The following is a 72,089-nucleotide window of genomic DNA, read 5'->3' as shown; positions in this document are numbered from 1 at the left end:
TTGTTTTTTTACTACTGTTGATGAAGTAAAGAAGCCACTCTGTCAAAAACCATCTGTAAATCATGAATTGCATTTTTTTCTATTCTTAAATATTAAATAATCTCATTTAATTGATATAATTCTAGCAAAACATGAGCTCTAGATTTGTGTTAAATTTGCTCCCTCAACTAAGTAAACAATTCCACAATAACCTTCCAGAAACTTCTCTGTTAACAGCCACACAACTACCCAAAGCATTAGCACTGCTATTGTTCCTCTCCTACTCTCCTTTCCTCTCCAGTCCCCTTTGCCTACATGGCTTCTTTACATTTTTAAATCTCCAGTAAATCTTTAGCATTTTTAGGTAAGATGCAATTACCCTACCTCTTCTTTATAGCACATATTATTACAATTGTAATTTCACTTTTAATTTTTGTGATAACTTACTTAACGTCGTTTAGCTGTAAGTTCCAACTGAACATCCCTGAGGACAGAGAGCATTTTTAATTGCTGTACCCTCAGTGCTTGGAATAGTGCTTTAATATAGTAGAAAGTTAATAAACACTGTCCACAGCTTGTCAGGAGTGCTAGGAGGGAGAAAGTATTAACAATGCTTTTATTTTCTGTGTCCTGAGACTTCAACATCTTGGGTCTTGCTGACTGTGGAAGGGACTGGCCCTCCCAGGGTTAGCCAATAGCTAGAGGTAAAACAACTTAGCTAGAGAGAAGAGCATGTCAATCAGATGCAAACCACCACCCCCCCACACCCCCGCCCAGTGCCCATACTCCCAATGCCTATCAACTCACACATTCCAGGCCACTATCCCCTGCCCTAATCACCCAAAGGACAGGTACCAGACAACTAAGAACAGCCCTATGCCCCAGAGCTCCCTGAGATTATTCAAACTAGCTGATCCTAAATACACCTACCTTGGCTTGCTGTTCCTCCCCATACAATAAAGATTCTTGCCCACATCTCCCCCATCTTCCATGGTCGCCTGACTGACCCAAAGTCTGCCCCTGGTATCCACTTGTGGTATGACGTGCCCGCTTCTCTTGGGATCTGTGAGAAGATCCAGTGGCAGTCATCTGATCTATCCACCTTGCCCTACCTAAGTAATAATTAAATTTGTATTTTTAAACTGAGACTCTTTAGCACCAAGTAAGAGTGTGAGGGGTACAGGTGAGCTGCTGACATCAGAGAACGCCAGGCACACTGGGAATCACAGGAGGCAAGGGCTGGACTTCTGAGTGACCTGTCCCTCCTCAACTAAGCTTTGTCCTTCCACTACTCTTTCTTGTTTCAAAAGGGAGGTTCTATCTAACAAAAAAGTTAGGAGAGAATTACTGGAAGATGAAGGTTTAAGTAGAATTTCCCTTCCCTCCAATCCCAATTCCATTTCATTTCCATTTCATTTTCTAATGTTTCTTAAGCCAGGCAGGCTACTAAAGTGTGCAGGAGAGTTAGGGCTCTGCCAGAGTCCCCACAAAGCTGGTGGAGAACTTTCTCTTTGTTGGGCCAGATGCAGAACCACAAGGGAAAGGGTGACTTCAACCAGTATGAATGTGCCTGATCGCATTGTTCTCCAGGGATCCAGGACCAAGCTAAACAGAAACACTGAACTCTTTATCTCTAATTCTGGAGAAGATAAAGTGAGAGGCTTTCTCTCAGGGTCTTGATGTGGCACTAAAAACCTATCTGTTGCTATGCTGAGAGACCACTCAAGAGGCTGCTGCTCCTAAGAGACCCTAATAGATGGACACAAGATTACAGTAAAGGAAGGAAACACTGCATTTAACGAGCATGCCATGCAGAAGATGAAGAAGAAGTCAAACACTCTGACCTGGGCACCTCTAGCCAAAATGGGTTACTCAAGAAATACAATAGAAGAGGAGGCAGAGATGGAGAAGATGAAATAGAAGAGGAAGGAGAAAGAGAAAAATATTTAGGAAGATTCAAGGGTTCAAGTTAAGAGTCAATAATATATTTTGAAACCAAAAAAAAAAAGCCCGGCATAGTAGCAGCCATGTCTATAATCCCAGCTACTCAGAAGGCTGAGGCAGGGGGATCACTTGAGCCAGGAGATTGGACACCAGATTGGGTAATATACTAAAACCCCATTTCAAAAAAGAATCAGAAGAAAAAAAATTTTTATCATCATCAAAGGTGAATATAGTCATTGTTAAGGCCTTAATTAGAGGCCTGAGAGATCAAGTGGAAGAAAATTCCTGAAGTACATAGCAAAAATACATGATTTCTATCAGGAGGAAAATAGCAAGATACTTGGTACATGGATCTGGGAAACCCAATTTGAATACTATGAATTAAAAAAAAAAAGACAAAGAATGAGAGGGTATACTAAACAAATAATCTATTAAAATTTCCAGGAGCAGAAGAAATATTTGAGTCTCAGATTGAAATGGCTAACCAAGTTCCAGAAAGGTTTGATAATTAAAAATAGACACTTAGCATTAATTCATGATTTCTAAAAATAAAATGAAAAATCTTAAAAGCTTTGAGACAGAGCAGTCTACTTACATAGGCAAAAGAATCAGACTGAAATCAGACTTCATCTGCAACACTTGGAATTGGAATAACATTTATGGATTACTGAAAGAAAGGGAGTGGAACTCAAGGCCTATTCCTCGACAGGTATGATTCGCCAATCACCACTATGGATTCAGGGATTACATCTACCAGTTACTCATTAGATGTGAAAAAACAGACCAATCAAAAAAAGTATCATAACAGGAATCTCAAGATAGAGGAAAATGAAAAACTGACAGAACAGCAGTAAGCAGTGAACCTACTGGGACAGACAGTGAAACTCAATAAATAGTAATAGACTTCTTGGTATTAAAATTACACTAAAATTGTAAAATATATTTATATTATTTGCTTTTATCTTGAAGTTTCTAGTAAATACTGTACAAACAAAAGAATTGTTCCATGGGTTTAACTATTGAAAAGAAAAATTTTGCTGATTATTGTACTGTATACCAAGAAAATTAATCCAAGAAACTCCTGTGGAAAAAAAACAGAAAACTACTGCCAGGCATGGTGGCTCATGCCTGTCAGCCCAGTGTTTTGGGAGGCTGAGGCAGGAGGATCGCTTGAGTCCAGGAGTTTGAGATCAGCCTGGGCAATATGACGAAACCCTATCTCTACAAAAAAATACAAAAATAAGCGAGGCCTGGTGGCACGTGCCTGTAGTCCCAGGTTGTTGGAAGGCTGAAGTGAAGCAGGAGGATCACTTGAGTCCAGGAGGTTGAAACTAAAGTGAGCGGTTATCACGCCACTGCATTCCAGCTTGGGCAACAGAAAGAGATTGTCTCNAAAAAAAAAAAAAAAAAAAAAAAAAAAAAAAAAAAAGAAGAAAGAAAGAAAGAAAAAGAAAACCTGCTATAAATAATAAGATAATTTAGTAAATTTAATAAAATTTCAACATAAAATAAAATGTTTAAAATAGCTTTTCTTTATAGTAACAAGAAGCCAATAGAAATGAAATAATATTCCAGTTATAACATTAGTGTTGAGATTTTAAAATGTAAAGGTTGCACACATATATATACACACTCACAAAACCAACTCACTACCACAAATAAGACACTTCCAATTATGTAATAGGTATTTGCCATGAGGTAGTAGATTATGGGTTATGTTTAATTTCTTTTTTATACATATGTGTGTTTTTTTAATTTTTCCTCCTTTATTATGAATCTTTTTTTTCCCATTTATTTATTTTATTGCATTTTAGGTTTTGGGGTACATGTGAAGAACATGCAAAATTGTTGCATAAGCATGGTTTTTAAATGGTGCCTCCAAAATGAGCTGCAGTCACCTGGCAGGAGGGAGGACAGTGGCAGATGGGGAGTGGTGACTATGGTACAGTATAAGATGAAACAAAATGACAAGAGAGACAATGTAAGAATTTTCATTTGTAACTTCTCATCCTTATGTTAGAGAAATATGGATCACTTATAGCCAGCCAACTATCTTGAGAGTTCCACCAGAGGGAGGAGTGACGGTGAGTGTCATCCTTATTCACTTGGTCAATTTCAGCACGTTGGGTTGTTTTATACTTCATGTCTGCCTCATTAAGTGGATTTGCAAATTTTGTTATTTCAAATGATAGAATACTTTGTAATGAGATAGTGAGTAAACATAATACCTTTTTTTGTACCACACAGATATTCACTGTTAATTACCTAGCAAAGGGTTTTATTTTAATGGTGTGGACCTCAATTATATATATTTCTCACTTTCCAAAATGATATAAAATAATAAACAAGTATCTTAAATTGACTGATATTTTCTGTGATGAAAAGTGATGAGCAGTGTTCTGTTACCTAGCAACTATTGAAAACAAATACAAACATTATCTGTACCTTCAAGGTAAATGGGACACTTTAACATTGAGTTACTAAGTAACTGCTTTTAGAAAGAAATCTATAAAATAGGTAACATCGTCTGACTCATTTGCAGGAACATCACTGATGCAGAATTGACATCAAAGTAGGTGGGAATTTATGAGCCATATTTCAATGCAAACCATTGTATAATTGGCTGATGGAGGAAGATGTACTAGTATCTAGAAGTGTTTCCGAGTTTCTGCCTGGCAGAAAGATTTTTTAATAAATGTCTGTTAAATAAATGAATATACAACAACAGAGTCATAGTTTTTCTGTATTTCCTATAATGTCTCAGTCCTGGAACTTTATTCATTTTAGGTGCTCAATAAATTCTTAGAGTTGGACAATCAAAGATTGTCAGAGTTGAATGGGTTATTGGATTTTTTTTCCCAGAGAAATTAAATGACTTTTTCAGGATCATAACTCATCTATATCTCACAAAAGACCTGAGGATCCCAGGTGTTGATTTCAAAATACATAAATATTTTTCTAGTCTCTGTTATTCCTTGGAGATCATTTGATATTCTAAAAAAGCACAGGATTTGGCATTAAATTCTTGGACCAGGTTCTAGTCTTTACGTGACCCTACCAGTTATCAGCTGTGCAACCTTAGCAGGTCACGTACCTTCTGAACCTGTTTCCCAACTAAGGAATGATGAAACTGTTATTGATCTTACACATATTCATGCCGCATATACACGCCAAGTAACAACATAAATTTAGGTTTTGGTTGCTGTTATTTCTCAATGGCTTGCTTCCTTCAGATGACTGTTCCCCAGACTGTGCTCTGAGGAGCTGGCAGCCCAAGTGAGAGAGAACTAATTGGGTTTCCTATAGGGAGGCCTGGACTTCACTACAGGAGAAGGCTAGGTTCTTCGGCTTCTTTCTCTATGCTCCATTTATCTTTCAACTGTAAGTGGATTTTCTTCTCTTAATATTAGTTTGGCTATTTTACCCTGGACAAATCCCCCTGGCTATGTCTGTGTGTATAACTCAGGCTCTCTCAAAGAAAGGCATGCCCTTCTGAACTAGAGAAAATATGCTTTGAGAGTGGCTCTAAACTATCAGTGTTACCACCTCCTGTCTTGTTTGTTCTATGGCAAATTCTAAGGTGTCTCGTTTTTATCTTTGTTCACTTCTTCATCTGCCACCCTGGAAGAACTCGCCAACACCTCCTGCTTCATCAAAATTGCTTTCTGATCGTAAAAAAGCATTTACTCCATGGTGCATTCCTCGGTCGCTCACATCTTTCCGGATAGTTCTCTCTGCTGCTTCTCAACTTCAGAGAGTATCTTCAATCAATCTTAGCAAGCTGTACTTCCTATCATTCGCAAGTGCTTCTATTTCAGGTAACTGCAGGAGACATGTTACCAATCACCTATCCTTGGATTTTAGAGACGAAAACAGTACAGTCTCTCATCCCTAAGTAGTTCGCAGACTAGACCCAGATGGGAATAATCTCATGGCAGTGTGAAAAATGCCTCCGTAGAGTAATGGGTCAGAGGCTTTTGTATTCAATTATTTCTATCTGCCTTGTTTCAGAAAAGATCCACATTTTTCTATGTTGATATAACATATACATGCCTCCTCAAAATACAATGTCTTACTTAGTTCATTTACATTTATCTCATTTTGGAACATATCTTGGATCATTTTAAGACATTCTACCTGTGATTCGAGTGGACACTGAGCCAGAGGTAGAGAAAAGACAGCCCATATTTAGAAAAAACTTTGATGAAACCAGAAAGAATCAAAAAAGAGGCACCCATGGCTGCTGAGACGGCCTGGCAATATGGTGATGGGATTCAAGCTGTTTAGACTGAAGAAGAAAATTCTGAGGGCACATGATAGCTGGTACATGAGTTTCCTGTTGCTGCACTAAAAAACTGACCAAAAATAGCAGCCAAAAACAATAGCCATTTATTTTCACACGGTTGTGTAGTTCAGGAGTCAATGCTAGCTAAGCTTGGTTTTTTACCCAGGGTCTCACCATGAAAGTGTAAGGTGGGTAGACTTTCTTTTATAGGATAGGGGAAGATCCCCCTTCCAAGTTCAAGCAGGTTGTTGGTGGAATTCAGTTCTTTTTGGCTGTATGCTTGAAACTCTGATTTCCAGCTGGCTGAGAGCTCTTAGAAGCTGCTCTTAAATCCTAACAAATTGGCCCCCTCCATAATTCAAAGCTAGAAACAGACAATCTCCTTTACATGGAATGTGTTTCATGCTTCAAATCTCTGACTTCAGCAAAAATCCAGTCCCTTTAAAGGTTAAGCCAGCCCCAAGAAGGATAATCTCCTTTTCTGAAATCACCTGTGCCTTGTAGAATAACCTAATCAAGGGAGTGCTATCCCATCATATTCACAGTTCATGCCCACACTCAAGAGGAGAGCATTATACAGGACATGTACAGGAGGAGGAGGGAAGCTTGGTGACCACCTCAGCACGCCACAACAACAGCAGGGTTCCTCTTTTGGTGTGGAGAGTTCCATGGGCGTTATAGACATTAGAAGCGGAAGGGTAGGTAATCACAGACAAAGGGACAAGTGGGTTAGGATCCGAGAGACAGAATGATGAACCAGGGAAGTGTTGGTAGTATAGGAAATGACCACGCATGCCACAACCTCTCCTCAAACCAGCCGGTGTGCTCCTGTTCAAGCAAACATTTTCAAATGGTTAGAGCTCTCTTTCCAAGACAAAAGGGATCCCCACTATGATAATCCAAGTGTCTTAAGAGGAAGCAACGTTAAATTTGAAGCTGAAAGTATATGTAAGCCTTGGCGCCTAATCAAAATTGGACAAATTTAAGTCAAAAAAAAGCAATTTGGAAAAAAGTAAAAACTATTGTTAGGATGCACTTTTTTCTAACCTCCTTGGCTAGGAGAAAAGAGTAAGAAAAGACTATTCTTTGGCTCAATAAATCATTGCACTAAAGATAGTAATAGCTAAAAATGTCCAAGGTCTTATAATGTGTTAGGTCCCATGCGAAGCACTTTGCAGATATCATTGTAATTTCAGAAACAGTTTAATGAAGCAAGCACATCTTAGATGAGGACATACATACTGACAAACATACGTACTGCTTGCTCAAAATTAGAGCAGTCCAGCAAGAGCCCCTCCCAGGGTCCTTCCTACCTTGTGTGGCCTGAACTTCTGAGGGCGTGGGAAAGGAACCTTACAAATATTTGAGAGACTGTTGTGGAGATGAGCGGGTAGACTTGTTTTGCTCAGCTCCAGAAGTATGGATGTGCTGGTACAGTTTAACAACCAAGTCTTTCCAAAGATTTCCTGATTCATATCACTTGCAGATTTCTTCTATATAAATACTCATACTGTGGGTGATATCAAGCCCCAACCTGATATTACCAAATGTGGATGTAGAACGAGAGGCAACTTCAGCATGGCAGGTAAAAACATTTGAAATCAGATTTTTACGGATGCACAGGAGAGTTTTCAAACAAGTACAGCTGTGCAATGGAATTGACTTGCTCAAAAACCAGGGGTTCCCAAGACTGTAGGTAAATTGAAGCCGACTTTGACACTGTCAGAAAAAAACTTGTAAATCTAAACCTTGTACTGGAAGATAACGAACATAGCATGTAAAAATGGAAGGGTTAAAGATATCTGGCAATTTCCTGTGCCTTCTGCAGTATCTATGGCAGAGTCTCTCATCTGCAGGAAGAACATTTTTCCATGAGCTACTAGCTTCTTAAGCTGAGGCATGGCACCTGCAAGTCTCCCCTAGTTAATGACCTCAGACCAATGCCAAGGGGGCAGCTCTGCTGTTTTCTGCCTCCAGAATCACCAGTCACTCTCGCCTTTTTCTATTTCAACATTACAGGCTGGGACCTTTCACATAGTCTTTGTAAAAATCACATTCTTGGTAATTTTCTCCACCATTATCTCCCAAAGAGTGGAACTATAAATAATACAAAAACTTAATTACAAATTTCTTTTTTTAAAATACTGTTTAGAGATGTGATGTTTAAATCTCCATGAAATTATACCTTTGAAATTGCTTAATTGTGTTTTCCCTGACCATCTAAATTGCTCATAAAAGGGAAATTTTAAAAATATATAGCTTCTAATTCTTTCCTTGAATCATCACAGTAGCATTGCTTTTGCTCCAGAAGAGCATACTATGCAAATACTGCAAACATCAGCAAATCAAGGTTAGGCCCACAGTTGTGTGGGAGTAAGAAGGAGGAAACACTTCAATCTCCTGATTTCATTTAATTTATGTCTAATGAATTAAAAAAAAAAACCCCTTAAAAATTTGGTGCTTATTCAAAGCTTACAGTTAAGGCATATAATAATACTTACAACGGGCTTTGCTAAATTTCCTTATGAAGGTGTTGCTCTCTAGTGCACCAGAACCTGGCTTTGTTTTTAATTGCAACTATTACTATATTAGGCTCGCTTATTTGTATAACCAAAATAGTCATTTGCATTTATCCAATTTCTTTCTTCCTAGGAGTTCATCGTCTTATGAAGTATATATCTCAGTAACCTGAAAAATTCTATCACCTGTACAAGATTTGTAGGCCAGCAGTCTAGTATAGTATATTGGTAACGTTAAAGAAATGTTCATTGAAAATTTTTTCCCTCTGCCCAGTAGCCCAATCTGCAAATAGACCAGTTCCAGAGGCATATCACAGTACTGTTTGCTTTAGTACAAAGGGCACCTTCCCAGGTTCTGTGAGCCACCATAACCAGCAAGGTAGTTGTACTACATGCAACTTTATAAACTTCTAGTCATAAAAGCAACAGAAGGAATAATAATAATAAATGATGAGTGCTGTTAAGATGGGAGTCCACTCAGAAATGCTAAAAGCATTAAAAATGTATCCTTCTGACACTCTGCACAGGACCGCAAACTTATAACTAGTTTCTTGTTAGGTTTTAGTACGTGACACAGAGGGAGAAAGCATATTCTAGTAGTTCTCTGACCTGACTGCATTTTAGAATCACCTAGAGAGCTTTTACAAACCACAAATGTGAGGGCCCACAATCACAGACTTTTAATCAATTGATCTTGATGAAAAAATTGCATCAGCATTTTTTAAAGCTTCATAGGTGTCTTTAATGGGTAGCTCAATGTGGGGCATCATTGGTCTAGTGAAAACAGCACTGGATTATTTTTATCAACCACTAACAAATTGTGTGATCTTGAAAAAAATATGAATCCCTCTAGGCTGCAGAATACTAGACTGAAAAATTAGATATCTGAATTAGAAAGAATTTCCTTTTACCTCTAAACTCCTATGATTATAAACAATTAAAATGACCATTTCTAATCATAAATTATAATTTTCAACACACTTTCACTCAGCATTTACAACATGAATTACTATATATTGCTGGGATTTTACTCCCAGAAAATATATAAACTATGTAAGCTAATTGGGAGACCAAAACTTATGCATACAAAGAGAAAATCGCAATTCAAAATAGCATGTGCTAAGTGTGTAAGCAGGGTCATTTCGACACTGACCATTTCTCTAGAACTGGATTGCTACTGTAAAAGAAAATGTTACTAGACCAGGTAAACAAGCAAGGAGGACTTTATTCCAGACTGTTGCAATGGGGAGAGATTAAATTCAACTCCACTGAAACAAAAGGCTAAAGGGGAGGCTTTGTAAATGCTGGAGTGAGTTAATGGACACGCACTAGAGGACATTAGGAGTGAAGGCTGATTAATGCATGAGGCATCTGTGTTTGCTAGTGAGTGCTCATCAAAGTTAGGCTCCTACCCTCCCACAGAGACTGGGAGACAGGGACCCTGGCTGTGGGGGGTGGTTCCCAGGTCCTTGAGAAAGACACTTCTGAGTTATAGAAGATTTACATCTCATAGGGGCAGAGAAAGAATGTATAATTGCAAGTTTCCAAACGTAAATGATTTAAGGAAAGGGAGGGCAGAAAGAAGCCTATCTAAAGCTTAGTCATGCTGAGGGGAACATTAAGTCCTTTGTCACTAGGTTACTTCTCCAATTCCTCACCTTTGGGCAGGAAATTCCCCTATCTGGATGATTTCCTTATCTCATGGCTGTTTAGGTGGATCAATTATTGTGGTTCATCAATTCTAAATTCCACATTTTTTTCACATTTTAATTTTCCAAAATTTAAATGTGTCTTATTACCATTGCTGTTGGCTGGGTGGCAGTGGTGACATACCAAATGTTATAACTTGTCAGTCTTCAGAAAGACTACACTATGATTCATTTCGGAAACAAAGTCGTTTTGTCGAAATGAGCCACTACATGTAAACTTGGTATTACCAGGGAAATAACTCCCTAATTTCTTGCAAAGCAACAATCAGGGCATTTAACAGATGTAGACAAAGATGTGTTACATTTTGTTACTGCAGTACATGCAAAAGACTGTGAGAGGCCGGGAAATGAAATGAAGGTAGGAAAAATCACCAATACCATTGAAAAGACAAGATACAAATCCATAAGAGGCTGGCATGACCAGCTGCTAGCATTTTTTTTTTTAGTGTTGCATAAAAAATAATATGATACATTTTTTAATCAATACAGTCTTAGATTTAAGAAACCATTGTAATTTTGCCAAGCTGTAACTGCTGACCTTAAGCCATGTGTGCCCGTCTATTAGGTTTGTCCCAAAGAAACAAAATTGTTGTATCTGTATTTGCTTTCAACAAAAGATGTTTTAAAAGACTAAAGGTACAGTTTAGAGAGCAACATCCAGAGAAAGACAAGCCATTTTTTAATTGATGATTTCCTAATGTTTTTAATTCCTTCTTAACCTAGCCCCTCTTTTTATTACTTTACTTTAAACAAAATCTGTACCTCTGTCTTTCAGCATGTCCAATATGGAAAAGCCCCTGACACTGTGCATATGCACTGCCATGGTGTCTGCTCTGATTATCAGAGTGAGAGAGCCTTCTGTGTATTCTTCAAAACTCAAGGCTCAAAAATGCCTATGCCCTCTTTTCATGAAAAAGAATCACTTCATGTGGGCTTATCGTGAGTAAAATTCATTGATTCAGCAAAGCCACAAGCAGGTAATGGCTTTAGTTTCCTTAACTTAATCCCAAAGGACGGCAGTAAAATAGCAAGCTGGATTTTCTAAAGAGATGTCCTGATTCAGGTTCAAATGAAATAATTCTTAAACTGCCTGAAGTGACGGACCCTAGGGGAATCATTAACAACTTTTCTTGGCTGTTTCAAATGGCTGGAGGTTGTGTTTTCCACACAGGATTGAAAATTCCCGAAGGCCTTGGGAGGATTAGACCCTCATGGCCTCTGGGGAATTCTCAGGTATAGAAAGTGTCACAGAGGCTAATGGCCTGCTGTAACTATACTCCCAACTGCTCTCCCTGAGGTAGCTGCTGTGACCTTGTCTCTGTTGCTTGGCAGTGACACAGTAATACCCTCTTGCCTGATCTTTGAAGTCCTATACTTCCTGGGAACTGAATGTAGTTCAGTGGGGTCCTCAGTGACATACTAGCAAAAGATCATTTTCTGTGTTCTAATCTTAGAACTATAAAATGCTTGCTTTTGTCTTCATGTGCAAGCTTTGAAAATGAAGTAAAAATCAAACTTTGGTTAGCAAGAGCTTTCTATTTGGAAGTGAAACATTTGGTTCAAGTCTTGGCTGTGTCACGTGACCGGCTTTCTGAACTTCAGCAGTCTATTTAATGCATTTGGGTCCCAATTTCACTAACTAAAAATTGAGAAACACTGCTGACAGAACCAAATATGATAAAATATTTTGCAAACTGTAAAACAATTTACCAATGTTAAATGCTGTCAAATTGCAATAATAAATGCTACTGATATGGTTTGGCTATGTCCCCACCCAAATTTCACCTTGAATTGTAGTTTCCGTAATCCCCACATGTCATGGGAGGTAATCAAATCATGGGGACAGTTTCCTCCATGCTGCTCTTCTTGTGATAATGAGTGAGTTCTCACAAGAGCTGATGGTTTTATAGGAGACTTACCCCCACCTCACTTGAGCCTGCACTTCTTCTCGTTGCTGCTGCCATGTGAAGAAGGACATGTTTGCTTCCCTTCTACCATGACTATAAAAGTTACCTGAGGCTTCCCCAGCCATGCTGAACTGTGAGTCAATTAAACCCCTTTCCTTTATAAATTACCCAGTCTTGGGTATGTCTTTATTAGCAGCATGAGAATGAACTAATACATCCACCATCCCTACTCTCAGATGAGCCACAATACCAGATAGAAGAAGGTCAAATGTGCGTAGTGGAAAGTTTGCTCTTTTCAATAGAAATGGCATTCTTTATAGTCAGTATAATAGCTCACACCACCTTACACTGAATTTCTTTAAAAGAACTTTTAAGAATTGTTAGAAGATACTAAGTAACTCGGTCAAAGACTTAGATTAAAGGAATAAATGGACAACAATGAAAGGGTACTTCACAGAATGGAGATGCAGAATGACTGTTTACAATATTGTGGTCCCGCTGAGATTATTTTAGAGTAAAGCTTAAATTGTTTGCTCACCCATCTTACATCATTACTGAACAGTTTGAGGACATGATTCCTGAGGAGCACTTAAACCATAAATGTCATGTTGTCAAAATCCTTAATGTAACCTAGTCCTTTAAATATGTGCTTCTATTTGTCAGAGACACTGCTAGAATTTTAAGTACTGGCAAACTTCCAGTCTACATAGGAGGATTCCTGAATATTCTTGGGGCCCCAGAGGCTCAAGCTCTGTCTTGATTCTCCCTATAGGACACTCCTAGCCCCTAATAAAGCTAAAAAAGGGTTCACAGCATTTGCTTATTTTCTCCAAATAGAATCACAATACCATCAGCAGAGGACGTGCCCTGATAACTGGTACTATGAGGAAGCATTGGTGATGCGACAATGCATGATGCCTAGGAAAATGTTTTGTAAGCTGCAGAATGCTGGAATAATAATAGCCAATATTTGTTGGTTGTTTATTGAGTGTTGGAGCACTGTGTCAAAATGCTTTACATGCATTATTGCATTTAAGTCTCACATGGGATTATCAAAATAGTGTGATAATAGTATAAACGTACAATACCTTAACAGTATTATTTCCTAATTTTACAGAAAAAACTGGTGAGAAACAGAGAACCTCAGTGTCTTGCCCAGGGAAAACAAAGCTAAAAGTGTGGTAAAGGAGAGAATTCCTCTCAGGCAGGCAGTCTGTCTTTGAGTCCAAGGTCTCAAATACTACATTCCAAACCACTAGGAGATGTTTTTAATGATAGTGCTATTAACAGAATTATCTCCCTCAGTTACATAATTTCTAATCACACTTCAGATATCCGCTTAAACTTGTCTTCCTTATGGAGGCTTTCCTCCGTCCACCTGACCAGATCAGAACGCTCTGTTTTTACATACGCAGTCACAGTAGCCTGTGTCTCTCCATCACAGTATTTAACACAATTGCATTTAAACACTTCTTCCCGTAACTGTGTTTCATTTCTATCTCCTCCTACATCTTACTCTCACACTGCAAGCTTGATTATGATAGAGGCTCCAGGAGAGTTAAGACAGAGAGTAGCAGCACTGAAAATGATCTTGATCCTTCAAACACTCCCTTGTCTACCACTGAAACATGAAAACTAGAGAATCCCAAAAAGATCTCAACATGACCAATGCCTTCCTACATACAGAACAGGAAGACTCCTTTCAGGAGGTTTGGAAAGCTTAACTTCATCTCTCTGAGCTTCATTTTCTTTTTTTCTGAAGCACAAAAAATCCCAAACAGTCTCTGAGGATCTTGCCAGATTTCACTTTCTATAAATTCATAGACCTGAGACCGTCTTTGCCATGTGAGAAGAAAGCCATATGAAAATTCCCTCAGATCTGGCAAAACCTTCTTGAATTAATTAATAAGTGGGAACACATTAAGATCTGAAGAACTATTTAGAGATTCATTGTTTGCTGTACACCTACAGGCATAAAAATCTTCTGTTCCATACACATGAAGCTCAGACACCAACACCGAGAGTAGGCCATTGAAAGGGAAATAAAATCAAAGAAAAATCTGAAACAAAAACAAGAAAAGCAGCATGATGTAGTGTGTGCTGCAGTAAAATGTTAATCTAAATTTAAAACCTTTAAGTACATTCCAATAAATTTTATCAGCTTAACAAACAACAATAGAAAAATAGAGAAAGAACTAGAGCCACAATATATTCAGAAATGTCATGAATCTAGAAAGAAAACAAATAACTTTCAAGCTCAGGGGTAGAAATGCAGGTTTGTTACATAGGTAAACTTGTGTCATGGGGTTGTTGTACAGATTATTTCATCATCCAAGTGGTAAGCCTAGTACCCATCAGTTTTTCCAAATCCTCCCCTCCTCCCACCCTTCACCCTCTGAGAGCCCCCACTGCTGGTTGTTCTCCTCTATGTGACCATGTGTTCTCATCATTTATCACCTGCTTGTAAGTCTCAATATGCGGTATTTGGTTTTCTGTTCCTGCGTTACTTTGCTAAAGATAATGGCCTCCAGCTCCATCTATGTCCCTGCAAAGGACATGATATTGTTCTTTTTCATGGCTGCCTAGTAGAAAAATACAATTCTTACTAATTGAAAACTGGGTTTTCCTCCATGCCACTAAATAAATGTGGAACAACCATTTAAAGAATATTGCTTAAGGAGATACCACATTACTAGCCTGCTCATAATGTTCTCATACCTAAGGTTAATCCTGCATGCATATATCTAAATGTACACCCACAAGTGTATGATACAAAAATTTAAAAATTACTATCATCTGTACTGTTTTGATTTTTTGAAGGACAACATCAATATGACAGCTAAGTAGTTATTCCTAAGAGACATTCTGGCTTGACTGGAAACACTGTTAAACCTTGGAAATTAATCAAGTTATTCTATTGAAGCATAGTTTAGGATTAGATAAGCATCTCAGTGTTCAAGGTTTCAAGGTCCACCTGTTTATCATATGGCCTCATATTTTATTCATGGTGGAATTCTTTCTGAAAGTAGAAATTATCTGTGTGGGGAGCAAGCAGTGTCTTTGAATTTTGCTTAGAAAATGAAAATCCTTTTCAAATAAAGTTACAAATTGTTCTCAACAAGAGATGCTTAGACTAGTAAGCTAACTCATGCAAATTCCTGAAAAGCTATGAGAATGCTAACACACGGAAAACAATTCTTGATAGAGAGAAGGATGTTTATAATTTCCAGAAATTACAACTATTTTGCTACTATAGAATGAGAAAGTAGGATGGATGGATGGATGGATGGATGGATGGATGGATAAATAGAAACGATGAAGAAAGGAAGGGAAAGAAAGGAAAAAATAAAAGAAAATACAAAAAAAGGAAAAGAAACAAGGAAAGAAAGATGAAAAGAGAGACGGGAGGAAGGGAGGGCAAGAGGGAGGGAAGGAGAAAGGAAGGGAAATCACAGATTAAAATCTTTTTGTGCAATAAATGGATCACGAAGTCAAGAGATCAAGACCATCCTGGTCAACACGATGAAACGCCATCTCTACTAAAAATACAAAAAAATCAGCTGGGCATGGTGGCAAGTGCCTGTAATCCCAGCTACTCAGGAGACTGAGGCAGGAGAATTGCCTGAACCCAGGAAGCGGAGATTGCGGTGAGCCGAGATCGCNAAAAAAAAAAAAAAAAAAATCCTTATAAAATAAATAGAACAAAATAAAATCTATTTCGTAAACGTGAGCCAAGAAAAAATAGAAAACATAATATATTTACAATGTCATCTAACAGTTATCTTAGAGAATAACATACAATTATTTGCTTGTGAGCCAGACTTATTATCATATTACTGGGGAAAATTGGCATTTAAAATTTGGACTGATTTGGGGCCTCAAAATTGAAAGTCATGTTTCAGAAGATCAACATAAGCCCCTATATTTCTGTAATACAATGGCATCAGGTGTGTTTATTTTACGTCATTTGTCAAGACTCACTATGGATAAAACATTATCTCTCCCTTCAAGAAGCTTGAAAAAGTGGTACAGCTTGGGAGTTGTGATTTGCAAGTAGAAGCACAGGTTTTGAAATAAAAGAACTCGATTCAAATTTGGTCTTCTCTTGTATCTTTCTGTGCTTTAGTTTCCATTTTGATGATAAAAGAATAATAATAGATCTTAGAAATATGTTATGAGGATTAAATGAAACAATTTAAGGCTCTTAGTACTGTGTTTGGCACATAACAAAATCTCAGTAAATGCTAACTTCTTCCAAAAACAACTGACAGGCATATTGTTATTTATTAACATATTAATTATATGCAGTGAAAACAAATAATATTTATCGTTAATTTATTTAACAAAAGCAAAACCAGGAATATAAAATGAAAAAGAGGTTAGGAGAAGGAAAAACCAAAGACGGTTTGAAAACTGATCATTTTCAACGTGTAAATTTGGATAAACGGGTAAACCGATAATTAACTAGAAGAGAGGCTAATCAAGCGGTTCTGCTCTTAGACAGCTGGGTAAATATCAAGAAAAACCTTGTCAGTTTCTTATGAATTCTCTGGAGAAGCCTGAACATTTCACTGTGGATTAGGGGCTAGGATACCTGAATGCGTGATGCCTGTTGTCCCTTGTTAGCAACTTTATATAGGTTATGACAGTTCTGTACCATTTCGCTGTCCAAAATGTTTCTCCTCTCTACCTCAAAATCAAAATTCCATCTTCTGTTATGCTAGCTTATTATATTAGACTGTTCTCATGCTACTAATAAAGACATACCCAAAACTGGGTAATTTATAAAGGAAAGAGGTTTGATTGACTCAAAGTTCCACACAGCTGGGAGGCCTCAGAATCATGGCTGAAGACAAATGAGGGAAAAAGTCACACCTTACATGACAGCAGGCAAGAGAGCTTGTGCAGGGGATCTCCCATTTGTAAAACCATCAGATCTTACGAGACTGACTACTACAAGAACAGTATGGGGGAAACTGCCCCCATGATTCACTTATCTCCACCTGGCCCTATTCTTGACATGCGGGGATTATTACAACTCAAGGTGAGATTTGGGTGAGGACACAGCCAAAGCATATCACTTATGGTGCTCTGTACTTTCCTTGGTGGTACTCAACTCATTTTGTAATTATAAATTTGCTTTTTGGTTATCTGATTCGTGGCTGTCTTTGCCCTAACAACACTGTCACATCCACTAGAGTGCAGGCCTTTTCTGTGTTGTTCAACACTGTATGCTCAGCCTGTGACACACACAGGTGCACATGGTGTTTGAGGAAGGAGGGAGGAGTGGGAGGAGGAGAGGGAGAAAGGCAAGCAGTTAGACAGGCAGGCACAGTACAGTACACAAAGGGTAAAATAAAGTTCTGTGATAGTTTAGAGACCAAAACCATCACCTCGGATTTAAACATGGGAATTAGGAAAAGCTTCAAAAAGACATGCCATTTTATCTGAGCCGCAATGCATGTGTAGAATTTAAACATTCCCACTGGGAAAGCATGGGACAAGGAATAGAATGTGTCTCAGTTTTTCTAGAACATAAGGTCTCTGAGGAGGCATCATAAGAGTTGAGGCTAGAAATGTGTCCCAGGCATGTCAGATGAGCTGTTTGACAATGGGGAGCCCCTGGAGGATCAGGGTTAGAGACATGACATGCATAGATCTGTGCTCTGGAAATACAAGTTTCGTAAGGTGTAAAAGCCACATGTTGCAAGTAGAGAAATCTGAGGCATGGAGGTGACTTAATACAGACTACGTTATTCTCTCTGCTATTTCTGCAAAAGTAGTTGTATTTACAGTGGCAAATAGCCTACCAAACATTCTGAGTCTCCTTGATTTAGACAAATGACAATGTTGCTTAATCCTTGGAGGGATTTTTTTTGTGTGAAACAAAATTACAAAGATGAATAATTAGAATATTTTGAAGACTATTCAAGCCTTTTCTATACGTGCATTTATCTATGTCTGGCTGGCATGCAAATTGGGGCTCATGCTTAAAATTATGGTGAATTATATCACAGAATTCACATAAAGTAGATAAAACCCCAAAAGAACCATGGAAGTTGGAATGTGAAAACCTCTTTATTTAAAATAGAAGTCAGGTGAATAATATTTTGATAAAAGTCTACATGATTTTCAAGTTTATGTGGTTAATAATATTATTTGCTGTGTAGCTTCAATGTTCTAGGACATTATATACATTATTTAATAGTCATATAAGATAGGTAATGCTATTTGTACCTTTTAGTTATTTAACTAGCGCTTAGAAAGCTCCATAGTAGCAGGTCCAAGACTACAACTAAGTTTTTTCTAACATCTTTCTTACTAGTCTAGATGCAGTTGTCCTTTGCCTGGTAAATAGCTTGTTACTATTTAAAAAGATCCTTTCCAGCTTACTAGTTCACAACAAATGATATTCAACAAATACACAAATACACACACACCCTTCCCCATCTCTGTCTCTACACCCATCCTTTCCTGCCATCTTCTGCACCCATATTTCTTCCTTCTGAAGGCAGAAAGCCTTCAGGGAGTCACAGGTGTCCTCAGCTCACGCATCTCCCTGATCCTGCCCATCCCCGAGGCAGCCATTCCTGGCCTGGGCTACCTCTGTCATATCCCCACTCCATCATCTCCTCATCTCTACTCCCACATTCTGTTGGTTTCTCAATTCCAGCTGGTTGCTTTGCTGTCTCTAAGGCAGATGTGATTGTACAGCCCTTGCCATCTCAACCTTTCACCAACAGAGCTGTGGTAGGTTGGGGCAACAGTGACACACAGCACAGGGACATATGGAAGCAATGTTGGGGCAGCCAAGGGGCCAGTGATAGTGAATGTGGCTGTTGCCAAGTCAGAAGTGGCCAAAGCGGTGGCTGCTGAGGAAAGTGTGGCTTGAGCTATGTGCTAACACTCCTCCTGCTTTCCATGGGCTGGCACTCTAAGAGACAAGAAACAGAGAGGAAAATGCACAGTGCTCTGCCTTCAGTCAATTGTCACCTGTCCTGTAGTGATGGGGCTTCTTCCCCCTATACAAGGAAGCATGCTAGGTGGCTACCATGGGCAGTAATAAGCCAAAATAGGGACTTTTTCAGCCCAATGAAATATTAAAACATTGAGAGAATTCATTGCCAGAAGACCCTCGCTACAAGAAATGATAAATCCTTCAGGTATCAGAACTATGATGCCAGGATCTACACAAAGAAAGAAGTTATAAATGAATTTTTTTAAGTAAAATTTCATTTGGGTAGAGAATTATGGGTTGGTATGGTTTTTATTTTTTAAGTACTTGAAAGATGTCATTTTCTTTCTCTTGCATTCTCTCTTTCTGTCTCTCTCTCACACACACACAAGCCCGCACGCACACACACACACATACACAAAGAATTATATATATCATTGGTCACCACTCGGGTAGGAGCCTCTCCAATAGAAGTTTTTGTTGATTTTATGGCTGATGGTATAACTGCATCAGTTTCATTTTAACAAAGGGCTAGAAATGTTTTAAATTGCTTTAGATGCCGTTATTAAATAAGCGCTAACTTCTATTAAATTTATTTTAAGATTCTATGCAATGTGCATGCATTGCTCCATTTGTTACTGTTATTATCTCTGCATTTCATTGAAGAAACTTGAGTCTTAGGTCAGTTTTCATTAGGTCCATGGCTGATCTGCTGAGGACTAAGCAGGGCTAAGCCTAGATCTCTTTGGCACCAGAGGTTGTGGTGATAACTCCCACCCCCTCGAAAATGCTCATGTGGTATTGTTAGAGTTTCCCAGTCCTGGGTGTTTTTTTTTTTTTTTCCTTTGTTCAAATAAAGATTTCTACAGGGCCGATGGCTGCACTGCGTTTTAACAAACTCAGAGGGGGATAAGCAGTAAAGATGGAGTTTAGATCCTCTGTCACTGCATCAAATGTGGGCCATATTCAGAAAATTTGATTAGATAAAACTCCTCATGAAGAGAAAATGCCTTCTATCAAACACGTCACAAAAATTGGTATGGCTAACATTGGTAGGTCATTCTCATTTTACTTAATAAAGCCAACTCTTGAAAAATACACTACACTTTAAAAGCTTATTTCTGGTTGATTTGTTTGAACCAGAGATTCTCAGACACTGCTGTTCTATGTAATTTGATTTTTACATGTCATAAGGGAAAAACTAGAAAAAAACATAGTATGTCACATGTTCAGAGTCCCACAATTGTCCTATATGCTCTTACAATATTTTTCTCAACTTAATTCCACTTCTCCATCTTCTGCACAGAGTTAAATAACTTTGCTAACATTCCTTTACTGATTTTAGAAGATTTTCATCTGATCCCTATCACAAACCAAGGGAGAAACACTGCTATTCAGCTCACTGGCAGGATTTCTTCCAGAATCTACTCTCCAATATTTCTTACACTTTTCTCTGGCCTCATTCTAATTACTTCTGTTGTTGATATTCTCATTCTCATCCTGCCCTTTGGTCTCTTGACTTGATCTTTTCTTTCTCCTATCCACTTATTGCGCCTGGCCTTCAGCTATTTTGGTGCCTCCTTACCTAGTGTCTCTGAAAGCAAACGCCACTGAGTGGTCCCAGGTGCCCCCACATCTGAGTACCTGGGCAGCTGAGGATGAAAGGAAAATAATCCCTCAACCCAACTTCATGCTATTCTCTTTTAAATTTAACCTCAAACAGTACTGGCCTATGCTCCAAACCTCAGCAACTCCCTGTGTGTAAACAGCTTTACAATTTTATCTTTATCCACTTTACATTTGAACTTGACCTCTATTTAACACTAGGCATGCTGTATTCTGAATCAGAACAGTCTTGGCCCCTCAACAGTGAAAGTATTGTGCTGAATACTCACAAGCCTGAGCCCCTCACTCTCTTCCTCTGAGGATTATTTTATTCCCAAGCATCTCATCAATCCCTCTAGCCAATGGATTTCATGTCTGCATCTAAGCCATGAAAACAGATTAACTCCCATCTGCCATAGCTCAGCAACGAGGGCCTTGCAAGGTTCCTATCTGCACATGCACCATGGGGCTCATGGGGGCTAAATTAGGTGGCCGAGAGTCCTCTTGGCTAGAAGGGCTCAAGGACTCAGTGAAGAAAGGAAAAGGGAACTTTAGACATGGTTGATGGGGCATTAAGACTTGGCAAAAGAAGAGAAGCTACCAGTCTGCCATTTTCTTCTGCCAGTGCCAAGGAGACTGGGCAGTTTGAACCCAGGAGGAATTTCCCACAGCGCAGCACAGCGTCTTTGGCAGATCATGGGCAGACTGCCTCTTTAAGCTGAAGCTGGACCCATCCTTCCTCACTGGGCAGAGTCTCCCTGCAGGAATTTCAGCAACTCCAGCAAGGGGTTTACAGACAGAACTCTGATCATTTTGGGATGGAGTCTGTGAGGGGAGGGGCAGCTGTGTCTATGCAGATCAGCAGACTTAGTGGTTCCCCCTGCTGGCTCTGAGGAATCTGAGCAGTCCCAACAAACAAATGAGTGGGATTCACTACAGCACAGCACAGCCCCTCCACCAAGGGGCAGTCAAAGTGCCTTGCTAAGTGGGTCCCTGATCCTGTGCCTCCTCACTGGGTGAGACCCCCCCCAACAGAGGTTGCCAGACACCTTATACAGCAGCATTCCTGCTGGCATTGGGTCGGTGCTTCTCCCTCTAGAATGGAGCTCCCAGAGGAAGGAGTAGGCAGCCATCTTTGCTGTTCTGCAGCCTCCACTGGTGACACCTTCAGGTGCAGGAGGGACCCAGGTGAACAGGGTCTGGAGTGAACCCCAGCAAACCACAGCAGCCCTACAGAAGACAGGCCTGATGTTAAAAAAAAAAAAAAAAAAAAAAAAAAAAAAAACAAACAGAAAGCAACAACTATAAGAGCATCAACAAAAAAGCCCCCACAATAAATTCATCCAAAGGTCAGCAGCATCAAAGATCAAAAGTAGATAAACTCTCTGAAGATTAAAAAAAAAATCAATGAAAAAACACTGAAAATTCAAAAAACCAGAGTGCTTCTTCTCCTCCAGATGATTGCAACACCTCTCCAGCAAGGGCACAGAATGGGGCCGAGGCTGAGATGGATGAACTGACAGAAGTAGGCTTCAGAAGGTGAGTAACAACAAACTTTGATGAGCTAAAGGAGCATGTTGTAACCCAATGCAAAGAAGCTAAGAACCAAAATAAAACATTACAGGAGCTGTTAACGAGAATAACCAGTATAGAGAGAAACATAAATGACCTGCTAAAGGTCATTTATGCTTAGCAGTGTGAAAATACAACACGAGAACTTCACAATGCAACCACAAATATAAATAACTGAAAAGATCAAGCAGAGGAATGAATTTCAGAGCTTGAAGACTATTGTGCTGAAATAAGACAGGCAGACAAGATTAGAGAAAAAAGGATGAAAAGGAGGATAAAATATCTCTAAGAACTATGGGATTATGTAAAAAAGACTGGACTGATTGGAGTACCTGAAAGGGATTGGAAGAACAGAACCAAGTTGAAAAATATACTTCAGAATATCATCCAGGAGAACTTTTCCAACCTAGCAAGACAGGCCAACATCCAAATTCAGGAATTCCAGAGAACCTCCAGCGAGATACTCCATGAGAAGATCAACAAGACACATAATCATCAGATTCTCTCAGATTGAAATGAAGGAAAAATGTTAAGGGCAGCCAGAGAGAAAGTCCAGGTCGCATACAAAGGGAAGCCCATCAAACTAATAGTGGGATTTCTCAGCAGAAACCATACCAGCCAGAAGAGACTGGGGGCCAATATTCAACATTCTCAAAAAAAGAATTTCCAAAGCAGAATTTCACATCCAGCCAAACTAAACTTCGTAAGTGAAGGAAATAAAATCCTTTTCAGGCAAACAAATGCTGAGGGAATTCATCAGTACCAGGCCTGCCTTGTATGAGCTTCTGAAAGAAACACTAAATACGGAAAGGAAAAATCATTACCAGCCACTACATAAACAAACTGAAGTATACCAACCAATGACACTATGAAACAACTACATCAACCAGTCTGCAAAATAACTAGCAAGCAAGACTAAACCAGGAAGAAGTTGAATCCCCAAATATGCCAATAACAAATTCTAAAATTAAGGCAAAAATAGCCTACCAACCAAAAAAAAAGCCCAGGACCACACGAATTTGCCCCTCAATTCTACTAGAAGTACAACGGGAAGCTGGTACAATTTCTTCAGAAATTCTTCCAAACAACTGAAAAAGAGAAACTCCTCCCTAACTCGTTTTATGAGGCTAGCATCATCCTGATACCAAAACCTAGCAAAGATACAACAAAAAAAGAAAACTTTAGGCCAATATCCCCAAGGAACATCAATGCAAAATCCTCAGTAAAATACTGGCAAGCCAAATCCAGCAGCACATCAAAAAGTTTATCCACCATAATCAAGTTAGCTTCATTCCTGGGATGCAAGGCTAGTTCGATATATACAAATCAATAAACATAATTCACATAAACAGAACTAAAGACAAAAACCATGATTCTCTCAATAGATGCAGAAAAGGCCTTTGATAAAATTCAACATCCCTTCATGTTAAAAACACGCAATAAACTAGATATTGATGGAACATAAAATAATCAGAACCATTTATGACAGGCCCACAGCCAGTATCATACTGAATGGGCAAAAGCTGAAAGTATTCCTCTTGAAAACAGGCACAAGGCAAAATATGCCCTCTCTGACTACTCCAATTCAACATAATATTGGAAGTTCTGGCCAGGGCAATCAGGCAAGAGGAAGAAATAAAGGTGTTCAAATAAAAAGAGAGGAAGTCAAGCTGTCTGTTTATAGATGACATGATCCTACACCTACAAAACCCTATCATCTCAGCCCAGAAGCTTCTTAAGCTGATAAGCAACCTCAGCAAAGTCTCAGGATTCAAAATCAATGTGCAAAAGTTACAACTGTTCCCATACACCAACAATAGACAAGGAGATCCTTATGAATGAACTCCATTCACAATCACTAGGAATACAGCTAACAAGGGAAGTGACAGACCTCTTCAAGGGAAACTACAAACCACTGCTCAAGGAAATTAGAAACGACACAAGCAGATGGAAAAACATTCCATTCTCGTGGATAGGAAGAATCAATAACACAAAAATGGCCATCTTGCCCAAAGTAATTTATAGATTCAATGCTATTCCCATTAAACTACCATTGATATTCTTCACGTAATTAGAAAAAATTACTTTAAAGTTTATATGGAACCAAAAAATAAGCCTATATAGCCAAGACAATCTAAGCAAAAAGAACAAAGCTTGAGGCATCACGCTACCTGATTTCAAACTATAATACAAGGCTATAGTAACCAAACAGCATGGTACAAAACAGACACATCGACCAAAGAACAGAGTAGAGATCTCAGAAATAAAACCACACGTCTATAACCATCTATTCTTCAACAAATCTGACTAAAACAAGCAATGGGGAAAAAAATTCCTATTTGATAAATGGTGCTGGGAAAACTGGCTAGCTATATGCAAAGATTGAAACTGAATCCCTTCCTTACAACTTATACAAAAATTAACTCAAGATGGATTAAAAACTTAAATGTAAAACCCAAAACTATAAAACGCCTAGGAGAAAATCTAAGCAGTATCATTAAGGACATAGGTACAGGCAAAGATTTCATGAAAAAAATGTCAAAAGCAATTGCAACAAAAACAAAAATTGACAAATGTGATCTAATTAAACTAAAGAGCTCCTGCACAAAGAAACTATCATCACAGTGAAAAGACAACCTACACAATAGGAAAAGTCATTTGCAATCTATCCATCTGACAAAAGTCTAATATCCAAAATCTACAAGAAACTTCAACAAATTTATAAGAAAATAACAAACAACCTCATTAAACGTGGGCAAAGGACATGAACAGACATTTCTCAAAGATATTTATGTGGCACACAAACATAAGAAAAAAGGCTCAACATGAAAATGCAAATCAAAACCACAATAAGATGCCATCTCACACCAGTCAGAAAGGAAATTATTAATATTAAAAAGTCAAGAAACAATAGATGATGTCAAGGCTGTAAAGAAATAGGAATGTTTTTACACTGTTGGTGGAAACGTAAATTAGTTCAACCACTGTGGAAGATGATGTGGTGATTCCTCAAAGACCTAGAACTAGAAATACCATTTGACCCAGCAATCCCATTACTGGATATATACCCAAAGGAATATAAATAATTCTATTATAAAGATACATGCACATGTATGTTCATTGCAGCACTGTTCACAATAACGAATGCATGGAATCAACCCAAATGCCCATCAGTGACAGACTGGATAAAGAAAATGTGGTACATATATATTGTGGAATACTATGCAGCCATAAAAAGGAATGAGAGCACGTCATTTGCAAGAACAGGATGGAACTGGAGGCCATTATCGTCAGCAAAGTAATGCAGGAACAGAAAAGCAAACACTACATGTTCTCACTTGCAAGTGGGAGCTGAACACTGAGAACACATGAACACTAAGAGAGGAACAACATACATTGGGGCCTGTGGGCTGTGACGGGTAGGGAGAGCATCAGGGAAAAACAGCTAATGCATGCTGGGCTTAATACCTAGGTGATGGGTTAATAGGTGCTGCAGACAACCATGGCACATGTTTACGTAGGTAACAAACCTGCATGTCCTGCACATGCATCCTGGAACTTGAAATAAAATATAAAGAGGAGGAGGTAGAAGTGTCTTGACTAATGTAAGGAGTCTACTCTGAAATAAGGGAAGGTGTCAGGAAAGACACATAGTCACTGAATGAAAAGGCTTTGTATTAGTTCATTTTCACATTGCTATAAAGAAATACCTGAGACTGGGTAAGTTATAAAGGAAGAATTTTAATTGACTCACAGTTCTGCATGGCTTGAGTGGCGTCAAGAAACTTACAATCATGGTGGAAAGAGAAGCAGGTACATCTTACATGGTGGCAGGCAAAAGAGAGCATGTGAAGGACGAACTGTCAAACATTTATAAAACCATCAGATCTCATGAGAACTCACTCATTATCAAGAGAATAGCATTGAGGAAACTGCCCCATGATCCAATCACCTCCTTCCCTCAACATCTGGGGATTACAATTCAAGATGGGGTTTGGGTAGGGACACAGAGCCAAACAGTATCAGGCCTGCCACATGATATAGGATGGTGTCATTCAAATAGTTCTCAGGCATAGACTTTAGAAATATAATTTTCTCAACTGATGTTGCTGGGATTCTGAAGATGCCAAACTACTTTATGGGTCCCAAAAGGAGAACACACACACAACACACAGAGATGGAGGTGCCTTATGGGAAAAAGGGCATACTGGGGACCCGTCTGTGCAGTCAACTTCAGCCATCATCATAGACCCTGGAAGCCTGTGTAATGGCTATGCTATTTCCCCTTCCTGACTATAATAATCTCCAAATAAGGGAAATATCCAAATAAGCCAACCAAGTATGACAAACTTGGGTGGGATCTGGAGTCCTCAGAACAGATGGAGTAGAGACTAGTGGCAGATGCCTCTGTGCTTGTCCCCTTAGACACAGAGGATTCCTAAGCTGGTGTGGTAAGGCAGAGTAACGTGATACATAGTTATACATATATGCAACATGTTCACAAGAAAATGAGAAAGTGAGCCATTACTTCCTTCGGACAGGCTAAATGCTGTAAAAAGTACATATAAATACGATTACACAATAAATCAAAAACAACAGAAGTATTTCTTGCTCAAGCAACCATTCTCCTGGGCAGTTAAGTAAGTGGCTGATCAGTTCTTCTCTGTGTAGATAATTAGGAGTGTCAGGGAATCAGAGGCTCTGCAGTCCTCAACACATACCTGCCAGAGTCTCCTTGGGAATTTACCATTCCAAACAGTGGGAAGGGTCAAGGAGCTCAGAGTTTCCTGAGAGTTCTCAGTGCCAAGCTTTAAAATGGCACACATTATTTTTACTCACAGTCTTTTGGCTAAAACTCAGTTACATGGCCACAGCTAACTGCAGGAGGGTTTTGGAAATGTAGTTGACAAATGAGCAACCACTTCTCAGTGATAACTGTATGCTAGAGAAAGGTAGCACAGATATCTGGTAGACAGCCCTCTCTGCCACAGCCCGTTAACCAAACTTCATCATGTAGTCAGGTAAAGTGTAAGGCCATGTAGCAGAAAACTTACGACAGCTGTCACTTATTGAACATTTAGATTCCAGGCACTGTACTCAGCACTTTACTTATAGTCTCTCAAAATTAGATTTTTAAAAATTAACGCTGGGTAGGAGGGTGGGGAGGATGATGGCAGCAGTCAGGGTTCTTGAATAGCCAGGGAAGGCTGTCATAATGAGCTCCTTCTCAGTCTAGACAACTGTGGGGTTTCAAAGCACTTTCACATGTGTGATCTTATTTGAGCTGCCCAATGGCACAGTGAAGTAGGTAAAACAAATCTTATTGCCATTTTGAGGAAAGGAAAATGGAAATATGAAGAGGTCAAGGGCTTTCCCTGCAGTTCCACAGCTAATGAGGACTAGACTAGATTCCTGACCTGTCAGCTGTAATCTAGTACTGTTTCCGACGAAGCTCACTGTTCCTCTGGTATTTTAGCTGGGTTGCAATTGTCTAAAAGGCAATTAAATTGAGACCTTTCCAAGAAATGGTATTTCTTGATTTTTCAACAGTAATGGTATGCATTTTACTTGACTGCTACTGAAAACCTTTAGCATTAGAATTGAAAAAATACATTCCTGCTACCTTTATTGTGACAACTGAGTGAAAGACCTTTTAATGGGAGGTAATAGAGAAGCCAGGGTCACTGAAACAAGGGCAAGGTTATTTGCTAGTATTTAAGAAAACCTAGAACATACGCAGATGCCAGAAATAATTTTTCACATTCTACTGGCCAGTTGACTAGGCCATGTTGTTCAACTGTTGGGTTTCCTCTGTGACGTGGAGGCTGTACAAAGGCTACCTGGAGGGCGACCTGGCTGATTACCGACCCACAGGCCCTAACGCTGGAGGTCTGCTTGCCTGTGCTGCTGATCGTGCAGTGGACTTTGAGGACTTTCTGTCCTTCTGGAATTAGATCCATGGATTCATCTCATTCCACTCAATCTTATTCCATAGCGAATAGTTACTAGGACACTCCTGGCTTGAGCTTCATGCCACCTGGAAACCCTTCGAAGTAATAACCTCCATATAGTGCTAGCATAAATTAGAATCTTTCTTTACAGGATCTTATACTGTTCCTCATGAATCTCATGAGGAACTAGCCCTGTGGAGCAGCATAGCAGTTTCTTAAGCCCAGAATCAACAATAGTATTTTCCTAACAGTAATATGATTTAGGTCTTTTTTTGAGATGGCGTTTTACTCTTGTGGCCTAGGCTGAAGTGCAATGGTGTGATCTCTGCTCCCCGGTTCAAGTGATTCCCCTGCCTTAGCCTCTCAAGTAGCTGGGATTACAGGCATATGCCACCAAGCCCGCCTAATTTTTTGTATTTTTTAGTATAGATGGGGTTTCTCGATGTTGCTCAGGCTGGTCTAGAACTCCCAACCTCACGTGATCCACCCACCCCAGCCTCCCCAAGTGCTGGGATTACCACACCTGGACAATTTAAGTCTTTTTAATACCAAATTATCTTTTTCAACAAGTAGTACTGAAGCAATTGGATATTCATAGGAAAAAAAAAAAAAAATCTCTACAACCTTATACCTTACACAAAAAAATTACCTCAAAATGGATCATAGAATTAGGTTAAAAATTAGGATAAATTTTTTGGGATTGGGGCTACACAGAGAGTTCTTAGGCTTGAAAATATAAGTTTTACCTATAAAAGGAAAAATTGGGCCGAGTTTGGTGGCTTACTCCTATAATCCCAATACTTCGGAAGGCCAAGACAGGAGAACTGCTTGAGCTCAGGAGCTTGAGACCAGCCTGGGCAGCAAAGCAAGACCTCACCTCTACTAAAAATTTAAAAATTAACGAGGCGTGGTGGTGTGAACCTGTAGGCTGATGTACAAGGCTTGCTTTTGAGCCCAGGTCCAGGCTGTTGTGAGCCATGATTATGCCACTGCACTCCCTGCCAAGGAAGGAAAGAAGGGAGGAAGGAAGGAAGAAAGGGAAGGAGGAAGGAAGGAAGGGAAGAAGGAAAGGGAAGGAAAAAGGAAATATCAGGAAGTTGAACTTCATCAAAATCAAAAACTTTTGTTCTATAAAAGTCTTTATGCAGAGAATAAATGAAGTTATAGACTAGGAGAAAATATTTGCAAATCGCATTATATGATAAAGGACTAGTATCTAAAATATATAAAGAATTCTTAAAACTAAACAGCAAAAAAAAAAAATCCAATTAGAAAATAGGCAAAAGACATAAAGAGACATTCACTGAAGAAGATATGCAGACAGCAAATAAGCGCATGAAAAGATGTTCAATTTTCTTAGCCATTATTTAAAACCAAATTAAAACCACAATGAGGTATCATTGCATACCTATCAGCATGGCTAAAATAAAATAATTGTAGTAACACCAGCTAGAATTCAGTAGGAAAGTAAAATATAGTATGGCCATTGCAAAAAGGTTTGCGATTTCTTGTAAACCAAACATTCAACTACAGTATGACCTAATAAGTGTGCTCTTGAGCATTTATTTCAGAGAAATGGAAATTTATATTCATGCAAAGAATCTGCCCATGAATGTTTACAGCAACTTTATTTGTAAAAGCCCAAAACAGGAATCAGCCTTGATATCCTTCAAGGGATGAATGATTAAATAAACTATGGTACATGCATAGCATGGATACTAGTCAGCAATTAAAACAAACAAAAAACCCAATACAAACAAAAACTTGGATGAATCTCCAGGGAATTAAATGAAAAAGCCAATTCCAAATATTGCATGTATAAGATTCCATTTTTATGACTTTTTGGAAGTGACAAAATTTCAGAAGTGAAAGACCTATTAGTAGTTGCCAAAGGTTTTGGACTTGGGGAGCTGAGGGATGGAAACAGGAGGAAGTCAGTGTGACTATGAAAGGGCAACCCAAGAGATCCTTAGAGCGTTGGACTTGTTCAGTACCTGGACTGTGGCAATGGAGACAGGAACCCACGCATGTGGGTAAAATTGTATAGCACTTAACACACCTACACACACACAGAGAGAGAAAGACAGACATTATGATTTCATGGCATAATCATGATGTATTATATAATTGAAACTGAGGAATCTAAATTAGATTAGATTATATCAATATCCGTATCTTAGTTGTGATATTATATACAGTTGTGTAAAATGTTACTATTGGGGGAAACTTGGGAAAACATACAGGGGATCTTTCTGTATTATGTTTTATAATTTCATGTGAACCTAGAATTATCTCAATAAATAAAAACTTCAATTAAAAAAATGTTCTTTGCCATCCACTCTCAATTCTGCTTATTTTACTTTTCTTATTACCCTGTAATTTAAAGAGCCTATTAAGGAAGTCAGGAGGAGTATTTGATGATTCTAAATGAGGGTTCTCTCTTATTTTCTCCAGGGTTCTTTATGCTGTAATGTACAGCATCTGCCAATTAGCAATTTAAATACTTCCATATGGGACTATGTGCTTCAATTGTCTCAGCACCAAGGCTGTCACTTAAAGGCAATATGTCCTCCCCATTGCCCAGTATCCATACACTGAAAGATGAGCTCCAGATTTGCATATATCCCATTTGGGTATTGTGATTATCTATCATTCAGTCACAAAGGGATCTAAAAAGTTCTTCAAGCCAAAGCAGAATGACAGCAGATGGTCCTATCCTAAAATGAAGACTTAAAGATATTAAGCAGAAGAACAACTCAACAAAAGAACATGAGGGCCACAAAAAACCCAATCTTCCACGCCTTCAGCTAGGTGAGCACATGTTCACTTCAATTCCATTTGAGTTCAGCAACCATGTCAATCATAAGACATGCTAGAACTTGGTACAACACTATAGAGGGATGTACCCAGGTTGTTGACATGAACCATGTATTTCTCAGCATGTACTAACCTCAACAAACAGAAAGCAAAACTTGCTATAACGTTTCCAGGCCACCAAAGCCCTGAGTTTGCTTGTAGAGCTGCCAAAGAAGTACACGTTTAACAAACCATCAGGCAGAAGAGTGTTTACAAATGAATTCTTAGTAACTCCCAACTTTTCTCCACTAGCCGAGCCATGAGTGCCTCTGGCTATGACATGGTCTGCAATACTGTGGCATCTCGATGGCCTCAACCACTGTCCCTGGGGTGATGAGTCAAGGACCCAGGACTTTGGGTTGCAAATAAAATTCAAAACCCCCTCCTATGAGGCCCACCCCAGCTTGCAGGACTCTTCATGGGTCAGGACTGATATTAACATCATCCATCTAAAGGAATATGTAAGTCAGACAGTATGCAAAGCAAAGAGCTTAAGATGGAAATCAGTTCATAAGCCAGAGAAGATTCCAACTGGGTCAAAAACCATGGAGCCCAAAACAAATAGTGAAAACTCGATCACAATATCAGACATCAAAGTACCAGGGAGATGAACAAGTAGCAGTGGGAACAGTATAAATTTAAATGATACTTAAGAAATTAACAAGAATAGGCCTGTTCTGACTGAGCCACCATTGTGCATGCAGAAGCATTGTGGATAAAATGGCCAGCTATAATAGCAGACCTGTGATAAGAAGGCAGACAGGGAAAACATGGAAATGATTTAAACCTAAGCAAAGCACCTGAACATTTACCGCAGCTAGTGCCTGAGGAGCCCTGGATGCAACAGTTTATAATAGACTCATCTTAAAACTTCAACCATGGTGTCCCCCTCAGTTCCATTGGGAGTTCCTAGGAACAGCTAAGTCACAAGGGAACCAAAAGATTAAGGAGGCTTTAACATTTACTCTTTACATTAAGTAGCCTCTATTTAAGAATCAAACTTTGGGGAGAGAATAAATTCCTAGGAAGCCCCAAAGGTGAGTGCACAGTAACCATATTATACTGCAAGAGCAGATAAACACAGAAAGGAATAAGATTTGACTAGAGAAGCCTTGAGAATTAGAATAAGGCGGCTAGCAGTGAGTGAGCTGTAGACGAAATGACTGGCACTCGTCAAATAGCCTGGCCGGAACACAGGCCGACTATAGTGGTTTTCATGTCAGGAAGCATGTTTTCAAGGAAGCTGTGGATGACTGAGCCACTGGAAGAAGGCAGCATTAAAAGATTCCCATATTTCTCTCACTGGCTCTTGAGACAGGGGACTTGTGGGGGAAGAGGGAGAGGAAGCAGAGGGATAGAAGACTACACATATGGTGCGTGGGTGATGGGTGCACCCAAATCTTACAAATCACCACTAAAGAACTTACTCATGTGACCAGATGCCACCTGCTCCCCAATAACTTATGGAAAAAAAATAGAAAATAATTTTAAAAATAAAGAATGAAAAAAGGCATCATTTAGAACAATTAAAATAATTGTGTGTCCCCACCCTCCCTTGGGAGTCAGAGTCCACAACTGGAGAATCATTAGGCCCCTTAATGTGTCCTAAAATGGCCAAGCAATAGAATCACTGGGGAGATCGTGGAAATTCAGCTTCCCAGGCTCCATCCGAGAGACACCTGATAAAAATCTCAAGTTTGAAAACAACTGCTCAAGGAAAGCTCCCTAACTGGTCCTCTGTATTTCATTCACTTCTTGCTTCTGCTTCAGGAAGATGTCTTTTATAATCTTAGATATGTTTGTTATAAGAGTGTTCCTTATAGCTAGGGTGACCTTAAGAATTTACCATCCAAACTGGTACACTTAGATGTGAAAGGAGGTGCTGTAGGGTAATTATTAAATCACGCTGGAACAACAGGCATAGATAAACTGGGATGGCCTCAAGCAAGCTGCACTCTATTTGCAGCAAACTGCCTCTCTCAAGGAACTTTCACCCACTTATCCTCATTCTTCCTTTTGGAGCCATAACCATCCATCTAATTTCATTTGATATTCTTCTACATCAGAAGATGGCTATTCTGGCATCCCTCCTGGTTCTTTAACCATTTCTTACCCAGAATCATAGTAATGTAAAGCAAAATCAGATGTGAGTGAAAGCAATGATGGGCCAAGACTCCACCTGCTGTCATCCCCGTGCCCCTGGTGCTGCTACCTGAGGCACCTCCTACAGCATCCTAGGCATTGCTATATGAAAAACCCTGCTGACTGAGTGAAGACCACTAGGTGAACTTTCCAATAGTAAGTTTTAGGTTTCTAGATGACTCTGCATTTTGAATGCAGGAATAATATGGCAAGGAAAAGAATAATATTTGATAGGCTTGCAATTCTGAGTATTTGTACTTTAAAAATATATGTATAAGTACATGCATTTTTATATTGTAGAGTATAAAAAATACAACATTCAAGTAAACATTAACCAATTAAACAGAATGTCAGCACTGCATTTGAAATTGTGTCTGTTTCTCTTTCTCTTCATCTCTCTCTTCTCTCTCTCAGCCTCCACCCCAAAAGGTAATCACTATCTGGAATTTGTGTGAATCCTTCCTGTCACAATTTAACAGGATACCTTTAATCAAGAGAGAGAAACTGGATGAAGTGGGGGATGAAGACCTCACTAACTGAAAAGACAGCTCTCTGTCATGCATGATCTACAATTAGCTGGCAAGAGCTTCACACTATTCTCCTAGAACCATTGGAATTAATGAATAAAGACCCCAGACTTGGCTGTCTCCCAAGCTAATTTGATGTGGCTAATACAGAAAGGCCCATTCCACACTGCTGTGCAGAATGCTTAAGGTTTTGACTGAGGAAACAGGAGAATCTGGCACAGAAAACCTCCACAAACCAATGACTGTCCCAGCGTTTTATGCCCAGAAATGGACTGCAACGGTCTTTTCAAAGAAAAAGGGGGCTCATTTCAATCAAAAGACTAACTGAAAGCAGGAGTTAACCGGAGAAGATATTGGAGAGAGAGGGTAGGGACTGGTGGCAAGCGAAAGCATTTGTGGCCTCCCCGCTCAGTCACTAAGTCAGAAGGTATTTTTTGAGATCCTATGTTTTGCCGTACATAGTCCTTGCTCACATATTGTTTAAGCCTCATGTGAGAAGAAAAATGCAGGGAATAAGTATTTTATGAGCAAAGTGGTATGCCATTGAACATCTTTGCACATGTGTACATTGGGTTCTACAGACCACTGAAGAAAAACACAGTGCCATGGAGCTAAACAGTAATTATGAGGGAGAGCTAGTAAGTACAAAAGACATGAAAAGGCAAAGATCAGTTTGGCTGGCATCAGAGAAATCCCTGTAGGGGCAGCAACATTTCAGCTGGGCCTTGGAGACAGGGTAGATGAAAAAATAGAGTGGATGCATTTTTATACGAATAATGAGAACAACTAGCATTCGTTGAGTGCTGGGCACTGTGCAAAGGATTTTACATGCATTATTTCATATAATCTTCCCAACAACCTTTGGAAATGTACTTCTACCCATTTTACAAATGAGAAAACTGAGACTCAGAGAGATTAAGTAATTTTTCCAAGGTCACATAACTGGATAGTAACAGGAGGACTGAAGCTCAGAATGTCTGACCAAACAGCCAGCATAATGCTACACTGCCAAGGTAAAGGAACAGCGGGAGAGGAAGCCCAGGCGTGGGAGAAAAGGGGTCAGCAAGGATCAGACGTATTGAAGGGGTGAAGGGGCATACGTAATTGGTCAAGTTATTCCTCTGCCAAAAAGCTTTAAGTATCTGCCCCATCCTCTGCACTTTGCACACAGAGATGCTCAAGACTGCTTGTTAAATTTAATTGCCAATGTAAGAAAAGGCCCCAGCATGGGAAGCAATTATGTAATTGGGGATCTTTGCCTATTACCTCTTCCAGTTTGGCTAATATTTTAAAGTTTCACAAGGCATGAACAGATTTATAGGGGGAAAAATATCTTAAACACCACAGCACAAGTTGGGAAAATGGGAGATAATGCAAGAATGAGTAAAGGAGGAGACTTTCAAAAGCTGTGAAGATTTTTTTTTTTTAATTCATTCAACAAATGTTTCCTGATTAGCCACTGTGTAATAGTTTGTGTGCTGGGTCACTGCAGTTGTAGGTCCCTCCAAAGGGGCAAAACAAAGGGAGACACAGGATTCCACCATACTTCGTAACAAAATAGAATTCAATTGAACACCTACACTATGCATTCAACAGTGGGCATTTATCAAGCCCCGGCTATGTGCTGGATGCTCTAAAAGATGATAGATACACATCCTTGTCCTCAAGGGCCTCCAAGGGTAGATACATAATTGAACAAATAATTGCAATACAATGCAATGAGTACCACCTGAAGGGGGGCTTATAAACTAAAACAAATGTTTGTACCCTAAAGGAGGATGTAAAATCCTAATTTTATCTCATCTATTGAGTTCACTCAAAATAATTTTAGTACTTTTCCGCCTTGGTTAATTAAAATGTTCATCTCTCTACTCCAAAGACCAGATCAGGTGACTTCTTGAAGAACTTTGAAGCTCTAGGAGTCTGTTTTTGCACTCCCCTAGCAACTGAGAAATTAGGACATCTTCCTCTACAGGCAAGAGGAGGAAAATAAATACATGAGTGACAGAAGATTAAGCACAGTACTCAGCTTTGCCAAGCAGACCAGGTAATGTTCACTAAAGGTTAGTGTTAATTTTTTTAACATGCCATCAAAAAAAATTATTCATAAATAAGTCAGTGTTCCAATTTTACAACAGTAAGGAAAAAACTATGCGTTTTCACCTAATTCCTAAATTCCAGTATGTCAGTAGTGGTCTACCAAAAGTCACATTTCATTAACTACAGAAGGTAAATTCAAGTGATAATGTCCCATCAGTTCGTTAGAAATATAAAATTTTTAAAAATTTAAAGTAGAGAAAGTTCAATTGCATGTATTAAGAAAAACAATTTCAAAACAATGCTTAATGATCACACAGGAAGGATTATAATAGAAAAGACTTTTTTCCATTAAAATTACTAAAAGTAGAATATAGTCTCAAGATATAGCTTAGAAGTGACATGTCAATCACTTACTCTTTCTGGGCCTCAGTGTTCTCATCTATAAAATAAGAAGGTTGAACTAAAGGCTTTATCTTTATCCTTAGCAATTTAGAAGTGTAGACATAGCAATTTAGAATTGTAGTCTAAGGATGGCAAATATTTGAACCTTGAATAACACTTTCAGTGAACTGGTATTTATGAGCTGCATGGAGGATGGATTCTGTGGCTTAATCCAGGCTCAGCAGGAAAAGTCTGAAAACGTTTAGCAATATCTGGATGGGGTAAATGAGACAAGGGGAACACAAGAGCCATGTTTGTTCCAATTGAATCCTCGCATTTTAAAATTAGGGACCAAAATGTGGTTATTTGGGTTCATGCTATGGTTACAAAGAAAAGTAATAATACAGTTCTAAGGTGAATTTGTATTGCTTCTCATCTTCACTCTCTTTAAAAAAAAACTAATTATTGTATCATCTTGTATCTTGTCTCCAAAAGAAGTTAAAGGGCTTACAATAAAGTTTATAATGCAGTGAGATTAATGAATACAAAAGTGAGACAAAAGGAAATATATTATTTCATTTCATTATACTTAATGTTGTCAAATTAACTTGTCCAAAGCGTAGTTCAGATTACATTACTATCTTTCTCAATGGTTCTCCCCAAAGCCTTTCATTATCGTTTCTTAGCTGCCCTCCCAAACTTGCCTTCTAGTTGCACTGTGCTACTATTATCCTTGCACAGCACAGCAGACACTCTTCAGGGTACATCTGACCAGCATGCAAGTTGTCTCCCCATGTCCAGGAACCTCTGGTTCTTCCCCTGGAAGCCATGTTTGTTTGGGACTTCACTCTCCTGGCAATAGTTCATAAAATTGACATAATGTGGGGTAAGGAGAGCCTCCTTGCTGCATTTCCATTAGTTGGGGTAATCATGTGAATGGAAAAGCATAGAAAGCAAGTCTGCAGAGAGAAAGAATGAAGCTGAAGCTGAAGGATAATACCTGGGTTCCTGACTGTATGCCAGTCCTGATTCCAGTTACTTCCTAAGGTCTGGCTGTGTGTCTGCCTATAAGTTTCCCTCAAACACCCTAAATGCTAACAGTAATTTCCCCCTTCTCTTAAGCAAACTCTTTCTGGGTACCAACAAGTCTTAATTAATCTGCATCCTGCATCGCTTTCTGTGCCTTTGCCTTGTCCCATACCCTGCCTTTGAGTTCGTGCTTAAGGTAACTTTCTCCAGAAAACTCTTTTTGATTCCAGGAAGTAATGTCTTCATTCTGTGAATTCCTACAGTATTTTATCTGTATATTTCTTATGATACTTCAGCCTTAGGTCATACCTTTATCATTACACATTCAGGTTTTTGTTTTTTTTTTAACCACAGTTCTAAGCTTCTTGTGGGGAAGAATCAAGGCCTTATTCATTATTGCAAATTCCACATACTGAGCAGAGTAGAATTGGGCAGTTGTCAACCTTTATTTGTTTAAAAAAAAAATGGATGAACAAATGAACACCTTTTATTCATTCTCTACTGTTGTGTGAATTCCTAAACCTCTCTCCTTCAGGCTGGCATTACAGAAGTGGAGATTTGATCAGCCAATTTACCCAGTTAATGTGAGCAATGTAGACAGACAAATAGGATAATTGTGGCCCAGAAATCTACTCCAGGGCCAGAATGATGCCGTTGACCTGTCAATATTGATCACATTTAATTAGAAAATTGCCAGATCTCTGCCATTCTTAGTGCTGTGTGGGCATCACCTAAAAGCGAAGGGATGACAAGCTGTTCTGAGCATCTGCAGTCTTTGTGTAATAAACATGGTATCATTTGAGACAATTGGTACCTGTTCCTGAACAGGATCAAAGCCTTTTTGAATTTCATACCTTGTTCCCATACAAACTTTTTTCAGTGGTTATGATGAGGGAACTGCTACTGTATAATTCCTAGAGCTATTAAAATAATGTCAAATTATTTTAATTTATATCACGTGAAGGATGAGTGGATTTAGAGTAGGGTGAATACTCAAGATTAGGGTTTAAGAAATAATCACCTCAGGAAAAGAATGGAGTTGCTGGAGATACTGTGACTTTGTGAAGTGCGTTATTAACCTGTCAGGGCACCTATGTCCCTTCTGAGCACTCCTTTGGTCTTTTATGACCCTATCAGAGATCTTTCCAGATGAAAGCATAGCGATAATCACTGTGGTTTATGCCATCCACTCAGTTTCTCAAATAGCAGGTGACACTCCTGATGTGACTTGCTATTTGAGCTGTCTATATCTATGCTGATCCACCATCAGAACTGAAAAAAGCCATCACTCTGAAGTAATAGTTAATCGAGGGTGAGGGTGGCAAAAAAAAAAAAAAAAAAGTAAATTTATTTTGCCAGTACTTTTCATTTGAAATGGTCGTTGAGCAGTAACCAGTTTGGTCATCTTAGTATGCAGGCTTAAATATGTGACATTTGCCTACCATTACTGGTAAGTAAACCTTAGGTATGAAATCAGTAAATCATCAAGAATAAACCAAAGATTAAGATTATTTGTATCGATGGCATTTTCTTATCTGTACTTACTAAGTAGGCTTAAATTATAAACCTGCAATAATTTATCCATGTTTTGAAAAGATGCAAAGGTATAATTCACTATCTTGAACAGAAACAATTGATTATATCTTCTACAATTTGAAAGTTTTATTTTTTAACCTGAAAGGAACAAGTCTCATAAGATATGGAAAAAGAAATTTGAAAGGAAAATATTTTCTTAACCTGTTAAATTCATTTTAGCTACCTAGGATGAAATAAAAGAAAAAGGCAGAAAACCAAAAAGCAAATATTTTAAATCACCCTTAATACTACTATCCTGAAAAAAGCTAAACTTTTGGTTTTATATTACTTCAGTCATTTTATTATACATATACATATGAGTGTGATTAAAACTAATGTTTAAAATTAAAATGATACATACCATTTATAGTGTTTTGCAATATGCTTTCTTTCACTTAACAATCCAGCACAGATATTTATCTAATCAAAATATTGGCAAATTTTCTGTAAAGGGCCAGATAGTAAATATTTTAGGTTTTGTAAGCCACACAGTCTTTGTCATAACGACTTAACTCTAATGTTATAGTGGGAAAGCAACTGTAAATATATACAACATAAACAATATATAAATGATTGGACATGGCTGTATTCCAATAGCACTTTATTTATAAAAACAGGTAGCAGACATATTGTGTTCATGGATTGAAAGTTTCAACATAATAAAGATATTAATTCTCCTCAAATTTACATATAGGCTTAACATAACTTGTATTAATTCCTAGAGAAATATTTTTTGCAGATACAGATAAGATTATCCTAAAATTGAATGGAAAGGTAAAGGAACTAGAAGAGCTAAAACAATTTGTATAGGGAAAAACTAAAATGAAAAGAATCAATGTATCTAATTTTAAGACAAATTTAAAGCCATACAGTACCTTTGCTTTGATACCTATTCCTTTAATACATAATTTCTTTTTCTTTGGATAAACACCCAGTAGTAGGATTGCTGGATTGTATGGTAGTTCTATTTTTAGTTTTTTGAGAAATTTTCATATTCTTTTCCACAGTGGCTGTACTAGTACATTACCAGCAAGAGTGTATACATGTTCCCTTTTCTCTGCATCCTCACCAGCATCTGTCACTTTTGCCTTTTTAGTAGCGGCAACTCTAACTGGCGTAAGATAAGATCTCATTGTAGTTTCAATTTGCATTTTCCTGATGATTAATTAATTTGAGCATTATTTCACATGCCATTGACCATCTGAATGTGTTCTTTTGAGAAATGTCTATTCATGTCCTTTGCCAGCTGTTTAATGGGATTATCCGTTTCTTTTTCTTTTTTATTACTATTGAGTTGAATTCCTTCTATAGTCTGGATATTAGTCATTTTCAAATGAATAGTTGGCAAATATTTTCTCCAATTCAACAGTTTGTCTATTCACTCTGTTGATTGTTTCCTTTGGTGGGAAGGAGCTTCTTAGTTGAAAAAGTCCCAACTGTCTATATTTGTTTTTGTTGCCTGTGCTTTTGAGGTCTTAGCTATTATATATCTGCCTAGACCAATGTCTTGAAGTGTTTTCTATTAGGCTTTTATCTAGTAGTTTTGTATGTTATAAAGTCTTACATTTAATTCTTTAATCCATCTTTAGTTTATTTTTGTAACTGTTGAGAGATAGGGGTCCAGTTACAGTCTTCTGTATATAAATATCCAATTTTCCCAGCACCATTTATTGAAGATGATGTTCTTCCCTAAATGTATGTCCTTGGCGCCTTTGTAAAAAATGAGTTGGATGCACATGCATGGATTTATTTTTGGGTTTTCTCTTCTGTTCCATTGGTCTATGTGTTCATTTTTGTGCCAGTGACATGCTATTTTAGTTTCTACAGCTTTTGTATTATAAATTGAAGTCAGGTAATGTTATGCCACCACCTTTGTTTTGCGCAGGATTGCTTTGGCTACTGGGGTCTTTGGTTGTCCATACAAATTTTAGGGTTTGTTTCCTATGTCAGTGAAATATGTCATTGATATTTTGATAGGGATTACATTGATTCTGTCCTTAAAACAATTATATTTTTACTGAAAATTAATAAAATTACATCTGACTTGTGCATCCATCACTCATGAATTTTATTATGAGTACCTTTCCAAGATCTCTATGATAACCTCTTCTGGAAGGTGGCAATGATACCCATGTGTTACCAAATACCATTCTCTCTGGAGACTGTTTGCTTCGTCAAACCATAACAGGCATGACTTTTAAATCATTGTGGTTTTTGCACCAAATAATTTCTATTTCATTTGACGTTCTAAGATTTCAAATACCTTGTAAAACTCTTCAGGAAGTCACCAATGAACCTCTGTGTTCCAACACATCAACAATCTCCTTCTCTGTAGCCCCTCCCCTGTCTATCCAACACATCATTCAGCTTTAAACTTCCTCCATAGTCAAGAGTATCAGATCTCACCCACAAACGCTCAGGTAGCCCAAACCCAGGTCACTTACCTTGGACTTATTCTAACCCCTAATTCTCAGGCCATCCCAGCCCAAAGAAAGAAGCGAATTCAGGACATGCCCCTTCCACACACATACACAAAAGGACCTCTCCTCTTCTTCTTGGGCCTTGTGGGATATTTCCAGCTGCAGAATCCCAACTGCTTGCTGGCCAAGCCGCTCTATAAGCCTCACATGGGCCCATTCTAGAACCCTTAAACCCAGCTTGCCCCATCAACTCACACTTTAGAAAACTTAAAACTGCCCTTATAATGTCCCCAGCACTATAACTGCCCAACCCCACCAAGCCCTAATTTACTCTGTAAGTATATTCTGACCAAGGCCTTGCTCTTAGACTACTCTACCAAACACACAGCAACGCCCCACAAGCCACTACATACCTCTCAAAACAACTGAACTCTGTCATTCAAGGCTGGCCACCCTGCTTAAAAACCTTGGATGTGGCCACATTTTTGGCCTTAGAGGCACAGGAACTCACTCCCTATGAACCCAATACTATTGCATCTACCCATAGCCTACAGAACCTCGTAAGCCATCAATCTCTCCTATCTCTCCCACCGTCCCACTTACAGCAGGTACCTGCTTCATTCCTAGGAAACCCTCTAATCACCTTCCAGAGATGTGAAGCTCTCAACTCAGCCACCCTCCTTCCTGTAAACACCTCCAACTCTGAGCTCTCTCACTCCTTCCTGGACCTTTTGGACTCTCTGCCCTGCCCCCAACCTTCCAACACATTTCAAAAACCCCTTCGTGGGGAATAGCTACATGGTTTATTAACAGAACCTCTTTTATGGAGCCATATTCATCCCTCATTGCTCAAAATAAACTTCAAAAATCCAATGCTCTCCCACCCCATATTACTTCTCAACAGGCAGAACTACCTCTCAACAGATGGAGCTAGTTGCCCTAACCAAGGCCCACACCCTAGCAAGGGAAAAGTAACATTTACACCAATGCCAAACGTGCATACCACATCCTACACTCTCATGCCTTAATCTGACAGGAAAGGGGTTCTCTAACTACAAAAGGAACCCCCATAGGAAATGGCAGACTCATACACAAACTGCTGGAGGTGGCTAAACTACAACTATAGGCCATCATTATTCATTGCAAGGAACACCAAGAGGCTACAAATGCCATAACCAAGGGAAACTATCTGGCAAATTTGGCAGCCCGGCAGGCAGCCCTTAAAACCCCATCACTACTCCCAATTTTCCCCGACATACACCCTATGCATACCCAGGAGGAACAAATCTCACTTGCCAGGGCTGATGTTGCTCAGGAAGAAGTGGTTCTACCTCAATGATAAAACTGTCGTGCCCAATTTAAAAACTTTCTTTACTTTTATATGTGCACAACCACTTCCATGTCACCGCTTCCCCAGCTCTTAAAAACGAATATACAGTCTCCTACAATGGCTGCCAATCCCAAAGATATTACAAAGGCATATTCCCTTTGTATTCAAACTAACCCTCAGGAAGCTAGCAAATCACCTTCTTTCTCCACACACCAGGCCCAAGGACACGTGCCACAGCAGGAGTGGCAAATTAGCTTCACTCACATGCCCCATAAAATGAGTCCGATACCTTCTGACAATAGTAGATGCAATCTCTGGATGGATAGAGGCTTGTCCTACCACCACCAAAAAGGCACACACTGTCACTTCTATTCTCCTCATCCATATTATCTGCTAGTTTAAACTTCCCTCTTCCATCCAGTCAAACAACGGGCCAACATTTGTTATACAGGTTAAGCAACAGCCGGCAAAGGCTTTAAACATTAAATAGCCTTCCATATTCCTTATGGTCCCCATCCCCATGTTCAGGTCAAGTTAAATGGACCAATGCCCTTTAAAACAACAACTAACAAGACTATTTCTAGAGGCTAAAACAGCCTGGGCTTCGCTTTTCCCATTGGTCTTCATGCATTGCCAGCCATTCCCCCAAAAGCCGGTCAGCTGAGCCCATTTAAACTCTTACACAAATGCTTCTGTATCCTCCAGAATCTCCCTACATCGTCTTCCCCTTCTATACGAGATACTGGGCCGCCATTACACCTTACTCAACATCTAATAAGACAGTATGCAAACGCTTACTTGCCCCATCCGCAAAGTCCATCCTCCAGATACTCCTCCCTGTCTCCACAACCAGGGGACTGGGTCTGGGTCACAGACTCCTCCTCCTCCCCTCTCCAGCCTAAGTGGACAGGTCCTCACCAGGTTATTCTAGCCACTCCCACAAGGTCATAGCTTCTATCTTTTCCACACTTGGATACGCCATTCCAAACTAAAAGGAGCACCAGAACCACATCTAGAAATGTCTTCCCCCAGACTGTTCCCCCTCCCTCACAGGACCAACCTCATTGCACTTAACAAAATTCCAGAAATTGCCAATCCAGAAGGCCCTGGTCTGTAACATCCTCTGCCTCCAATTTCAAGTCTTTTATCTCATAGCTTATGTCAGATCTTCCCTGGTATTCCCTCCCCTAATCCCTGGATAATCCACTCCAATTCCTCACATTAATCCAGGTGCTTTGGCTGCAAGACCTTCTGAAATTTCACTCTTACTCAAATCTCCTTGTTCTTCATCTTCTTTGTCTGTGGGATACTCTAAGTCCCCACTTCCCACCTCTGGCCATTGGGCCCCCTTCTTCAATCTCAAACATCACCACTTAAATCAATCACACTCTCATTTTTCTTCCAACTGGTAAATTTGTTGTCCACACAGATCCAGCAGTTCACAGCCCTTCCTATTACCCTAACTGCATGAACCCAGTCCAGAATAAACCTGTGTCTCACATACTCGGCCAATCCATTACCAAAACCTTTATCATCTTTCTTGGCTAAACACTTTCCCCAGTCTATCAAATCCACCCACATCATCCCACAGGGCTATCACCCTCCTTCACCTCACGGCCTCTAAACTAAACATATTACAAGCCGGATTTCATAAAACACCCCTTACCAACCCCTCCCCTCTCTGCTGGCACCCCTCTTTATGTAGTCAACTCAAGGGCACTCCCTGAAGAAACTGCACAAACAATTCCCTCAACTGTAACCTATATCCTTCTGCCCTATCAGGACTGCAATGGCTGTTAATTACAGAAACCCATTTCTCTCTCTCTCAAACCAAAGAGCCTTCACCTCCTCTCCCACCAACATTCCCTATCAGGCCCTTACAGGGGCTACCTTTGCTCGCAGCTATTCAACTTGGAAAAACAAAAAGGGTTAGGACAAAAAGTTTATTCAGGATCCAACCTCCACCTTCTCATGGCTTTCCACCATCACCTACAACTTTCGTCTGTCCACCCTCAGTGTCTTCTTCCTTTGTGGTGCAAACTCTTATATCTGCCTACCGGCCAATTGGTCAGGAACACACACCCTGGTGTTTCAGTCTCCAAACATTAACATTTTGCCTAACAATCAAACTATTCAGGTTCCTTTAGTATCCCTATTTCCTCCTCCTCCACACACACCAAGTGGGCTGTACGCTTCATTCCCGTTAGCAGAACTAAGCATCTCTGCTGCACTCAGCACTGGGATAGCAGGTTGCCGGTGCTGAGTGCAGCAGGGATGCTTAGTTCTTAGGGCCCCTAATTTTCTTTCTCAAAATACTAACAACTGGCCCATGTGTATTCACCTTCATATCCCACTTTGCCTCCCCAAGGTTAAACTCCCTTATCCAGGCAACCACCCAGAAATATATTAACACCATCCTTCCCCTCCACCAAGTTCAGTATCAGCACCTCAAGGAAAACAACTCTGAAGTCCAACACCCACTACTTCGAAATCCAAACCCTGAAGACAGCGCTTCTATTCAGCAGGAAGCAGCCAGATGATTCACAATGCCCGTCTTCCTTTTATATTAAAGTAAAAGGCTAGAATGTTAGTCCAAATTGCACTATATTGTAAGCTCCCTGGTATTTTGCACACCTTGGTCAAAGTGAAACATTCTACAGGGATTTGGGCCATGACATCCTTCCTAACCACCCGAATACAAGGCAGACAAAGACCCAACTAAAGAACCATCTCTATCATATCTTGCTGGGCAGAGATCCAAGGAACACCACGCTGACATCCCACTGGAACAAGGGCCAGAACCACCTCCTCAAGGGCACATCTTATCAATATCCTGCCGGGCAGCAAGCCACACACTGCCCAGACCCCTCACACCCATACCTATAAATTGCCACAGTCTGTAGGCAGTGGTGGACTCTGGCATTAGGCTGGTTATCCATTTCTGCAGGTTTTATGCTGGAGATAAAGCCTCTACATGCTATTGAGCCACCCTCTTTCTGTGTGTGTGTCTTTCTTTAATCCTCGCCTTCCCTTCCAAACCCAACAACTAACAAACTTCTGTGCTTTTTCTGATCTGGCCAGAATCCATTTTTGATTATTGTTGGGAAAAGCGGTAAAGGAGAAAGGACTTACAGAGTGCCTACATAAATTGGTTATGAGTAACACATAAACAAGGAACAACAAACCGTGGAAGGTTGCAGGAGGACTCTGAGAAGGAAGGCCTCTCCATGCCTCAGGTTCCGGTGCAGGGTGACCTCGGATCTGTTATCACAAACATTGTGTTCAAGGATGTAAAACCCCTTCGTAGCACTATGACATAGCCAGGCTTGTAGGCTCCTTGTAAGACCCGCATGCCACCAGCTGCACATAGATAATAAGCTAAAGATAACCACATGTTCTTGTTTTGTGAAACTCCCAAGCCGCCACTGTTATCAAACCTTAGGATGACACAGCAGTTCCGGCTCACTGATTTACTCCACCGTCAATTCACCCCTACCCTGTAGATCAAAGTGATTGTAATCAATCAATAGTGTGGATGGTCAGAGCTTGGAGCCTTCACTGTCTCCTCCAAAGTAATAAAGTGAAGGCCCGTGGCCCCACTTTCACTCTTAATCTTTTTCTGTTTGTCCCACTGAACTCGGGATACCCATGGGTGATGTAAGGCTGGTTCCCTACAGATTGTAATTGAATTTGATCTAAACGTGGGGAGATATTTTAATGTTTCTACCCCGGATCAAGCTGTCATGGTCCTTCTTTTATAAAGAGTTTGAAATGTGATTCTATCCTTTATCAAATCTCCTTTTTTTCTATGTAAATTTCCTACACATGTGTAAGGGGTTATTGCTTTTAACATACCACCAATTTATCTAAAGTAGTTAGGTTTATTGTATGTGCTGGTTTTTAGAAAAGATCAGAAGATATGTTCAGTAGATGAGAGTTTAACATATGTGAAACAGAATTTCTTGAGAAGGTACATTCTGGGCCATGAATGTTATAACCAGTCGCTAAGGGAGACTATGGAATGAAAAGCAAGTCTGACCTGGAATTAAGGGGAGAGTCTAGAGGAGTAAGCAATACACATAGGAAATATACTAGAATGTAGTAGCATTATTAACTTGCTAAGAGACTTTGTACTGGTCACCTAACCTCTCTGAAACTCCGGTTGCTTATCTACAAACCAAGGGAAATGAACAAGAAGAAACATAAATTCCCTTCCAGCTTGGAAGTTCTGTGATTCCATGACACAGTTGGTCTATCTGCTCAATACCCAATCTCAGTTAGTGAAACTTATCTTGGAAATGCCCCTATAATCCAATTAGGGTCCCTTCCATTGGACATCAATCTGGTATGTTCCTTTTAGTCCAGATTCTTTTCACTCTTCTCTGTGTTTAGTAAAATAAGGAGACCCTCACTAGACCTGACTTCTGTTGATCCACGTTAGCTCTCCTTCCTATCCACAGTTTTCCTCTTCCCATCCCTTGCGTAGCCTGACCAGCTCTCATTCTTATGTTTTCTGGGCCAGCTTTCTACTGCTATCTAAACCAATTTGCAGACCCAGAAGAAGGTCCAAGTCAGCACTCAGAATCTCATTACCAAATATTGTTATATGTTCACAAAAGCTCTTCCTTTTTATTCTAACCTGAAGAAGGGATTTTAATTGAAGAAAGAGGGAAAGAAAATTTACATGTTAAATACCTACTGTGCATCACACTTATATATAATACTCATTACAGATTTTTCTTGACATATATCCTATTTCCCTTTATTTTTTTGAAGTTGAAAAAACTGATATTTAGGCATATTAAATAAATTGCTGAAATCAAGAGGTATTATCAGCAGAGCTGGGATTCAAACTCCTTGTCTGCATGACTTGAGAATTTGTCCTTTTTCTACCAGACCATAGAGTCTCCTATGTTCCACGAAACCTCACCGTTCTGAAGTCTTATTTCAGGCCCCTCCAAGAAGAGAGAATAAGAGTTAAGGTCCAGCTCTGTCTTTATTTGGGGGTTATTCAGAACATGTCCAGTGGTATTTGTTTCATAATTATTACAAATATTGGCTTTGAGGAAAAAAGACCCCACTGATTTAAAAATGTTTGAACAGCACTTGCTAAGGAAACAACACCTTAATCTAGAGCATCATCTTTTCTGCACATAGATGTTTATTTTTATAGAGCTTCCGGTAACAGTCTCATATTGAATAACCAAATCTCATCATTTATGTGTACTCAGGTACAATCAATGAGATAATGAAACCATAGTAGACGCTCAACAAATCTTACTCTGTGCCATTCCTTCTCGCTCTGTCTAACTATAGCTCTATCAAAGATATCCTCAGGGTGGCATATTAGAATCCCAAGACACGGTTCGTAAAAACTTTACAGCTGCTGTAGATGTACAATTTTAATTTTATGTTAAGTATGCTTAGAGCAACATCGAGTCACATAACCATCTTTTTAAAAAAATTTTTCTGTACCTCAATCTGGCCCTCCTCTTTTCTTTGAGCCAATGAGTCATAATGTGTGAAAATAAAGATCTTCATTGAGACAGAATGGATAGGCCGCAGGCTGCGTGTGTGAAGAATGGTAGATAACCAAATGCGCTCCTGGTCAGTGCTCTTTGAAGTAGAATGTTTGGAAACTTTGTATTCAGAGGAGAGATAAATAACATCTGAAGTTGGCTAACAGGCTTGGATGTGTCTAGCATCAGAAAGGTCAATATATGATCAACAGGTAATGAAAGGCCAGAAGAAACGGCAGCTTCTTCTGGGGAAATAGAGACGGAGCAAAAACTATCAAACAGCCTCAGACTTGGAAAACGGCCTCTAGGTGTTTGTTGTGCTGGAGCTCTGAGTGCTGAGTTTTAGTATTTCTGACCCTTTTATAATTGTGCCATTCATCAAAGAAGCCACACTGGAAATGGAGAGCTAGATTGAGTGATTCGTCTGCTGACTGAAAGTTACTTACAATTTGTCCAGGAATGGCACAGGGACAGAGATGAAGGCCTCCCATTATTTCCATGGGACTGCTTTACAAAGCTGGAAGATGGCCAGTAGTCACCATTTTGATCCATGCAATCCCTACAAAGGTAGCACACCACTGAAGGGACATCCCAAGATTCTTAACTGAAGCATTTTTTTTACCCATAAATATTTGCCGCCAGGACCAGTGCCTCTACAGGTGCATAGCAAGATATCTCAGACAGGGATGAAATCAAATAAGACTGTGTATGTCGACATCCTCAGCACTTCAAGTAATGCATAATAGCCATTCACAACAATTGGTAACTTCCATCTCCGAATTCATGTCAACTTCCTTCTCTGAAAAGCTGAGATGCCTAGGAGACTGTTACATGGAGATGTCAGTATTCAGTGGCATTGTACTGAAGATAGGGCCCAAGTTCGAAAATGAGAAGCAGGTTTATACAAGCAGGAAGGGATGGAAGTGAAAGAGAGCCAATGGTAACTGTACACTGAGAGGCCATCTGTCCTTTCCCAAGGGCTGAGCATCACCCTGCAAACCCTCAGCCTTCTCACTCACATTTCAGTCACCAGGTAGCCAGTGACCTATGGACCATGTTTATTTTCTACATTTTATGATAAAATATGCAACCAAAAACTTAAGTCACTGGGCCCAGTGTTAGGAAAAGGAGATTTCTTTGAGGACTTCTTTCCCTCCTAAGTGCCTATGTACTTTCCCACACATTCCAGACCTGAAATCTAAGCTCTAGTAATTGCCTCAATATCTTCCATTCTCCATCAACAGAAGTGCTAGTGGTTCAGATCATGGCCTCTCCTCTTCCCTTTTGCTTGTAAAGAAGAAAAAATACACATTTTAGACTTCAATTATGAGTTCTCCCGCTTGACACTGCTGGCTTTGAAACCATGAAATGATCTCTCTCTCTGTTTCATAGTTCTCCTTTTAGAAAGAGCAAGTGAGATTCAATTGGAAAGAACATTATGAAAAAAAAATTGGAACTAAAACTGAAACAGCTCCAAACACCAGATGCCAAAAGAACAAAACTGGTTAATGATCTAACTTTTAAATATACTGTGCACTTTCTAGCAACGAAAAAAGCAGTAGGAAAACAGGCAACATAAATATGTCATGATGCCCACCAACTTAAAAATCATTGCATTCTAATGGGGCTGGGATTGGAAGGAACAGGGAAAAGATACAAGTAATGTTATTTGAACGCCTAGTATGTACCCGGTAACTCGACATATATTTTGATATTACTTCATTATCTGTAACCTTCTCATATAACCTCCCACAACGTTCGAGGTTTGGGCGGAATTTAAGTCTGTCTCAGTTTGAGCATTGGGACTTATTAGTTGCTCATAATAAAAGCCATTTTACCATTCCTTTAAAATAAAAATGGAAATTCTCTTCAAGTGGATGTGTCAAGAGTCCTCATGTTTAGAGATTCACTAAAAGGATTCATGGGACTCAGATATAGTTGTACTCATGGCTAAGATTTATTATAGCAAAGTACTAAAAATAAACAGCTGGATCAGAAGGGGACAAATGCATTCAAAGCAATCCGTAAGTAGGTTTTCTTAGGCTCTTCCCTCCCATGAGGGGTCATAGAGAGTACACGTTCCCCAGCAATGAAAACGCAATATGCATATCATGTGTCTGCTCAAGCAAGCTCATAGAGACTGTGTTCAAGATTTTTATTAGGGGCTGTCACATGGGCACCCTCTGCCTAATACACACAAAAACTCTGGTCTCCCAGAAGGAACACAGGTATTTAGTATAATCATATTGTTAGGATAGTCTAGGCACAGTGAACCAACCTTATCAGTTAACTCCTGACTGATACTGCCCTGAGCCAAGTTCCCAGATGCCAGCCAAAAATCACCTTGCAAGCAGGACTCTGAAGACAGCTGTTGCAGGAGGGCTATGTTAACTCATTCCTGAACAGACGGGGTAGTAAGTTAATGCTTTCACGTATACTCCTGCCCACTACCATCATCATTTTCCAAACACGTGACAATGACAGATAAAATATGAAAAGGTAAAGTAAAAAAGATAGCTGGGCTTGAAAAACAATCTTCATGGGCCAGAAACAACATTGTAGAGATACAGCAATGTAGAGATATAAGTGGATCTGAGTCACAGTATGTAACTAGAATGAACCATGAACAATGCAACAGTATTGGAATAGAGTATAAAGCCACAAACTCATTTATGGAATATTAGATCCACATTGGAAATTTGTCCATTTTCAAGTGGCCTTGCAAATGGAAAAGTTGGTATTAAAGTTGAAAGTACTCTTTAGTTCATGCCCATTAAAGCTATATACTCAGATTTAAAGTGCAAGCAGAATTAAAGTACAATTTTAAAATTTAACCAAATGAACCAGATCTGCTTGATTTTAGAATGCTTGATATCAGAATCATTTGTTTAGTCTTCAAACAATATCAAATGTCCCACATGTAGCTTTAAATGCAGCCCTGTCCAACAGGATGTCCTAAGATAATGAAAATGTTCTTGCCGTCCAATATAGTAGCTGCTAGCCACATGTGACTATTGAACATTTGAAACACAGCTACTGTGACTGAGAAACTGAATCTTTAATTAGTTATATATAGCTAGTGAGTTCTATATTGAAAACACATTTTCTAATGGGTTCACTGCCTTGTTTATTCCTTTCAAAGGAGCTTCTTTCCAAATGTTTTGACAGAGCAGCTGATTTTGAGAGACAGAGAGAGAGAGTGCTCATGTCTTGGGCAGAGACACCAGCATCATTTACAAATGATGTTGTACCTAATTATCAGAAAGGGAAATCTCAGCACTATTTTTGATCATCCTAACTTAGTTCACCCATCATCACTTCACATTTGTAACTTGAATCATTGAAAAAATCTATAATCACATCTTATCCATTCAAGTGGAGGGGCCAAGTGAAAATTGTTGAGTATCTAACTTCATGATAGTTTCCCTAAGTTAACTTTTTTCTTAAAATTAAAAGAAAAAGAGGAGGAGGAGGAGAAGATAGTGATGGTGGCAATTTCTAGCAGAATCTGTATTATGTATGAAGAATGGGTCAAGTTACAGTTTTACTTATTGGATTTCACTTTTAAAAACCAGGATGGACTATTTCTACTTTTGCCTATGAATTTATATTGTGAAACTAAAGACTCATCAACACACCATATGAATTCTAAAAATGGTATTGACATTGGAAACATTAGGTTAGGTCATGCTGAGTAATCTTCAGGCAGTGATATGTTTGCTCATGAACGTCATGATATGTACCGAATGTCTCCACTGTGCAAGGCACTGTGCTAAGTCCAGTGGATGGTGTAAAGGTAAATCCCAGACCTCAAATAATTCTCATCAAGAACCGGCACTGGAAGTGAGCCAACCTTTAAAGAGATGGTAACACAGCATATTCCTGACCGAATTTTCCAAGTACTTTCCTTTTATATACTATTTTGATTATGGCTATATCCAGAAGGACCATCATCAGAAAATGTTCAGCGACAGAAACCCACAGTAGTGATCCTTCCATCTCAAAAACAGATACAAACTAAACGTCGTAGAGTATTCTGGATTGGATCCCAGAACAGAAACAAGACATAAGTGGAAAAACAAAAAATCTGAATAAAGTCTGAAGTTTCGTGAATAACAATTTCTTAGTTTTGACCAATGTACCATAGTAATATTACTATTAGAAGACAGTAACGAATGCACAGGAATTGTCTATTCCTTCTTTCCAACTTTCCGTAAGCCTAAAATTATTTTTAAAATTAACAGCTTGTTAAAAATAAGTATTGAAGGATAAGCAGGGTTGTCTAAAGCCCCCGACAGCTCTCTCTAACTGGCAATCCGTTAGCTGAGACTAAGGGCTGCCCTTTCCATAGAAGGGAGGTTTGCACCTGACTTCAGTGTTTCCCAAAGATTCTAGTAATTTTTATAAGCAGCTGGCACTCAAGCCTAGATGATTTAGCAGTCTATCTCAAAATATTTGTCTCCAGTGGCAAGGCTACTCTCACACCTGCACCATAAGAATGTCCAGCAAAGGGGTGGGATCCCCTGCTATACAATCCTATCCCCAGATGTGTCCCGCTGTGACCCAGAACACTATTTTGAGAGGCCAGGAGACCTGTACATCTTCTGACCCTTCCTTTTTTGAATTCCAGTCTATGCTATGTTCATATAAGCCATTTCAAAAAATGATACTAAGGAAATGCCATCATGCTTTATTTTTTAATTTTCCTTTTTTGATCTCTCCATGTTTTTTTACTAACAGATACAATTTTGAATAGTCTCCCTTTTGAAAACTGAAAATCAAAGGAAGTGGGGAGAAAGGGGGTGGAGAAGGAACTGATTAGAACATAGGTTTGAATATGCAAAGCTAAATCTAAAAGTATACACCAGTTAGTGTTTCAATTCCAAAACAATTTTTTATATTGCCTTTCTAATTTTAATGTATTTGGAATTTGTGCAAACATGTGAGTGTAAATATTTAGACACACTTATTTAAAAAGCATTTACTTACATAAATTTCAACAACATCCTAATTTTAAATGCCTAGATGTATTTTTATAAGCAAATGTTACAATTATAGATTTAAAAGATCCATTAATTTGTGTCCATAAACTTGGGGGTTAGGATAAATTCACTTTAAATACAGAAAAGTTGAAATTTTGGAAAATGTCTGTAGAAAGCTTTCACTTTCCAGATATTAGTCCATGTACTTAATGAGGAACATAGCTTGCCTTCACAATTTTAAAGGCAACCTGAGGTTTTTACACATTGGTATAGACAAGCCTATGCAAGACCTTCTCACATTGAGAACAGGTTTTCAAATAATGTGTGAAAATCCTGATGTTGTAATATAGTTAGGACTCTCACATGACAAATGAGAGAAGAAAAATCAATTCCCACCCTAAGAATGAAAGAGTTGTCCTGCAGGGGCAATATACTAACTGAATGAACAATTTCAAATTTGGGCAATAGACTTTTTAGAAGAATAAATGTATATCCTTTGTGATAAGGCAGGGCTGAGTTCTTCAAATAGTTTCACAGGCAAAAACCAGTAAATTTCTTTGGAGAGGGGAAAAAGAAACAGAAAAAGCAGTCAAAGGCAAAGCTGTGCCTGAATATTTTACATTCCCCTTTCTCTAAGGCTTCCCAGAGCCCATATGACAATTACTTTCCTCCTCCATTCTCTCCAAATCAGGAAGCCTTCTTCATTTTCTTGGTAATCCCGCAACAAAAAGGTATTTTTCAGCTTGCCTCAGATATTTTTCAAAAGGAAGTAGAGATTCTTTTCCAACATTGAAGGAAAATCCTCCTGTGGCCTATATTATTCTCTGATTATAAGTAAAACTACTTGACAAAATATAGAAAACAACTACCTGAAGACTCTAGAAAGTTAAAACAGAAAGATGCTTGATATTGTGTAGTTTTGTGAGTTGCGCTGTCATGCTGTTATACTAGGTCTTAGTCCTGTGAATTCTGGCTGCATTGAGATCTACCAAAACTTATTGCCAGAACTGTGAGTGAGCTGACAGCACTGTTTTGTCACGGTGACAGTAGATGGTACCTTCACACTGTGCAGCCTGGAGGGCTTGGTCAGGTGTGACCGTCCACACTGTGCCCTAGAACACAGTATGTGGAGCATTTCCCTTTATTCACTTTCATGTCATAGCCTATGTATGCTGCTTTTTAAAATAAAGAGATATTTGCAAATTGTATTTTCAACACAGGCCATCTTAAATCAGATTTTAAGGAAGTTTTTTTTTTAATTTAGGATGTAACATTCTTATGACTTTTGATCAACAAATTTTCTAAAATCCTTTGAAAATAAATGAGTATGTTTATCAGGATAGAATTTATATCTATATGACATGTGAACTATTCACCAGTTTACACAGCTGATAAACTTTCTATAGGAGGATAACATATGTATACTGACACCATAAATTTCTAGAAACAAAAAGTTTGAAATTATTGCATGAGACTTTAAGATTATGTAAAATAGGCTTTGTTGAATCCAATCATCTCTTTCAACATATGCATATCCTTCCCCCATCTCTATTCACTTGGAAACTTTCCCTCATACTCTGTCTTATTTAGGGGACATCGTCATCACCCTTCATACACTCCATTCTGCTATTCATTACTAGAGCACTCTAAAATTCTCCTTTTGTAAAATACGTCTTTGTTATAATGACATGTAAATGTCTATATTCCTGTTTTAGACTAAATTCTATAAGGGCGTCACATATGTTTGTTTTGCTTACCCTTATTTATTGTCTACCATAGTGTCAGGTATATAGGATGAAATCAATAAATATGCTTCAGTGGATAAAAAACTAAATGTACTACTGCAACCAGGAAAAACTGCCTCCAAATTACATGTATCATGCAGTAAAAGCATCCAATAATATGAAGATATTGTTCACCTCCCTTGAAGTAACAGCAATAGTTTTCATAAGAATAAATATTTTTTAGAAAGGTATTTTCAACAAGAATGTATGTAATCATGTTTATTTGTATTAATACATAATACTATATAATCTTTTTTGAGCTATTTGAATTAAAAATATTTCAAATAATAATTTGAATTAAAAAATAAAAAAATATACTGCCCAGAGTAATTTATAGAGTTAATGTTATTCCCATTGAGCTACAACCGATTTTCTTCACAGAATTAGGAAAAAACTAATATAAATTTCATATGGAAACAAAACAGAACCCATATAGCCAAGACAATCTAGGAAAAAGAGCAAAGCTTGAGGCATCATGCTCCCTGGTTTCAAATTATACTACAAGGCTACGGTCACAAAACAGCATGGCACTGGTACCAAAACAGGTATATAAACCAATGGAACAGAATGGTGACCTCAGAAATAACATCTACAACCATCTGATCTTTGGCAAACCTGACAAAAGCAAGGAATGGGGAAAAAAATTCTTATTTAATAAATGGTTCTGGGAACACTGGCTAGCCATATGCAGAAAACTAAAACTGGACCCCCTGCCTTACACCTTATACAAAAATTAACTCAAGATGGATTAAAGACTTAAATGTAAAATCCAAAACCATAAAAACCCTAGAAGAAAACCTAGGCAATACCATTCAGGACATAGGCATGGGCAAAGACTTCACAACTAAAACAACAAAAGCAATTGCAACAAAAGCCAAAATTGACAAATCAGACCTAATTAAACTAAAGAGCTTCAAGCTTCTGCACAGCAAAAGAAACTATGATAAGTGTAAACTGGCTACCTACAGAATGGGAGAAAGGTTGTGCAATCTACCCATCTGACGAAGATCTAATATCCAGAATCTACAAGGAGCTTAAACAAATTTACAAGAAAAAACAAACAATTCCATCAAAAAGCAGGCAAAGGAAATAAACACACCCTTCTCAAAAGAAGACATTTATATGGCCAACAAACATGGAAAAAAAGCTCATCATCACTGATCATTAGAGAAATGCAAATCAAAATTACAATGAGATACCATTCTACACCAGTCACAATAGCGATTATTAAAAAGTTAGGAAACAACAGATGATGGAAAGGATGTGGTGAAATAGGAAAGCATTTACACTGCTGGTGGGAGTATAAATTAGTTCAACCATTGTGGAAGACAGTGTGGCAATTCCTCAAGTGACCAGAACCAGAAATATCATTTGACCCAGCAGTCCCATTACTGGGTATACACCCAAATGATTTTAAATCATTCTACTATAAAGACACATGCACACATGTTTATTGCAGCACTATTTGCAATAGCAAAGACTTGGAACCAACCCAAATGCCCATCAATGATAACTGGATAAAGAAAATGTGGCACATATACACCATGGAATACTACGTAGCCATAAAAAAGAATGAGATAATGTCCTTTGTAGGGACATGGATGAAGTTGGAAACCATCAATCTCAGCAAACTAGCACAGGAACAGAAAACCAAACAGAGCCTGTTCTCACTCATAACCGGGAGGCGAACAATACGAATACATGGACACTGGGAGGGGAACAACACGCACCAGGGCCTGTCTGCAGGTGGAGGTCAAGTGGAGGGAAAGCATTAGGACAAATATCTAATGCATGCAGGGGTTAAAACATAGATGACAGGTTGATAGGTGCAGCAAACCACCATGGCACAAGAGTTTTTTCTAATTCTGTGAAGAAAGTCAATGGTAGCTTGATGGGAACAGCATTGAATCTATAAATTACTTTGGTCATTATGGCCATTTTCACAATATTGATTCTTCCTATCCATGAGCATTTACTGTTTTTTATTTGCTTGTGTCCCCTCTTATTTCCTTGAGCAATAGTTTGTAGTTCTCCTTGAAGAGGTTCTTCACGTCCCTTGTGAGTTGTACTCTTATGTGTTTTGTTCTGTTTGTAGCAATTGTGAAGGGGAGTTTATTCATGATTTGGCTATTTGTCTACTGTTGGGGTATAGGAATGCTTGTAATTTTTGCACATTGATTGTGTATCCTAAGACTTTGCTGAACTTGCTAATCCATTTCAGGACATTTTGGGCTGAGACGATAGGGTCTTCTAAATATCCAATCATGTCATCAGCAAATAGAGACAGTTTGACCTCTTCTTTTCCTAATTAAATACCCTTTATTTATTTTTCTTGCCTGATGGCTCTGGCCAGAACTTTCAATACTATGTTGAATAGCAGTGGTGGGAGAGGAGATCCTTGTCTTGTGCAAGTTTTCTTGCACAGGGAGTGCAAGGGAGTGCTTCCAGCTTTTGCCCATTCAGTATGATACTGGTTATGGGTTTGTCATAAATAGCTCTTATTATTCTGAGATATGTTCCATCAATACCTAGTTTACTGAATTTTTTTAACAAAATATCTATTTGATTACTTTTTATATATTTTAATTATTTGATGAAGTCTTTCATNTTAATACAGAGGAGTCTTGCTCTGTCACCAGGCTGAGTACAGTGGTGTGATCTCAACTTACTGCAACCTCTGCCTCCCAGGTTCAAGCAATGCTCCTGCCTCAGCCTCTCAAGTAGCTGGGACTACAAGTGTGCACCATCACACTCAGCTAATTTTTGTGTATTTTTAACAGAGACGAGGTTTCACCATGTTGGCCAGGATGATCTCCAACTCTTGACTTCATGATCTGCCCGCCTTGGCCTCCCAAAGTGCTGGGATTACAGGTATGAACCACTGTGCCCGGCCCTTCCAACTCTTCATCTATTTTGCCCATCTTTCCCTCTATCTTGGGGTCATACTACAAAGTCCTTCTTCTAACTCCAATAGCTAAATTACCTGTGTCTCTCTTTCTACTGTTGTGTGTTAATTTTTATTGTTGTTTTTTTTTAATTTTAGCTTTTTGACTATAGTCCTGTATCTTGGCATGCTAGGAATCTTTTATTAAATGTCAAGTATTATTTTTAAAAAGAAACTGTCTACATGAATTATTTTCCTTTCCTCTGCTGGAAACTGAGTTGAATCAGAACTAGTTGGCAATTCTGATAAGGCACCATTTTCCTTTAGTTCACCTCTGTTCTTACGGTGTGAGCTTCCAGGGTTTCAAACTTGTGATTGGTGTATTCACCAGGGCCATTTCACTTGATAGTTCCTAAACTCTAATCTTTCCACATCAGTGCCTTGAAGCTGCTAAAGCAACTTGCTTTGTTTGTCAGAGACTTTCTGCTCAGTTTCACGGCCTCCTGCCTTTTGTAGTTTCAAAAGCCAACAAATACATAACAGAAATGAACCTGTATCAGACTCCGTCCTCCACACCTCTCTTCCCCTTGGGATCTTGGACCCCAAAGTCTCCAATTTTGCCTCTCCAGCCCTACAAGATTTGCCAAAACTCTGCTGGTTACTTCATTCCTCAACACAGCCCTTCTTCCTTGGGAAAACCATGAGTTCTCAGCCTCTTGCCCCATAACCCTAATCAGCAAATGCCCCAGGAGACAAATGTGGCTGCAGAAGGTTAGATCACCTGTCTGCAGTTCCCCTCTCCACAAACTTACCCCCTGTAGACCCGGTCACTTTAACAGCTCTCTACTGTCTTTAAGCAGATTTTATAATTAGCATGTCTTTTATTATCCTCAGTGATAGCAATGATCTGCAGTAAGCTACTCCACCAAAATTACAAACAGAAATTCTTGAATTTTCCCCACTCTATCTTTAATTCATTACAAAAACAAAAATATATGCGTTTAAAACATTTTAAACAAATAATAAATGATGTATAATTTAACAAAAAAGATGTAAAAGACTTCTGTCAGTTAATTTACATAGATTATTCATATGTATTTTTGATTACTAAGTTATATCAAGCCTGTTTGTTATAGTTATCAAAACTGTCAGCAATTACAGTTGTTACTCAGAACCACAAAGCCTCATGTAGTTGTTTTTTCTTCCTATTGCACTGGTCTTCGCTATTGAAAAGTGTGGATTTTCTCAATTTTCTATCTCTTGGAATAATTCCAGGAGACTCTTTATATTTGCTTTTTCTTGGCCTCCTTAGTTCTAATTTTGTGATACTTTATTCATTGATTTCATTATGTGAATAATTTCGTTTGAATTTGAATGGTTTCTACTGAAATTGCATCAATGTCCTTTTTTCAGCTTAAAAGTAAAAGAATAATTGATTATTGAAGCAATAAAATAATGAAATACCACATGTACCATTGTGAGTTCATAAAAAATAATTAGGTATTTCTTTAGGTACTTATTACATTAATAGGTACTTATTTTGAAGCACATGGCATTATTCTGCTTACATGGTTTATGCAGTGCAATAAGCACAAGCACAGCCTATTTAAATTCTTCACTGACAATTTAACATAGAAATTGAGCTTGAGAAGAACTTTGTAAATAATACTTTCTTTTTAATATTGCCTTTGGGCAATAAAACTTAACTTCTTGTGCTTATAATCATTTGCAAACCATTAATGGTTTAAATATTAAGAAGTGACATATATTAGTGGTTAATAATTAATTCAAAACTCATACAACGTTCTTTAGAACATAGATTGATATGCTAATAAGATTCACACATAAGCTAATTATTCTTTATTGCCCATTTAATATACATAGCTTAAAGAGACATGTGTGAAAAGTCTTTCATCAAAGAAAGAAAGCAACAGCTCTTACCCTCATGTGACTTCTCATTTATAGAACCATAAATACCAATATAATATTGACTTTTTCTCCTATGAAGAACTTTCAAACCCCTAAGACCATTCCTAGCTCCCCTAACAAACACACACACTATGCATCCTTGAATCCAATCAAGTTGATGCTTAATATTAACAATTACATTAAGTGACTAGTAATTATTCATTCATTCATATGTTCAACAACACAGGAGAGCACCCATCATGTGCATGGCTCTGTACAAGGTGCTGAGAATTCAGAAATAAGATGAAAAATTGTTCGTTGGCTGGATAAGTAAAAGAAAAATTGGGAGGAGTAGTACCAACCATTTGAGGGAACAGCACCAAGTAAAAATTTGTACTAGACTAGCTAAAACCATGACAAACTTAAATGTTTCTTAAACTATTGAAAGAAATCAGAGAAAATTGGTGTCTTTTGCAAGTAATATTTCTCCCTAGTTTTCCAAAGACTTCAGTCTTTATGAAGATGGACAGAAAATTCTTTCCAGAAAGGTTGTGGAAAGACTTACATTTTTAAAACGGCTGGTGCTTATACTCAAGTAGAGTATTAGTCGGGGACAACACTGTCCTTCATCCAAACAAAGAACTCTCAGCTTACCAGAGACCTTGTGAGTCATCTACTCTAATCACCCATCTAAAGCTGAAATTCCCTCCTCAGCTTGTTCAACATGTTACCCAGCTGTTACTTCCAATGAGTAGAAATGTTTGTCTCCCAGAGCAGTTTAGGACATCCTTAGATCATAAACTCAAATCTCCCAGAAGCTTTTTACTAGCCCTCACTAAAACCCTTCCAACAATATAAAATAAGACTCTCCCACATGCAGTCTTATAGTTAATTGAAGACCTCCATACTCTCAGACCTAAGCCCTCTCCTCCCAAACTATTATCCATTTGACATAGTTTTAAGTTTTTCCTCATATAAATATTTAAGTGTCACTGGATTAAGTACTATGAGGGATTAGTCATATATTTTTTTCAACATACTTTCTACAAAAAGGACTTTGAGGAAGCCTCCATAGAGGAAAACCTTGAAGAGTCTATTAGGGTACTCTAGAGGGTCTGAACTCATAGGATATATATATATATGAAAGGGAGTTTATTAAGAGGTACTGACCCATATGATTACAAGGTGAAGTCCCACAAGAGGTCATCTACAAGCTGAGGAGCAAGGAAGCCAGTTCGATTCTCAAAACCTCAAAAGTAGGGAAGGTGACATTGCAGCCTTCAGTCTGTGGCCAAAGGCCTGAGAGGCCCTGGCAAACCACTAGTTTAAGTCCAAAAATCCAAAAGCTGAGGAACTTTGAGTCTGATGTTTGAGGGCAGGAAGCATCCAGCACAGGAGAAAGATGAAGCCCAGAAGATTCAGCAAGCTGGCTTGTCCCATTTTCTTCTGCATGCTTTATTCTAGCCACACTGACAGTTGATTAGATGGTGTCCACCCAGACTGAGGGTGGGTCTGCCTCTCCCAGCCTATAACTTAAATGTTAATCTCCTTTGGCAACAACCTCACAGACACACCCAGGAACAATACTTTGCATCCTTCAGTCCAATGAAGTTGACACTCAGTATTAACCACCACATTGAGTGACTAGTTACTGTTTATTCATTCATATGTTCAATAACACAACAGAGCACCCATTACATGTAAGGCTCTGTGAAAGGTGCTCAGAATGTAGGAGTAAAACGAAAAAAATATTTGTTGACTGGGTAATTGAAAGAATAATTGAAGGATAAGACATAGCGCATGCCCTCAAAAAAGTCATAGTCTAGGAAATGTAACCTCAAAAATTTCTTAATACTTTTTACACTTATGTATTTGTTCATTCTTACACTGCTATAAACACATACCTGAAACTGGGTAATTTATTAATAAAAGAGGTTTAATCAGTTCATGGTTCCACGGGTTGTATAGGTTTCTGCTACTGAGGAGACCTCAGGAAACTTACAATCATGATAGAAGAGCAAAGGGGAAGCATCCTTGTCTTACATGACTAGCAGGAGGAAGAGTGAATGTGGAGGTGCTACACACTTTCAAACAATCAGATTTTGTAAGAACTCTATCACAAGATAGCAATAGGGGAATGGTGCTAAACCATTAGAAACTTCCTGCTGGACCAAGTCACCTCCCACCAGTCCCCACCTCCAACGCTGGGACTAACAATTCAACATGAGATTTGGGTGGGGACACAGAGCCAAATCATATCATTCCACTGTTGGTCCCTCCAAAACCTCAAGTCTTTCTCACATTTCAAAACACAATTATTCCTTCCAAACAGCATCTCAAAGTCTTAAGGCAAGTTCCTTCTACCTATGAATCTGTAAAATCAAAAACAAGTTAGTTACTTCCAAGATACAATGGAAGCACAGGCATTGGATAAGTACTCCTGTTCCAAAAGGAGCTCCATTGGATGAAACAATGGGACTACAGGCTCCATGAAAGTCCAAAAACTGTCATCAAATCTTAAAGCTCCAAAATAATCTCCTTTGACCCCATGACTCACATTGAGGACACAATGATGCAAGGGGTGGGCTCCCAAGTCCTTAGGCAGCTCTACCTCTGTGGCTTTGCAGAGTACAGCCCCTGTGGCTGCTTTTATGGACTAGTGTTGAGTACCTACAGCTTTTCAAGGCACATGGTGCAATCTGTCAGTGGATCTACCATTCTGGGATCTGGAGGATGGTGGCCCTCTTTTCACAGCTCCACTAGGCAGTGCCCCAGTGGTGATTCTGTGTAGGCACTCCAACCCCATGTCTCCTTTCCACATTGCCCCAGTAAATGTTCTCCATGAGAGCTCTGCCCCTGCAGCAGACTTCTGCCTGGACATCCAGGTGTTACCATACATCCTCTAAATTCTAGGAAGAGGCTCCCAAGCCTCAGCTCTTGCTCTCTGCACACCTGTAGGCTTAATATCACATGGAAGCTGCCAATGCTTGCAGCATGCACCCTGTGGAGCAGCAGCCTGAGATGTATCTGAATTCCTTTTAGCCAAAGCTGGAGCTACAGTAGCTGGGATGCAGGGCCATGTCCTGAGGCTGCACAGAGCAGCAGAGCCCTGGGCCTGACCCAAAAAAACATTTCCTTCCTAGGCCTCCAGGCCTGTGATGGGAGGGGTTGCCATAAAGGCCTCTGAAATGCTTTGGAGTAATTTTCCCATTGTCTAGGCTATTACTCTTCAGCTACTCTTCAATTATGCAAATTTCTGCAATGGCCTTGAATTCTTCTCCACAAAGTAAATTTTTCTTTTCTACCACATGGTCAGGCTCAAATTTTCCAAACTTCTGTGTTCTGCTTCCCTTTTAAATGTAAGCTCCAATTTCAGGTAGTCTCTGCGTACGCACATGAGAGAACACTGTTAGAAGCAGCCAGGCAGCATCATGAATGCTTTGCTGCTTAAAATTTCTTCCACCAGATACCCTAAATCATCTCTTAAGCTCAAAGTTCCACACATCTCTAGGGTAGGGGACAATGCCTCCAGTCTCTTTGCTAAGGCTTAGCAAGAATGACCTTTACTCCAATTTCCAAACATTTCTTATCACCATCTGAGACCACCTGAACCTGGACTTCACTGTCCATATAACAATAAGCATTTTGGTCACAACCATTCAACAAGTGTCTAGGAAATTCCACACTTTCCCTCATCTTCCTGTCTTCTTCTGAGACCTCCAACCTCTTCCCAGCTTCTGTTCTTTACCCATTTCCAAAGTCATTTCCACATTTTTAGATATCTCTATGGCAATGCCCTTTTCTCTGGTACCAATTTTCTGTATTAGTTTGTTCTTCCACTACTATAACAATATACCTGAGACTGGCTAATTTATAAAAAAAAGAGGTTTGATTGGCTCATGATTCTATGGGCTGTACAGGTTTCTGCTTCTGGGGAGGCCTCAGGAAACTTACAATCCTGGTGGAAGGGTGAAGGGGAAGCAAGCATGTTTTTACATGGCCAGCAGGAGGAAGAGAGTAAACGGAGAGGTGCTACATACTTTCAAACAACCAGATCTTGTGAGAACTCTATCACAAAGCAGCAGTATGAGGATGGTGCTAAGCCATTAGAAATTTACCCCATGATCCAATTACCTCCCTCCAGTCCCCACCTCCAACGCTGGGGATAACAATTCAATCTGAGATTTGGGTACAGACACAGAGCCAAACCATAGCCACTTAAAATATTCTAAAATATTCTGAATGATCACCCAAGGGTGTACACAATTTTACATTTAAATTAGTAGGCATACTTATGTTTTATGACTTAGGAATATTTCCACAGCATGACTCAGAAAAAGAAGTGCTCAGATTAATTTAATCTTCTGGTAACCAGTTTACTAAATTATGCAAATCACTAATGTAGCCTCCAAAGATATTAAAATGTTATTTATTGGTACCATATTTGGAATACAGTACTCAGCACTTCCCAGAAGCTCCATCCCCTGTGAACAGAACCTGTGCATTTGCTTTCTATACTTGGCAACAGTGAGTTTCAGAAAAAGATCTTCCACAGAATCATTAAGAAAACATTTTAAGTTATAACTTCTTAATTTTACCAATTATATTTCACTAAAGCTGGGAAAAAATAACAAGAAGAGCAGACACTTTGAAAAGTAGTCTGGCAGCGCTTCAAATAGTTATATATAGAAATCACATGACACAGCAATTCTAGTTTTAGGTACATACTCAAGATATGAAAATAGATGTCCACATAAAAATATATACATGAATGTTTATACCAGCATTACTCATAATAGCCCAAGGTTGAAAACAAACCAAATGCTTATCAACAGATGAATGGTTTAAAAAAGTGTGGTATACTCATACAATGGAATATTATTTGGCCATAAAATATAATGAAGCACTGATGCATGCTACAGCATGGATGAACTTTGAAAACATAATGCTAAGTGAATGAAGCCAGTCACAAAAGACTGCCTATCATATATTATATCACTGCATGTATATGAATTGTCTGGAATAGGCAAATCTACAGAGAAAGAAAGCATAAATTAATGATGGCTTAAGGCTGGTGGTATAGAAGGTAGCAGGTGACAGCTAAAGGGCACGGAGATGTTTTATGAGGTGATGAAAATGCTTTAAAATGAACTGTAATGTTGGTTGCACATATCTCCAAACATACTAAAATACATTGAATTGTACACTTCAAATGACTGCATTGTGTAGTATGTGAATTATATCTCAATGGAATTATTACAAAAATGAAAAAAAATCATTGAAAATCAGACATTTTCCATATTACAATGTGGTAACTCAATCAACAAGATTCTTCATTTTTCCCAGGATTTTTCTTTTGTTTTTTTTGAAGTGGGGGTTGCTTATTTGCTTAGTAACTCTGAACTATTTTTGTTAAGACAGTATTTTTTGTCATGTGTGTTTGTGAATATTCTGTTAATGACTTTTTTGTAGCTTTTTAAAAATTTATATTGTTAAATGTTTTTGATATATAATAGTGCCTATTTATAGCACACGTGTGATATTTTGATACAAGCATACTATGTGAAATGATCAGGTTGGGGTGATTGGGATATCCTCATATTGGACATTGCCATTTCTTTGTGTTGAGAATATTCCAGATCTTCTAACTCTTTTGATATATACAGTAGGTTATTATTAGCTATAGTCTCTGTATTTTGCTACCAAACACTGGATCTTATTTCTTTTATCCAGTTGTATCTTTGTGCCCATTAACAAACCCTTCTTCATCTCCTCCTTCCAACTGTATTTCTCAGCCTTCATTAATTTTTCAAGATCTACTTTTCTTCTGAGTTGAAAACATATGTTACGTAAATATGTAATAGAAATGACAGCCCTTGACTGTTCAAATGCTTTGTTGTCACTAAGCTCTCTGATTATGCCAGATTTATATTGCTGTTTTAATATTTTGAAATGTAGAACCACTGTCAGCACTTGTCCTTGGCAGTTCCCTCTATAATTGCCCTCATTCACAGACCATAAAACCTATGTGTGTGTTATGTTAATTTCCAACCATATCTTCTTTATACATGCATTTCAGATATTAGGAAATACTGTAATAGTATGCTTAAGATTCCTCTGTATTCTTTGAGAGACAGAGTAAAAGAAATAATTCATTCATCACTTGACTCCAAAGCCACCACTTTGATTTGTAAACCACAGGAGAATTTTGTATTAGTGTTTGCTCATAGCCAGTTTCTAGTTTAAAAAAAAAAAAAAAACTAAAAAAAAAAAAAAACTGATCTAGATACTTGCTTTTACTTAATTCACACTTTTCAAGGGAACAGGCCAAAGGTCCCTTTGAGCACTAATATTCAGAAAAATCTTTAACCAGTTATTGCTTTAAATGTTAAAAAGGCACAGTAAAACAAAAAAACAAAGGAAGGAATAATGGAGAAAATGAATGAATGAAAAATAAAAAGATGTGAGGTTGCTGGCAAGATGGCCAAATAGGAACAGCTCCAGTCTGCAGCTCCAAGTGAGATCAACGCAGAAGGTGGGTGATTTCTGCATTTTCAACTGAGGTACCCAGCTCATCCCACTGGGACTGGTTAGACAGTGGATGCAACCCAGGGAAGGGAAGCAGAAGTAGGGTGGGACACTGCCTCACCTGGGAAGCATAAGGGGTAAGGGAACTCCCTCGCCTAGCCAAGGGAAGTCAAGAGGGACTGTGCCTTGAGAAATGTGCACTCCAGCCCAGATACTACAATTTTCCCATGGTCTTCACAACCCACAGACCAGGAGATTCCTTCGGATGCCTACACCACCAGGGCCATGGATTCCAAGCACAAAACTGGGCAGCCTTTCAGGCAGACACAGAACTAGCTACAAGAGTTTTTGTCTTCATACCCCAGTGGCACCTGGAGTACCAGCAAGACAGAACCATTCACTCCCCTGGAAAGGGGGATGAAGCCAGGGAGCCAAGCATCTAGCTCAAGATTAAAGAAAAAACAATTAAAAAAAAAAAAGCGTCCAAGAAATATGGGACTATGTGAAAAGATCAAACCTACATTTCATTGCTGTACCTGAAAATGACAGGGAGAATGGAACCAAGCAGGAAAATACTCTTCAGGATATTATCCAGGAGAGTATCCCCAATCTAGCAAGATAGGCCAACATTCGAATTCAGGAAATACAGAGAATAGCACAAAGATGCTCCTCAAGAAGAGCAACCCCAAGACACATAATCGTCACATTCACCAAAGTTGAAATAAAGGAAAAAATGTTAAGGGCAGCCAGAGAAAAAGGTCCTATTACCCACAAAGGAAGCCCATCAGACTAACAGCAGATCTCTCTGCAGAAACCCTTGAAGCCAAAAGAGACTCGGGGTCAATATTCAACATTCTTAAAGGATAGAATTTTCATCCCATAATTTCATATCCAGCCAAATTAAGTGTCATAAGTGAAGGAGAAGCAAATGCTTTACAGACAAGCAAATGCTAACAGATATTGTCACCACCAGGCCTGCCTTACAATAGCTCTTGAAGGAAGCACTAAATATGGAAAGGAAAAACTAATACCAGTCACTATGAAAACATACCAAATTGTAAAGATCATCAACACTATGAGGAAACTGCATCAACTAACGGGCAAAGTAACTAGCTAGCATCATAATGACAGGATCAAATTCACAAACAATATTAACCTTAAATGTAAATGGTCTAAATGCTCCAATCAAAAGACACAAACTGGCAAATTGGATAAAATGTGCAAAAATCATAAGCATTCCTATATACCAGTAATAACAGAGTCAAATCATGTGTGAACTCATATTCACAATTTCTACGACGAGAATACAATGTCTAGGAATACAACTTGCAATGGAGGTGAAGGACCTCTTCAAGGAGAACTAGAAACCACTGCTCAAGGAAATAAGAGAGGACAACAACAAATGGAAAAACATTCTATGCTCATGGATAGGAAGAATCAATATTGTGAAAATGGCCATATTGCCCAAAATAATTTATAGATTCAGTGCTATTCCCATCAAGCTACCATTGACTTTATTCAGAGAATTAGAAAAAAACTACCTTAAATTTCATATGGTCCCAAAACAGAGCCCATATAGCAAAGACAATCCTAAGCAAAAAGAACAAAGCTGGGGGCATCACGCTACCTGACTTCAAACTATATTGCAAGGCTACAGTAACTAAAACAGCATGGTACTTGTAACAAAACAGATACATACACCAATGGAACAAAACAGAGGCCTCAGAAATAATGCCACACATCTACAACGATCTGATGTTCAACAAACCTGACAAAAGCAATGCGGAAAAAATTCCTTATTTAATAAATGGTTCTGGGAACACTGGCTAGCTATATGCAGAAAACTGAAACTGGACCCCTTCCTTACACCTTGCAGAAAAAAATGAACTCAAGATGAATTGAAGACTTATACATAAGACTTAAAATGATAGAAACCTTGGAAGGAAATCTAGGCAACACCATTCAGGATATAGGCATGGGCAAAGACTTCACAACTAAAACACCAAAAGCAATGGCAACAAAAGCTAAAATTGACAAATAGGACCTAATTAAACTAAAGAGCTTCTGCACAGCAAAAGCAACGATGATCAGAGTGAATTAGCAGCCTACAGAATGGGAGAAAATGTTTGCAATCTATCTACCTGACAAAGGGCTAATATCCAGAATCTGTAAGGAACTTAAACAAATTGACAAGAAAAAAACAACCCCATCAAAAAGTGGGCTAAGGATAGTAGCAGACACTTCTCAAAAGAAGACATTTATGTGGCCAACATGAAAAAAAAGTTCATCATCACTGGTCATTAGAGAAATGCAGATCAAAACCACAATGAGATACCATCTCATGCCAGTTAGAAAGGTGATCATTAAACAGTCAGGAAACAACAGATACTGGAGAGGATGTGGAGAAATAGGAACGTTTTTACACTGTTGGTAGGAGTGTAAATTAGTTCAACCATTGTGGAAGACAGTGTGGTGATTCCTCAAGGACCTAGAACCAGCAATATCATTTGGCCCAGCAATCCCATTACTGGGTATATACCCAAAGGATTATAAATCATTCTACCATAAAGACACATGCACATGTATGTTTACTGCAGCACTGTTCATGATAGCAAAGACTTGGAACCAACCCAAATGCCCATCAATGATAGACTAGATAAAGAAAATGTGGTACATATACACCATGGAATACTATGTAGTCATAAAAAAAGATGAGTTCATATCCTTTGCAGGGACATGAATGAAGCTGGAAACCATCATTCTCAGAAAACTAACGTAGTAACAGAAAACCAAACCCTGCATGTTCTCACTCATAAGCGGGAGTTGAACAACGAGAACATATGGACACAGAGAGGGGAACATCACACATCGGGGCCTGTCATGGGGTGGGGGGATAACATTTGGAGAAATACTGAATATAGATGATGGGTTTATGGATGCAGCAAACCACCATGGCATGTGTATGCCTATGTAACAAACCTGCACGCTCTGTACGTGTGTCCTAGAACTTAAAGTATAATTTAAAAAAAGAAAGATAAAATGACAAAAGAAATAGAAAAGAGTTTATTTGTAGCATTCATTAATTTCTTTCATATAAATACTTTTCATGGCCAATATTGACAATGTGACATCACTGAAGAGGAAGCAGGGCAAGGATATTTACTATCATGAGAAATACCCACCTCCATGATTCAATTACCTCCCACAATACATGGGAATTGTGGGAGCTACAATTCAAGATGAGATTTGGATGAGGACAAAGCCAAACCACATCAGTAAGCTTAGGAGGAAATTATAGAGCATAAGTATGTGGCAGTTCTGCAGTCCATACTCAAGAGTATCTGTCCTTATCACTTAAGAATATTGGTCAGTGAATAGTCTCAGGCCTGAGAATCAAGTGAGAGCTTGTGATTCCACTCTGGTCACATAGATCAAGCTTCTTTCTACTAGAACCAAGGGATTTAAAAAAAAATAACGCAGATTTATAAGACCTTAAAAAGTTGCATATCTTTTTCAGCTTCATTGATATATAATTAACAAATAAAAACTGTATATATTCAAGGTGTATAATATGATGTTTTGATATCTGTGTGCATTGCAAAATGATTACCACAATCAAGCTAATTAACATTTCCATCAAAATATCAAGTATCATATACAAGCTTAAAAAATAATATGGACAACAATTAGCTATATTTAGTTAATTATAGTTAGCTGTTGCTTTTATTTTTTAAAAATGTTCACTCTCCCTATTTACAATCCCACAATCCCAGATGCATTCACTCTTGGTAATCTGGATCTATTCTTTAATTCTCCCTGAACTTATTTTAATGCTTACACAAACACATACAGTGTAACATTTAAATGTATCAAGTCATAACATAAATATGCCTAAGGAGTTTGGAAAAAAAAAAAAAAAAAAACTTAAGTGATGAACTCAAAATCCAAGATTCTTATGCCTTCATACATCATTCAACTCATCATTCTTGCTCCAACATTTTCTTTTCTGATAGTATCTTAGTAAGGCTTGAAATTAGAATGGATTGCTTTAAATTTGGGGAAAATATGTAAGTAGTGTGTACTTTATCTTAGGGTTATTTAGAGTTTTCAAAGTGAAATTTTGTCAACTATCCTGTTGGACTAAATAACTCTGTAAGAAGCAGGGTGCCAAGCAGTTAATATAAAGAATTTAATTTGTTTACTTCTTCTGAGTTTTGCCATTGAGCTTTCTGTGGGAAAGCTCTCCCTAAAAACAAACTTTATTGGCTCTAATTAAGAATGCATCCAGTAGTGTTCTCTCAGGCTTTGGATGCCTGCTGGCTTAATTTTTAAGCTTCTCCATTCTCGATAAAAGTGCTGAATTGAATTTAAAAGTCTGTTCCTACAGAATTACCCCTTAGTGTGCACACCACTCACACTTCTACAGAAAAGATTAAAATACTATTTACTACACATGGTAGGCATTGTTTTTAAAAGATGAATGGAAAATGAGTCTGTTGTTTACCAATCATTTTGAAATGAAGGGTTATTTCATACATATGGCTTTTATTTTCTGGTTTGTTGTTACCCAGAACCAAGATAGATGTTATCAAATTTAAGAAAGTAACTGTTGTATGTCAGCAGATTCACATATTTTCATTTCAAAGGCAAAAAAAAGTTATAGCAATTTCTTTCTAGCCAAATTGCGTGTGACAGACCTTGGGATTTTCTCATTAAGTAGACCTGACTACATTACCTTTGATTAGACATCATGAGTACTTTTTCTTCATCAATTCTTTTAATTGACTATTGACAAGATGTCAACCTTTACTGCCCTTGACGGCTGGTCTTAAATGGACTGCTTTGTGTTTGGGTTTTTTTTTTTTTTAAACTATTAAGTATCATGATGATTATGTTCTTTCTATAATAGAAGAAATTTGTTTGCCAAACTGTATATTTAATTATTCATTACATATATATTGTCTCCTATCATGTGTCAGTTATCATGCTACACTATGGGAATATAAAAGCTAAAAGTCTAATAGAAGAAAACTTACCCATAGAAATAATTTACAAAACAGTGGCAGATGCCACAAAGAAGTGAAAACTATGTACACTGTGCACAGTGAGGTACAAATGATCCCAAAACTAATATTGCTTAGGAGAATTTTATTAGATTTAGAGGAGGAGGTATTTTCTCTTTAGTTTTAATGTCTTATAATTATTTATTATTGATTTAATTACCTAGTTATATGAATAAGAGTTATATGGACAAGAAAAACATTTTTAAGGTTTTTAAAAAGGCATTTAAAATGTTTTTAAGGTTTTAAAAAGATTTTATGAAAAGTAAGATTTCTTCAACCCCTCTCTGATGACTTCCCAGTTCACTTCATCAACGACTGTTGGGAGTATGGCAAAAAGGCTGCACACAAACAAGCATACAAACATGCATGGGTGTACACACAGCCCTTTTTCTTTAACACAAATGGCAGTATTGGTATTCTTGACAGGAGTCTGGAAGGTGAAAGAAGAATCAGACAGGTGAAAGCTGAATGGGCTTTGGCAGTGGAAAAGGTCTTCTGGGGCTTCAGGGACAGCATATGCATTGGTGCTAATATATGAGAAGAAATGAATTATAGAAAGATAAATGTAAACTTTCATTAAATGTAATCTTTTCTCTGTCAACTCGATTGAAATATTTGTTTGGCACGACGAGAGTGATCCCCGTTGGGCCATGAAGTGATATGATATCTACAAAATTACTGTCTGTTATATGGAG

This window comes from Cebus imitator, unplaced genomic scaffold, assembly GCF_001604975.1.
Source record: "Cebus imitator isolate Cc_AM_T3 unplaced genomic scaffold, Cebus_imitator-1.0 Scaffold403, whole genome shotgun sequence".
NCBI lineage: Eukaryota > Metazoa > Chordata > Mammalia > Primates > Cebidae > Cebus > Cebus imitator.
This window is presented reverse-complemented; position numbering follows the sequence as displayed.